Below are 72,089 nucleotides of genomic sequence, written 5' to 3'. Positions count from 1 at the left end.
TTGACGTGCAAGATTTTTATCCTACATCATCTTTGCCTTTTTTCTCTTCCTTGTCTTTCTTGTACCAACAATTCCTGGCGACCCCACTTTTCTCAGTTATAGCATTATACATTTTTCTTCTCCTATTTGTCTTTCTGATATGAGGTTCCTTATCCTCTTTTCGAGGATTCAGAATCCCTATCATCAACCGTATGCTTTTGAGGATTCACCCAAGACTTCTTGCTCTGAATCTTGTCTCCTTTTCCCTTGAACTTGTTGGAACCACCATTCTTTTTCCATGTCTGGATATGTAGTACTTGTATCGAATCTTAAACCCTTTTCCTCTCGACAATCCTTAACTCATATACCTCTAACGAACCAACTAAATCTTCTAGTTTCAAGGTTTCAAGATTGTTGGATTCTTGAATGGCTACGATAACATGATCAAAGTGAGATGTCAATGTACACATTACCTTCTCATTTATCATCTTATCTATTAGGACTTCACCACAATCTTTCATGAGATGAATACGATTCTGCACCTTAGAGACATAACCTGCAATCTTTTAATCTTCTCCTACATGTAGTAACTCATACTACATTCGTAGTGTCTGTAAATTGACAACTTTAACCTTCTCACTGCCTTCATAATACTCGACAAGAATATCCCATGCCTCATTCGACGATTCAACATGAGAAATCCGAACAAAATTCACCATATCTATTGAAGATTGAATACAGAATGCAACCTTGCAATCTTTCTTCTTCACATCCTTGTGAGTAACTCTCTGAGCGAACGCTTCTAGGATTTCATAAAAACCAAATAATGACTGCATCTGTTTTCTCCATCAGATCCAATTTTTTTGCCATAAATAATTGGAAGAGAATTTGAAATACAATTGCTACCATTGATCTTTTCAGCAAACACAATTTATGATCCTCGAAAACACGACCACCGACATGCAGTTCATGAATTGTTGATCAAGAAGGACGAACTAGAAGATCTAGATACCAATTTGTTAGTGTCAGTGCACTTGGGTGATTTAATAATGAGAGAGAAGAGAGAGAATGAATGAAAGGTAATTATATTGAATTGTTATGACTAAATTACACTACATGTATATATACAAGTAGGTTACTTGTAACTCAAGTAGGTAGCATTACAAAATAACTAACTTGCTAACCAAATAACTAACTTAAATTGTATCACAACAATATCAACACTTTTGTTACAAATATGAGATCTTGCATAGGCTACAAGCAAATGACAAGGTTTAGAAGATGCTACATTATCTATAATTAATTTTAATTTTTTATTTATACTATTAGTAATTAATATAAATTATTAATTAATTAATTTTAATATCAATTAGTTATTTAATTATAGTAATAATTAATTTTTTATGCTATTTTTTGATATTATTTATATAAATTTTAAATTTGAAGGGTATCCAAAAAATTAAGGTATTGACGACATAGTTTTAAATACCAAACCGAACCGGCCAATCAAACCGATTAAATCAAGAATTAGAAGAATTATCATTCTAGTCTAATTATTGAATAGAGTAAACTATTGAATAAGTGAAAATTGATCAAAATCGGTGGACCGACGATTTTGGAAAATCGTCAGGTTAAATGCTTACTTTTTTCTTCGAACAAAACAATACCATTTTTGATAATTAAAAAAAAGTTAAATATAAGTAAATATTAGATTTTGTTATTCCGTTTGTTACAATTAGATTTTTTTAACATTTATTTGCATTTGTGTATTATTGTGTGATTTAGAATTTGAATTAAATAATAAATTTGTAAAATTATGATATTTTAAAATTTTGTAGGTGTTCGACCAATAAATTAGATTTTGTTCAACATTTATTTGCATTTATTTTTAAAGACAGAGTCATCCCGTGCGATCGATTTAATAACTATACAATTTTATTATGTAGATTGGTTTATTCAACTGAATCATCCGATTTAGTTATGTAGTCCGACCAATAATTCAGTAGTTCGACCAATAAATCGATGACTCATTATTCTCACCAATTTAATCGATAGATGACCCATCCAATTTTAATCTAGTTTTTAAAAAGAAATTTCACTCATAAAGTAGTATTTGGAAAAACAAAATTAAAACAGATATTTTTCTTTTATAAAAAAAACACACTAATATTAGTTAACTGCATGTCATTAATAAGTGTCACAAAAATGGTAAAAAGTAAAAGAAATTAAAGTGTGTTTAATAGGGGAAAGAACATCAGATTTCATGATAGAGGGCTGAGTTGATTTTCAACGTGAGAATAAAGGTAATTTTAATATATGACTTTGGTTAGAAAGATCACACAAGCAGCGCCTGTAGCTCAGTGGATAGAGCGTCTGTTTCCTAAGCAGAAGGTCGTAGGTTCGACCCCTACCTGGCGCGTTTGTTTTATTCATATTTTCTTATCCAGAATCTATTGGGTACTGTGTTTCTGCGATTTATAAAGGTTTTGGTATTCGTATTATAATGCTACATGTTATTTTTTATTATTTATTAGGAATCTAAATAGCTTTGATGTTTTAAAATGAATACGTGGAGTGTCGAAACTTTGAATTTATATCCCTGCAATCAAATGTTCTTACCCATATATATTAAAATAATCAAGGTTTTGTCCATGATACACCTAACAAATTCAATCATACCATAATATTATATATATTTTTAGCGGATAAACAAAGTGACAACAATTACTATAAATTAACATACATACATAATTGCTACAATTACTATAAATTAACATATATATATATATATATATATATATATATATATATATATATATATATATATATATATATATATATATATATATATATATATATATATATATATATATATACCGATCTTTTTATCAATTGAACTTAAACTTATTGACCATCACATTACCACATAAAGATGTGGATAACATGTCCACTATTTCAGGTGAACATATTTCGGAGTATAAAGCAAATATTGTTGTGAGCATCCCTTCTACTGAGTTTGAAAAAAACTAGGAAGCAGTTGAGAAAAAAATAGATGAAATTAAAGGAACTCATGATGTCAGGTTCATTAAGGTGGGATTGAGAAGGTGTGATAATACTAATTATCTTTTTAATGGTTTTGCAATGCAACTCAAGATGCGAGGTTAATTGATTTTTCTCACGAATGATATCCTTTTATATGGAATGTTGCAACAAGTATGAACCACATTATTGAAAAAATAGAAAGAGCTAGGGACAATGATACTTTTTTAGATTATACTCAAAAGTGTGTTTGGTGAATCCAACAACATCGATCTATTCACTCACACATTCTTCTTGAACGAGATAAGTTGGAAGGGTCTCATAAGAATATAAGTTTTTTTTTTTTGAAAATTTATGGCTTATGGAGTTGCACATGACAAATGTTATTTGAGAGGGTTGGTAAGATAGAGGTGTTGTTGTGGTTCCTAAGTTGGGAGTTTGTGCAACCAACCTTTGAAGGAACAATTTAAAAATATAAAGGATCTATTTTATTACAATGATAAGGCCATAAAGTTGAAGGAGAATAGCGATCCAAAACGCAGCGGAATTTAAAATTTTCTTCTTTAGTGATCCTTATGAATGTGCATGATCAGTGATATAATCGTTACCTCTTGTGACGATTGAAACCTTTGATGCAGATCTACGGAGCGATCACGAACGTTGAACGATGGCAACGCCTCTACTCAGTCCACACGAACGGATTCCTTCAATCTCAGTGCTAGCTGCTACGAATGAAGGCTTTGAGTGAGAGAGAGAGAGAGAGAAACGAAATTGCAATTGTACAAATGCTTCTGCACAAGGGTTCTATTTATAGATCCTCTTGTGTGGGCTATAAGCTAAAAATCCGACTTAAGTGTATGTGGCCCATATCTTATAATATGCCAAAATCACTTAAGCGTGTGGTACATTACCATATTTCATATTCTACTTAAGTACACCGTACCTTACGATGTTCTACAATTCACTTAAGGGCACCGAACCTTACGGTGTTCCTTAGTTACTCTATCTCTCATCAATCTGTCCTTTTGTGTGTGACCCTGTAGGTTTTCGCGGCATTGACAATTATATTAAATCACACATTTAACATAATAAACAGTGAGCGGTATCTAGCAACACATCACTGCTATCCAAGACACAAAAATATCATGTGATCTGACAAATCCTTCTGTGATAATACTTATGTGTATAATTACCCTTTTGCCCTTATGTCTATATTGAACACAAGGCATAAACCGTGTCATCCTTGTCCAGTTCAATATTAGGCCCATAGACATTTATCCTGTTACGGAGGATGGGCAAATTTCATCTAGGTCACTCATGTCCCTTAGCATGCTTTGTGGAATATCCATCAACTGTCTTTATGGTCATCCAGTTACGGACAATATTTGATCAGCAACAAGGCACTAGACTCTACATCTAGAGTCCATAGTGGTTTCAAGTCGAATGGTGGTATACACCATTATCACCATGAGAATAACTTATGGCACTTTGCATAACATTCTATATAGTATTCTCATAGCGGGTCAATCCAGTATAAATATTACTCTTAATATTCATACCTATGTTTAAGACTTGATAACTCCTTATCCATGATCCATGAGATGTGATCATCAGTATATATACATAATAGTCTTATGCTTTAATGTTATCCCACTTCACAATAAAGCTCGACTACAGATACTTTAAGAATAATGTCCTTATGTTTAATGTGATCTCATGATTAAGTCATACTTGATACATTAAACGGACTAGCTATCCTAAAGACTTTATTAAACAAACATAATAAAGAAAAGCCTTTTATTATTAATAAATAATTCGATACAAGTACCAAAATTATTGGCCTCTAGGGCTTACACCAACAATCTCCCACTAGCACTAGAGCCAATCAAGCATACTCCTAATGCCCATAGATCTAGTATGGCCATCATGCTTCTGCTGCGCAAGAGGCTTTGTCAGCGGGTCAACAATATTGTCAAGTGTAGGTACTCTGCATATTTTTACATTTCCTCTATCTATTATCTCTCGAATGAGGTGATAACGCCTAAGTATGTGTTTGGATCGTTGGTGAGATCTAGGTTCCTTAGCTTGTGCGATAGCACAATTGTTATCACAATAGAGACCAATGGGATCCACAATGCTAGGAACTATACCAAGTTCACTAATGAACTTTTTGATCCAAACAACTTCCTTTGCTGCACTTGAGGCAGCAATATACTCGACGTCGGTTGTAGAATCAACAACTGTATCTTGCTTTGAACTTTTCCAGCTCACAGCGCTACCGTTTAAGAAAAACACATAACCAGATTGCGATCTAAAGTCATCCTTATCTGTCTGGAAGCTATCATCGGTGTATCCAATTACAACCAGCTCTTCCTGACCTCCATATATCAAGAATGAGTCCTTAGTCCTTCTCAAATACTTAAGGATATTCTTGACAACTACCCAATGAGCATCACCAGGATCAGATTGGTACCTACTCGTTGCACTCAAAACATACAAGACATCTGGTCGAGTACATAACATGGCATACATGATAGATCCTATTGCAGATGCATATGGAATCTTATTCATGCGATCCCTTTCTTCCTTAGTTGAAGGGGATTATGTTTTTGATAGACACAGGCCATGTTGCATAGGTATGAATCCTTTCTTGGAATCATGCATATTAAAGCGTCTCAGCACTTTGTCTATGTATGTACTCTGACTTAGGCCAAGCATTTTTTTATCTATCTCTATAGATTCTGATTCCTAATATATAGGTTGCTTCACCTAGGTCCTTCATAGAAAAGCATTTCCCCAACCAAGACTTTACTTGTTGTAGGGTAGGGACATCGTTCCTAATGAGTAATATGTCATCTATATATAATACCAAGAAAACGATCATGCTCCCACTAACCTTCTTGTAGACACAAGGCTCATCTTCGTTCTTGATGGATCCATATTGTATTACTATTTCATCAAAACGAAGATTCCAGCTTCTGGAAGCTTGCTTCAATCCATAGATTGATCTTTGTAACTTACATATCTTTTGGGCTTCTTCAGGTATGTCAAATCCTTCAGGTTGTGTCATGTACACATCCTCAAGAAGATTCCCATTAAGGAAAGCAGTTTTGACATCCATCTTCCAGATTTCATAATCATGATATGCAGCGATAGCAAGTAAAATCCGAACAGACTTAAGCATTGCAACTGGTGAAAAGGTTTCATCATAGTCAACCTCATGAATTTGTTTATATCCTTTTGCAACCAGTCTTGCCTTATAGGTATGTACCTTACCATCCATGTTAGTCTTCTTTTTGAAGACTCACTTGCATCCTATAGGGTTAACTCCTACAAGAGGCTCTACCAAGGTCCAAACCTGGTTTATGTACATGGAATCCATTTCAGATTTCATGGCTTCTAGCCACTTCTCAGACTCGGGACCAGTTATGGCCTCTTGGTAGGTCACAGGCTCATCTTGATTCATGAGTAATACATCACCTTGATCAGTTATGAGATATCCATATCTTTCAGGTAGGTGACGTATCCTGCTTGACCTACGCTGGTCTTGTTCTACTTGAGCAGGTTGCTCTTCCACAACTACTTGTGTTTCCTGCTCTAATTCCTCCATAGGTGTATCAATGCTTTGTGATTCTTGAATTTCTTCAAGCTCTACTTTCCTCCCACTGATTCCTTTGAAAATAAAATCCATTTCTAGGAAAACTCCAGTTCGAGCGACAAACACTTTTCCCTCATAAGGATTGTAGAAGTAATATCCTCTTGTTTCTTTAGGATACCCCATAAATAAGCATTTGTCAGATTTGGGCTCAAGCTTAGTTGAAATTTTCCATTTCACATAAACTTCGCAACCTTAAATCTTCATGTAAGAAATATGTGGTTTCTTACCACTCCATATCTCATATGGTGTCTTCTTAACCTTTTTGGATGGAACACAGTTAAGTGTGTAAGCTGCTGTAAGTAGTGCATATCCCCTAAAGGAGTTTGGAAGATCGGTGTGACTCATCATGGATCGGACCATGTCTAACATGGTTTGATTTCTTCTCTCAGATACACCATTCCATTGGGGTGTTCCAGGAGGAGTAAGTTGGGATAGGATCCCACACTCTTTCAGATGGTCATCAAACTCTAGGCTTAAATACTCACCACCTCGATCTGATCGAAGAATTTTAGTATTCTTACATAGTTGGTTTTGTACTTCATTCTTGAATTCCTTGAAATTTTCAAAGGACTCTGATCTGTGTTTCATTAAATACTCATAACCATATCTACTGAAATCATCAATAAATATGATGAAGTAATGAAAACCTCCTCTGACTGATGTGTTTAGTGGTCCACATACATCAGTATGTATGAGGGCCAAAAGATCATTAGCTCTTTCACCTTTTCCTGTGAATGGAGACTTTGTCCTCTTTCCAATTAAACAAGATCTGCATGTCTCATATGATTCATAATCAAAAGAGTCCAAGAGTCCATCTTTATGGAGTTTGGAAATGCTTTTCTCATTTATGTGGCCTAATCGACAATGCCAAAGGTAAGTTGGATTTAACTCATTAGGTTTCATCCTTTTAATATTAATGTTATAAATAGGCATTTCAAGATCAAGGACATATAGTCCATTGTTCATTTGTGCAGTAGCATAGAATATATCATTCAAATAAATTGAGCAACAATTGTTCTTTATTATAAATGAAAAACCAAACTTATCCAAACAAGAAACAAAAATAATATTCCTACTAATTGCAGGTACATAATAACAGTTCTCTAACTGAATTATTAAACCACTAGGTAAAGTCAATACATAATTTCCTACGGCCAAAGCAACAACCTTTGCTCCATTGCCAACTCGTAGGTCAACTTCACCTTTTGCCAAATCTCTACTCCTTTTTAGCCCCTGCACATTTGTACAAATATGAGAACCGTATCCAGTATCTAATACCCATGATGCAGAAGTAGATAAATTAATTTCAATAACAAAAATACCTGAAGTTGAAGTCTCTACTCCATTCTTCATATCTTCCAGGTACTTTGGGCAGTTTCTCTTCCAGTGTCCGGTCTTACCGCAATGGAAGCAGGTGCCTGCCTTTGCTATGCCTCCATTAGGCTTCAAAGCAGCAACATTGGGTCTGGATTTGGCAACTTCCTTGCCTTTCCCTTTATCACCCTGCTTGGTGGGTCTTTTGTTCTGTCTCTTTCCATTTCCGATCATCAGAATAGACTTCCCTTTTGACTTTAGATTCTGCTCAGCAGTTCTTAACATGGCTAGCAGTTCAGGAAGAGATTTGTCCATATCATTCATATTTAAATTTAGAACAAATTGACTGAATCTATCTAGCAACGATTGCAAGATCAAATCAGTCGCAAGTTCCTTTTCGAGGGGAAAACCCAATCTTTCAAGGTTTTCCACATACCCAATCATCTTGAGCACATGGGGACCTACAGGGGCTCCCTCAGCTAACTTGCCTTGAAAAAGGGCTTTTGAAACTTCAAACCTTTCATGCCTTGCTTGCTCTTGATAGAGCATCTTCAGGTGTTCGATCATATCGAACGTTACCATGTTCTCATGTTGCTTTTTCAACTTTGAGTTCATGGTAGCTAGCATGAGACAAGCAGTTTCATTGGCATCATCGGCATGCTTCTTATAAGCATCTCTTTCTGCCTTAGGTGCAGAACTAGGAGGTTCCTCTTCAGGAACAGGTTTCTCCAAGACATACAACTTTCTATCATGTTTGAGGACAATCCTCATATTTCGGTGCCAATCCAGAAAATTTTTCCTTGTCAAGTATCAATAACATATTTAATTAGGCCTTTAATTAAATATGCTTCCACTATTTTACTCAAAACAAATGACCCTCACCATTTGATTCGGAAAATCCCGTTGGAAGATTTTCTAGTGGGTCGAGATCCACATTTCACTTTGTTTTAAGTCCGCGTAGGCGGATTACACAAAACTAGGTAATTTAGGTAGGAACTCCTTCCAATTGTATCTAATACAACTCTCGAATATTTTAGTTGGGTGAATAACTCCTTATTCCAATTCATCACATGGATCATTTCCAACTCTTGCTTCTAAACACATATAATCTTATTAAAATATGTTTAGTTAAGTTTGACCCATTGTTTTAGCAATTGGATATTACAATTATCCCATCACACCTTACTAATATAGAACACGCGCCTCGCGTAGGCGAAACCTACATTATCCGATACTAGTCTTGATGAGTGCTAAAACTTGGAAAGCATAAACTTAATATTTAATTTGAGGGAATTTGCAATTATTCTGATCTCACCGGCTTATTTATCATATAAATCATCTCTCACATGCATCAAAATACATTCACATGCATCAACATACATAATGAAACAGTTATGGCCCCTAGCGCAATTGTTCTCCCAAGCCAATGAGAGAACCTAAGCTAACCTAATAACGATCTAAGCTTCTCCAAGCAAGATCTTCAAGGTTGTCCTCCTTTGATATTGAATTCTTCTCTTTCTTCATAATATCACATTACATAAAAGAAACTCGTTTTGCATACAAGGGAGTGAGATGAGAAAAGAAGTTACATTAAGAGATTAATAGAGAGGCACAACACGCAAGTCGTATTTTAAAATCCCAAAACAAAATAAAGGAAAACTAAGGCCATAATCGATCACCACAAGACAATAATAATAAACACATTATTATTATTATTAATTTTAATTCCTTTAATTAATTAAAACCAAATTAAATTTCGGCGACCGATCACACTATGCAGAGTTAGCCGGGGTCCGCTGCCCGGTCATAAAACAGAAACGCCGAGAATTCTGACTCTATGAATGTGACAACCGTCACAAAGCATGTTACGACCGTCACGTCCATCTTTTTACGATCGTCACAGGCCCATGACGAACGTCACACGGCCAAAATCAACGCTTTGAAACAGTAAACAAACGTGATCCAACAAGCCCTCAATTCACAACTCTTTGACAACACAACCCTTGTGCCGTCACTAACCCTAATGCACCAATTTCAGACCGTCAAACACACCTCGATTGTTGATTCAGTATGATTGATCAACAGGTCATTGCTTCACCATACTAATGTCGGATTCCTAAGTAAATGACCATTGATCGCTAAAAGGAAAACAACCATTAAGTGTTTGAATGAACGAAACAGAAACAATATATCATATATACCATATTTTACATTAGGATTACTTATATCATATATATAACTTGATCGATCTCAATTGCGTAACCTATGGACGATCGATGTATCGCTGCTTCATCATACTAATGTCGGATTCCGAAACATAGTCAACATTAATCATCCAAATCGTACACACATGATGCCAAATTTAATTACTCGTTTATTCTTTGATTCATTCTGTCTTTTAATCATATTAATACAGAAAATAAACAGCTATCAGATGCATGGTTTCATAAGTGGCTCTGATACCACTGAAGGAGAATAGCGATCCAAAACGCAACGGAATTTAAAATTTTCTCCTTTAGTGATACTTGAACATGAAATTTGGATACTTAGTGAAATTTTCAATGTTTTCAAGATTGCCCTTTTTGCAAGTAACCTCATTTTTCTTGATTTTTCTTGATCAAATTCATCAATTAAGCATATACTCATGAAATTTAACTTGAGAAGTTCACATTTGATCATAAATCTCAAAAGTAAAAGGTTTGACTTTGTAGTGCACTGATTGTGTATCAGAACCCTCACACCAGTACAACACCAGAGCTCAAGCCCAACGTAGAATGGCCGAGCAAGAGCAAGAGATGGAAAGAGTCAATGAAGAGCTTACAGATCTACGTGGGAATATAGGTCAAATCATGGAGATGTTGCAAGTAATACGTGCAAAGATGGATACTTAACCCACAATTGTTTCTGAGATCGTCAATCCGGTGATTACTCCTCAGCCAGTAGTTACTACTCCAACAACTTGGCCTCCCTTTGGTCTTCCTTTTGGTTTTGTGCCTCCTCCTCAAGGAAAGTCCACTAACACACAGTTCCATTAACTACTGAAGTTAATCAAGTGATTCCTACTTTTGCACCCACTGCCATGCACACTCGAGTTCAACCGTACTTCGATGATCATCAGTAAGTGTATGATATACCTGATATGTCTGAAGAAGGTGATGAAAGACATGAAAAGCTGAGAGAAAATATTGAAACCATTGAGAAAAGGCTGAGAGCAATGGAAGGTGATCAGATCTTTGGTGTTGCTGCCAGAGAAATGTGCCTTGTATCTAGATTGGTGATCCCCGCAAAATTTTCTCCTTCCGTTTTCTTATGGAAACTACTAGAGAATTTCTTCGTATTGTTGTTATTGTTGGAATTACTAGCTGAAATAATCATCTTGACATTTTTGAGAAATATTTGACCACTTCTGGTCATATTTACCGGAGAATGGACAGTCTCACTCTTGTAAAACATAGAATGGCTTTAATAGATTCTACTTTTGTTCAGCCAATTTTCGCATTTTGGCGCGAAGCTGGAGTCCTTTGTTGATAAGCTGGAGTGTTGGGTGCTTGTTGATAAGTTGGAACGTTGGGTGTTGTTTAAAAGATCGGAACTGCTTGAGTCGACTGATGCACTGGGACTTGCTGATTGAAAGTTGGTGTAATAGCTGCTACATACGGCTGTTGAGAAAATTGTGGTTGTTGAACATAATGTTGTTGAGCAAAATATTGTTGCTTTTTCCAAGGCTGATTCTTTCTTCTACTACCCATCACTGTATTTGTTTCTCCTTCCTTTTTCTTATAGAAACTACTAGAGAATTTCTTGGTATTATTGTTATTGTTGGAATTACTAGCTGAAATAATCATCTTGCCATTTTTTAAGCCAAGTTCCACTTTGATACCCACGACCACCAACCAAGTTCCACTTTGATACCCACGACCATTCTACGGCGGGCTTGAGCTCTGGTGTTGTACTGGTGCGAGGGTCTCAGTGTGGAAACTATTTGAGAAGAAATGACGGAAATGAGTTTTATTTTGATAAAAAATGCAAGTGTGATGACATGTGCATGAATGCAATGAAAATGCAAAATTTTAAAAGTTTTAAGGAACTTAAGAGATAATTGCAAACATCAAAAGACAAATAACAATGACCAAAAGAAACTCATTTCATTAATCAAGTGCATTGCACAAGGAGTTGAGGTTTTGTCCATTGCATTATACCATTTATGGGTGAATTTGCAAAAGGTCACATTACTACTTTGATAAAGCAAGCTTTATACCAACAACTCACTCTTTCACCCTTGAAACTTGTCCCTAAAGATCACAAACAATCTCAAAGAGAAGATTGTGCACGCTTGGCGCCATGTTCATAAGCTAGAAAAGAAAGTCTTAGGGAAAACAAATTGTGTCTCCTTAGAACCTTATCTTAAATGGGTGCAAGATAGGGCCATCAACTTGAAAATGCCTTATCCTCGCCAAGAGCCTTTTCCTTTAGCTGACAAAGAACCTACCTATATCTTCATGAATGATGAACTTGATTTATTGATGATTAATCCAAAACTTTGACTGATCAATCCTTTGAGCTCTTTGAGGGAGACCTTAATTCACATATGAAACAAACCAGGCATATCTTGATCTTGAGGTTAGCTATGCATGAATGATGTCTAGGATGAAAATGATTATGACATATAGGGGTAAAATTTGGGGTGTGGCAGTGATCCTTACGAATGTGCATGATCAGTGATATAATCGTTACCTCTTGTGATGATTGAAACCTTTGATGTAGATCTACGGAGCGATCACGAACGTTGAACGAGGACAACACCTCTACTTAGTCCACACGAACGAGTTCCTTCAATCTCAGTGCTAGCTGCTACGAATGAAGGCTTTGAGTGAGTGAGTGAGAGAGAGAGAGAGAGAGAGAGAGAGAGAGAGAGAGAGAGAGAGAGAGAGAGAGAGAGAGAGAGAGAGAGAGAAACAAAATTGCAACTGTACAAATGCTTTTGCACAAGGGTTCTATTTATAGACCCTCTTGTGTGGGCTATAACCTAAAAAGCCCACTTAAGTGTATGTGGCCCATATCTTATAATATGTCAAAATCACTTAAGCGTGTGGTACCTTACCATATTTCGTATTCTACTTAAGTACACCGTACCTTACGATGTTCTACAATTCACTTAAGGGCACCGAACCTTACGGTGTTCCTTAGTTACTCTATCTCTCATCAATCCGTCCTTTTGTGTGTGACCCTGTAGGTTTTCACGGCATTGACAATTATATTAAATCACGCATTTAACATAATAAACAGTGAGCGGTATCTAGCAACACATCACTGCTACCCAAGACACGAAAATATCATGTGATCTGACAAATCCTTCTGTGATAATACTTATGTGTATAATTATCCTTTTGCCCTTATGTCTATATTGAACACAAGGCATAGACCGTGTCATCCTTGTCCAGTTCAATATTGGGCCCATAAACATTTATCCAGTTACGCAGGATGGGCAAATTCCATCTAGGTCACTCATGTCCCTTAGCATGCTTCGTGGAATACCCATAAACTGTCTTTATGATCATCCAGTTACGGACAATGTTTGATCAGCAACAAGGCACTCGACTTTACATCTAGGGTCCATAGTGGTTTGAGGTCGAAGGGTGGTATACACCATTATCACCATGAGAATAACTTATGACACTTTGCATAAAATTCTATATAGTATTCTCATAGCGGGTCAATCCAGTATAAATATTACTCTTAATATTCATACCTATGTTTAAGACTTGATAACTCCTTATCCATGATCCATGAGATGTGATCATCAATCCATATACATAATAGTCTTATGCTTTAATGTTATCCCACTTCACAATAAAGCTCGACTACGAATACTTTAAGAATAATGTCCTTATGTTTAATGTGATCTCATGATTAAGTCATACTTGATACATTAAACGGACTAGCTATCCTAGGGACTTTATTAAACAAAGATAATAAAGAAGCCTTTTATTATTAATAAATAATTCGATACAAGTACCAAAAGTATTGGCCTCTAGGGCTTACACCAACAAAAGTAACCAAAACATTATATATTGATAGCATTAACCAATGTCCTATTATAGTAAATGGCGCATAAATATCAGCAACAACAAGAACTTGTTTGATATCAGCAACATTGCATATTGTTATAGTCAATGACAGATAAAGAACCTAACGTTCCAATCTCCGAAAATACATTGATAAGACCATGAAGCAACACCAAAACACTAAAAAGGCCATAAATGCATAAAGTATTCCCAAAACAGATAGAGAAAAAAGATCCTAATTCATCAACATTAACTCAACATCTAAAATACTTAAAGATCCTAATTCAGCAACAATACATATTGATCAAAATCTTATTTATTTTTATCCTTATGGACAATTTTGGCTTTTGGCTTGTTGGTGGCTGAAATGCTGTAGTGGGTCCCCATTTTACTCTTTTAATAAAAAGTAATAGGGCTATTATGATGGATTATGATTGTCGTGTTTGGACTCTTATGGTTGGTTGTGTTGGGGCTTGTGCAATTTTGGATTTAGTTGTTTGTGATTGTCTTGTTTGGACTTTTTGAGTTGGTTGTGTTTAGGCTTGTGCAGTTTGGGATTGGGTTGTTTGTGATATGGTGTCTCTTCCCATAAGTTTTCACCATTGGTTGGATATATGAATGGTCTATAGCAAGCCTAGTAAGTATCCTTCCTATAAAAGGGAGGAATGTACTATGTCGGATCTTCAAATCTACTTTGGATGCAAGTAATTGCATGGTAGCATGGAATGCCAGTGAGCATCCGACTCCTAAAAGAGCACTCCATCTTCTTGAGATCAAGTGTGAATTTATCGCAAATCACATTTGTGTGCCTTAATTCATATGTCATGTCACCAGATAACCTTTTAAACAAATGAAATGCAATATGAATTAATGTTAATATCAAAATATACTTCTTAATTATAAATCAACCATTGAATTATCTGGCCATAACAAACCTTGAGATTTATTGCCGTCTTTCAAGCACTTTTTTAATTTTTGGAAGTACAGAACCACTATAATCTTCAATCTTGGTTCTATTAGTTTCCCATATATCCATGAGGTACCATCTTATCTCCTCTAGCATTGTTAAAATTGGCTTTTGTCTTGGTCCAATTATAATACTATTAATTGTTTCTGTCAGATTGTTCACCAACACATCACATTTAGTATTATAATTGAACCTAGACTTACTCCAAAATATAGGGGGAATCTTCAACAAGTATTTGTATACCTCCTCATTAACCTTCCTCATTTCCTTCATTTAATTTTCCCATGATTGAGGATATGTTGTCTTGGCTGCACACCACATCATTTCCTTCAAATGCTTGTCGGGAAACCTCTTCATGAAGTTGTTATACAAGTGTCTAACACAAAATCTCTGGTCAACTCCAAATAACAACTCTTCTATTGTAGGTAATAGCCCCTAAGCATATAAAACAAACACAAAGGGAATAGGTGTTACAATTTAAAAAACAAGAAAGGATCTAGTTGTTACAAGTTAAAAACATAAAGGACCTGATTGATACCTTTTGCTAATATGATATGAAAGTAATATGTTTGCAAATTGCTTTCCCTCCTAAGTCTTGAACTAACAATTCAAGGAGCCAAGCCCATGAGTCTTTAGTCTCTTGGTGTTTCATCACATACAACAACAAAACTTCCTTCATCCACACTTCTTTTTTTGGGTCTTCCCTTTTGCTTTTGGAACTGCCTCCTGCCTTATTTTTCTTTGGTATCATACCCTCCTCTTTTTATTTTGAGGTGTTTCATCTGCTAGCATTTCATCTATATGTTGAACATTTTGGCCACAGACAAACCCTTCTTCTCCCACCAACACCTCATCAATTCCATAATTTAAAACCTCATCATCCGAGTCATCAAACTTGTGTCATAATGCATTATCATCACTATGGGCATCTTGGGTCTCAGGTTGAGAAACTTGGTCCTCGGGTTGACAAATGAGCCCTCAGGTTGGGCATCTTAGGCCTCCTCAGGTTGGGCAAATTGGGCCTCAGGTTAGGTATTATGGGCATCCTTAGGTTGGGCTTCCTCATCGGGTTGGACAATTTCTATTATTTCAGGTTAAGAAATAAGGTAGACTATGAATATGTGAATCTTTCCATTAGTCTCGAACCAATTTAGCGCTTCTATTGCACCAAAGTTGTCTTATAATGTCTTCAATTTACCAGCAAAGTCATACCACATTTCAAATACCCCTGGATACTTCACATCTTTAACCCCCAGATTTTTAAAATAACTTCATCTATCACCATCACACGTCCAATTTGACACTTCTCCTCCTACATATTTTTCATCAACAAAATATCTTTTGTGATGAAATTCAACATAAAATACATCATTTTTTTACCTGTTTACATCAACAACAGATAGTCTCGTTACTCTAAAAAACAAAGAACAAACAAATAAGAAGGATAATTACATTAGCACTACCATTACACAAAAAATGAGCACTCATAAAGAATGAACAAGCAAACTCAATCAAACAAGCAAATAAGAAGGAGAGTTACATTACCACTACCATTACACATAAAATGAACATTCACGAAAAATGAACAAGCAAACTTAATCAAAGAAGCAAATAAGAAAGGGAGTTACATACCACTACCATTACACAGAAAATGAGCACTTCACAAACAAACCCTAAAATGAGAACCACAGTTATATTAGGGAAAATGAAACATACCTCGTTGTCATTTTCACTGATTTCGTCTCCTTTTGCGTTTTTCCAAATCTTTGTCGTCCACTTCTTTTGTCTCTTTTTGCAATCCTTCTTCTCTGTCTCGTTCCCTCACTCGTGTGCGTCGTCATTCTCTCACTCGTGGTTCTTCTCTAATTTGGGGATTCAAACGACTCGAGGGCTTCTGCAATAGAGTTTAGTGATTTAGAATAAGACAAATACCAACTCAGTAACATTAACTGACACATCAGCTACGTTAGTGCCACATAACCTTTTTTGGAACGGAGTTTGGAAAAAAAGGTCAACGATACACATGTTAGTTAACTTAAAGGATCAACCTGTTGAAAAAAAAACTTAAAGGACCAATCTATTACAATAAAATAACTTAAAGAATCCCTGGTATAATTTTGCCTATACTTGAATCACCTGTTATCCAACAACATTCCAACTGTGTTTTTTTTAAGTGTGAAGAAGGAGAAATTGAAAACTAAAATGAAGTAATGAAACATAAAGAAATAAGAAGAAGAAAATTGTCTTTTCATTTCTAGTTAGTTTCTTTTCTTTCTCCTTCTTTAGTTTTAGAATCTTAGTTTCCATAGTTTTCTTAGTACAGCAAATTATTTAAACAAAAACTCTATACTTCCTATTTTAATCATACATATTATTTTTGTAAATTGTGATCATCATAGTTATATATTAATGAAGTATGATCATTGTTTTTTTCTTTTCAAGTTTTCGTACATGTATCTCTAATTTCCATTAAGTCATGTATCCTCCATCCATATTGGCAACTTCATGACTATGCTTAGATGTTGGCCATACCAACATAAATATATATAAAGTTCTAGTCATAAATAGGAAATCTATGACTATATTGTACACGATTGTCTCAAAGATAGCATTATATATTTTTGCAAAAAGCATATAAAAATTGAAAATGAATTGTTGTTGGTTAACATTTTAAGCACTTGCTCCAACAGGTACACCACCCTTGAGCCTTGATGAACCATACATTGTTTCTTCAAACCTAATGATCTCATTCTTTGATCCATAAGCAACTTGAGTTCTATCATCAATGTTTTCAACAACCTTGTCTAGCACAGATTTGTAACCATCACTGCTGTAACCTCCAGCATTTTCAATCAATAGTCCTAATGGAGCTACCTCAAACAACAGTCTCAGCTTCGCTTTCGCAGTTGGTGATGTCACATTTGTAAATATTCCCTTTTCTTTTACAATAATCTGCATATAAAAACACATTTTATATCATATGATATTAAATTTTCGTCGAGTCTCAGACTATTATCAGATGGGACCTGTGCTACCTCAGCACAGGTGCCAGAAAATCATCCAGTAGCGAACGCGATACAGATAAATTTCAATGAAGAAGGTTTTGTTATAATGTCATGTATGAGAATGTGTTGAGAAAAGAACCTGGTTGACATCTGGAACCATTCCTCCAGTGTATCTCAATGTGTATTTTTCTCTGACATAGTAATCAACCAACTATTGGATGAAAAAGGAAGAGGTAAGTATTCATTAATAGTATTTGATACATGTGAAAATACAAAGAACAAAATATTATTTTTCTCATATAAGATAATTTCATATAGACCTTAGCATAATTGGCGTTGTCAAATGTAGCTCTCAAATTTCCAGGGGAGAATAGTTTTCCTTCACCAATTTCATGAGTCTCCTTGACATGCTGCCACTTTCCTGATATATGAATTGGATAATTTTGTCATATGATAAAACTTGGATAGTATTTGTCATTAATAAGCTTTGTACCACCGACATCTCTAAAAAAATGTGTGTTTACGTAAGTATCTGTGTCTGAAATTGACACTGACACTTTGGATAGTATTTTTCAAAGTAAGTAATAAATTTATGTCACTAAAAATAAATATGAATGTTACCTTCATCAAGAAGGAGAAACTCATGAGTGCCAGGGAAATCTTTTAGAGCAAGAACATATGTAGTTCTAGGACCTAAAACTCCCATAGCTGCAGCAACTTGTTCTCTTCCTGTGACTCCAATCAACTTATCACCAGGCCAAACACCAAAGATGGTGCCAACTGTGAAATTTGTGTCTACTATACTTGAACCATCAAGAGGGTCAAATGCAACACTAAATCCACCTGTTATGAGTTGCATATACTCAGTGAAATGAATATAGCCTAAAAAAAATGAATATATTTGTATAAGAGACATGAATCATATTTTTTGATAGAATCATGGCAGACCTTCAACTGGACCTCCCATGTCTTGAAGCTCAGGAATTTCTTCTGAGCAAGCATACTTGCAGAAGTGAGAGTGTTTTAAGGCCTGTGCATAGAAAATTGGAGACTTTAGATTCATTGTACATTGAATCATATATAAGATGGCATTTCATTACTATTATTATGAAAGCCTGCATAAAAGCCTCATACTTATGTTATAGTTTCTGTGCAGGAATTGGATTAAACTAAGTATGATTTATTGACAAAAATAATATTAAGGATATTGTCTAACCTCAAAAAGAAGGTTGTTAGCTAGCATATCCACTGCAAGCTGTTCATCCCCAAAAGAATTAACACATTGTGTTCCACCACAAGAAGCTGTCTTCACTTTGAAAGAAATTGTTCTTAATGCTTCTCCCATGCACACCATCAACCTAATCAGACCCTTATCCGGTGTCGCCTTCGACAAGAATTCTTCCTACAATTAACAAATATCTGACAATAAATTCAAACTGTTTTCATAAACGCCTACTTCTAGAGGTGGACGTGCTTGCAGGTGTTTGTACTAATAAGCTAAAAAAAACCAATCTAAATAGGTAAAGTAACTCACCAAACTGTCACCAATTTCACATTTGGTTATTAATGAAGTAGCCCTTGTTCTTGAAAACTTGAGTGTTGATTTGGATGACACTCTAAGAGATTCTCCAAGTAAAGAGCTAGATTTCAAACTCTGCCTCATTACAAAAGCATATTCATTAAAGTGCATGAAGAACTTTTCAGTTAATCATTGAAATAAAAAAAGTGTTAAGATTCTTTCTATTCTATTTCAACATACCCTGATGGAAGAAGAGGGAGTGATAGAGGGTAGGGAGCGTTTGGAAGAAACAGTAGGAAAGAAAGCTCCACGGGAGTAACATGCTATACCAGTTTCCATGGCTGCAAACTAAAAACTATGTGATGAAAAGTTTTGAGGATGGTGCGTATGTTATTGCATTGAAAAAAGAGAGTAGGAAGGGGATATAGCAAATTATGGATATGTGGCTAATTATGCATGTAGTGCCACGTGGCATGTGATGAGTAGATAGGCTAATGAGTCTGCATTTTGAGGTGTGAATATTTAGCATCGCAAGTATTTATGTGGTTGTGATATGGTTTTATTATATAGGAAGAGATATGGTAGGGGGATACTATCACTAACATTTGTTGGTTTGTGAGTTTGTCACTTAGTTTATTGGCTTGAAGTGTTAACTTAACACAAGTGCTCTGTATTCAAGTTTCACTTGTTAGAACTAAAAAGTTGAGTGTGTTATCAAATGCAATTTGGATTTTGGAAGTGAATATGATGATAAAATCCTCACTAAACTTTCTCAAACTATGGATAGTGCTTTTTTTAGTCATAACTAAACCAGATGTGTGATTAAGTTTATTAAATATAATTAAACAACAATATAATACATCAACAATATAAATATAAATTTAAAACATCAATGAAACATAAACATTGGCATGAATGAGTCAAACTAGCTTATCTTCATCATGTTTAACCACTACCTATTAAGCTTATTCATCATGTTTATCATGTAAATTTGTGTGCATGATCAAAAATACTACCATTTTCATGATTCAAGATCTTATATGAATATATATAGATCAACAAATGACTAATACACTTAATATAATCCAAAGAAATGACTATCCTCAAAATCTTAAACAAAATTATTAGTTCTAGTTATGTGTCCTCACAAGTTTCTCATAAATGTCTACTTGATGAAATGTGATTGTATGTAAGTGAATATTTGTTTTACATTAACATTGAATATTATATAGGTATATTTTTCTGTGAAGGTCTTAGGAGACGACGTGCGGGTTCTCGGTAGCCCCTTTATTAGATAAATCCCCTATTTATTATATGTGTCACTCTTCTATTGGATATCCCTCATTTCTTAAGGATAAGTCGTCTGACATGGGAATTGGGGAGTGACGTTTCCTCATCCTGTAACGGCATGGAGGAAGTCGTGGGGAAACTGGGTTACGCTCTTTTGAATACTAGGAGATCAAATTCCCAATGAGGCTATAAATACCTTAACATCGTAATTGATAAAGGGACCTAACCTAACTCCAATTCAGAAATCCACATAGACCTTAATCATTAGGGATTGTCACGCATTTGAACTTTTAGCAAGTATAATTGGCGCCCACATGGGGTCCTAGTAAAACTGACACGGGCCATCATTACACCATATAGTCGGACTATTGTCCTCACATTCATCCTCTTTGTCATTCCTGGTGAACAAAAAGACAACAACTTTGTTCAACGAGGAATTCGACAATGACGAAAGTGTCACAACAGAGATGCGTGTTTCTATAGATGATTTTCGTTGGCATAACCAAACCCTGGAGGATAACATGCTCCATATCCAGCACCGCTAACAGGAGACATACATGGTGGACGAATCGAGGCATTGGATCCCTAACCTTTATTGGATGATATATGGGAGGCGTTTGTTCCACAGAACTTCAAGTTGTCATCGTTGGCTAAGATCGATGGGCGCAGCGACCCGTATGAATATGTTGCCTTCATCAACACTCAAATGGACATTATTGGGGAACCTCACTTGAAGTGCAAGCTCCTATATAACACCTTTAGAGATGTGGCTCTGAGGTGGTATATGGGTCTCTTCCGACTCTCTATCACCAGCTACAGAGACCTGGTGAAAAAGCTCGTCCACCAATTCGCTACAAGCAGACTAAGTAAGTTGACCACCACCAGATTATTCAACATTCACAAAGGTCCCTCAGAATACCTAAGGGGGTACCTCTCCCACTTCAATGAAGCAACAATCAAGGTAATCCATTCAAATCATGAAATATTCGTAGAATCATTTCTGAATAAGCTCAGGACGGGTGACTTCAATGAATCCCTCACCCAGAGGCCAACGGCGTCCTTGGATGAGGTAGTAATGTGAACAGAATGTTACATCAAGAGCGAGGAGAGCATAAAAGAAGGCTTGGTATGCAAAAGAGCACACTCCTACTACATACAGATCATAAAGGAACCAGTATGCGCCGCCCATGAGGGACACAACAGCGTTCAAACAAAGTGGAAAACCAACAGAAAGTTTCATTCTCCTGAATGCCCACCGGGAGAAGATATGGAGAGAGGTCATACATATGCATAACATCACCCAGTCGCGAGCTCCCAAGACAGATGTCTCCAGGCATGATCCCCACAGTTGGTGTGAATTCTATAAGGTCGTGGGACATCAAACTGAGGAATGTTACCAACTTAAAAAAAAAAAGATATAACGCCTCATCCAAGAGGGACACCTGAAGAAATACATCAAGGGAAGCTCCACTAGGGGACCAGGGGAGTCCAACTCTCAAGGGGGGAGATTCCATAGATATCTCAGGATCCAAGAAGGGGAATGAACCAAACAAATGAGGCAAAGACATGTCCATTTTACATATTTTTAACACCATCATAGGGGGATTTGCTGAAAGGGGAAAACCAGTTTTGACCGAAGGAGATATGCCCACCAAACCCTAGCCTTCGGTGGTTTTCCCTTTAACTCCAAGGTATGCAAATTAAGAGATCAAAAGGACAAGATTAACTTTTATGAGAAGGATGCAGTCGACATTCTATCGTACAACGATGATCCCATAGTTAACATTGTTCGATGTGACAAATGGGAAATCAAAAGAGTCTTGATTGATCAAGGGAGCTCTCGAGAGATCCAATAATGGGATGAATGTTAGAGGCCTAGCCTAGAGTTAGATGACCTCAAACCCTTTCATGGGTAGTTGGTGGGTTTTGGGGCGAGGTAGTACAGATGAAGGGTTACATAACATTGAAGACCACCTTTGAGACAGAATAAAGCACCAAACGGGTCAATTTAAGGTATCTAATCATTTTTGCATCCTTCTCATATAATATGATCATAGGGAGTTCTGTTTTTAACCAGTTAGGGGTTGTCGTATCTACCTTATATCTATATATGAAGTATTCACTCCCATATGGGTGAGTCGTTGTTATCCAGGGGGATAGAATATTGCTAGAGATTTCTATATAGAAAGCTTGAAGTTGATGAAAGTCAGAACAGTAGGCGTGAACATCGTGGACATGAAGGAAAATGTAAAGTCGCCAAGGGAAAAGACCCTTTATCAATATGAGGCGAGCGTAAAGGGTGTGGAAAAATACTCCTTATCATGGGATGATTACTGAGGCGAAGAGCCTCGCTTAATTCATATTGTTTGTTGTTTTATTTTGTTGAGGTGAGTTGTATTCTCGTCCATTTTTGTAAGGATAATAATGTTTTTGTTGGGGGTGCTATTTTCCATGTGTTGATTGGTACTAGGTTTTTAATGAAGTCCTGGCTTTATCTATATAAGTTTTGAATTATTGTTGATTCATATAGAGAATGTCATGGAGTGACGGAATCTCATTGAAATTGGCTTTAAAGATATTATGTATGTTTGATCCTTATTTTGGAATCTTTGCCGCCTCTAATTGATCAAGTTAGATCCTTATTTGGTAATCCTTGCTACCTCTAAGGCTATTCAATATGTTGGATCCTTATTTGGGAATCCTTGTCACCTCTAAGGTTATTCAATATGTTGGATCCTTATTTGTGAATTCTTGGTACCTATAAGGCTATTGAGTATGTTGGAATCTTATTTGGGAATCCTTGTCGCCTTTAAGGTTATTAAATATTTTGAATTTCTTATGAAAGAATCCTTTTTGTGTTTTCAAGAAATTACAAACGTTATATCCATATGTGGCAACATGACGTGAGGGGTCTTGGCCCTCCACGAGATCAATAAATCTAAAACTTGGATGAAGGAGCTCCCCGATAAGTCATAACAAGATAATAACAAACAAACAAGATCAAATATAAGGGGATCCCTTATGGTAAATATCCAAACAATACATAATAGGCCCTTGGACTAACCATCAGGGGCATGATTACAAAGAGAGAAAAAAAAGGAAATAAGGAGTATACAGTTCATTGACCCCCGTCAGAAGCTGGTTTTTCCTCTAGAGTGCCTCCGAGGTGAGTCGCCTCTAGGTTTGTGATAACTCACTATTTGTGAGATATTTAAGACCTTACATTTGATGTTATTTCATGTTAAGAAGCTTTATTAAGTTAATTTTACTTCTTTTTTTACTATTTTTAGTTTAATTAGCATTGAGCACACTAGGTGCTCTCTTTTATGAGTTTTATGTGTTTGTTACTTGTGTATAACTACTCTGGTGACAAGTTCTAGCATGCCATGAAATGAATTGCAAATCAACCTCATTTCCTAGCAGGCCTTAGATCCAGAAGATGGTGTAAGGAGGGAAGGTTCCCAACATTAGGGCAGACGTGGCATGAATGTGAAGAAGGAAGAACTATTGATCTAGAAAGTTGAATGGATAAGAACAAATGCTACAAGACAAAACCTATAAAAGCTTATGGACGCTGAAGTTTATGCACTGCCTCTTTATCTGTAGAGCAGGCTTGCCACAGGATATGTTATCCAGTGCACACTGAATTATACTACATGGAACTTGTACGAGAGGATAAGTAAAAAGAATATGTCGATTTTCTTAGGCCAAAGTAATGGATAGTCACAAGGACCATGATCCATGCTCAAAGAAAAACCCTAAAATTTAGGAGGATATAAATGGGCCACTTCGAAGAAATGAAAAAGAGGTTCACAAGTTGAGAGACCTGGGAAATAAATTAGAAAAATATCTCGTTTGAATAATAAGAAGTCTGAATCAAAAGTGAAAAGTTATGTTCATCCTTCCTCCATCGAAGAAGTGTTGAATTCCTAGGGGTCATATAACTTGTCTCTTACTGATTGAAAGATTGCAAAGAATGGAGTGTTACACTTTGGTTTACATTTTATCTTCATTTGTGTTTAGAAATGTTAACTGTAAGAACTTATGTTGATGTATTTCTTTAACTCACCATGAGTTAAACCTCTTTATTTTAAGCAATGTGAAGTTTAATGAAAATGGTATTTTGTGTCAAATGGTGTTATTTTAAGTGACACATTTTACTATGTAAAATAATGATACGTATATGTTTCTTTGCTTGATCACCTTAGAAGTAGGTAAAAGTTGATTGATGATTGATAGATCTATTAACTAGTGGAACTTCATAGTAAATATGGTTTAAAATAGTAGGATAAACATATCCATTAGCTTAGTAACTTTAGAGATAAAGGACTACCACCATAGGAGAAATCAGAAGTTATACAAGACGTTCTTTAATGTTATTGAGAAACCTCGAGAGTTGTTCCTCTATCTTAATGCATATGATTTGATGTTGTAAACATATGCAACTAGATCACTTTTTGTCTCATCTGTCACGATATCTCATCAGACGCACACAAGATATGAAATCATCAATTGGATCATTGCCTAACATACCTCTCATTATTAATTTAACTTCTTTACTCTTATATATTGTTACTAAACCTGAATATGTGACAACCAAATATTATTGTTATCTTTGCTCGTCTCTAATTACAAGGTTTTACATTTAGAATCAACTTAAGTTATTACAATCCCTATGGGATCGATACTCTTACTTTACATAACTTGCTACCATTTTATTGTGTATACTTTCACATATAAATAGTATAATGGTGAGCATCCTTTATCGCCTTATCACATTCATGCTCAACTTGAGTATCCTTGGAATGAAAGGTGTCAGGTTCGGAAGGCTTGGGGTTGCCTGTGTCATCCATCAACTAGTCATCATAGACAACTTTGAACACATCCATGAGGCTCATATCCAACTCAAGATGGAGGAAGACCACTTGCTCTTTCTCCCTCTTAAAGTAGATATCAGAGGTCTCTATCAAGTTGTCCTTGAGCACATAAACCTACCTCATCTTCCAGCTTCCTGTGAGTGCTAAGGGTTTGGTCCAAGGATTCTAAAGTTTATGCTCCTTAATAACAAATTCCTTGGTGTTGGACTCCGCCTCCTAGAGCTTTCCCGCCATAGTATTATCCTTCTGTAGGGCATCGATTGTCATTTTCCCCTTGGTCAGGTCCCCTTTGTAGCTAGAAAGTTTTGTCCTTAGCTCATTTTCAGTCTGAGCATGTTCCTCCCTGTCAGCATGCTCCATAAAAAGAACCCTTGGTAGGTGATTCTCTTTAAGGTTATATACCTTCGGGGAGGGATTATTGTAGACGACCGTGTAAGCCCCCGGGAAATCTTCAAGAAAAGGAAGGTGAGCACCTATAAACTTGATGGCATCAAAATCATCACCACTCCATAGGGAGGACTCATATGGAGAGACCTTCTTTGGGGACGATGTGTAAGAGTCTTCCTCCTCTATAACAACCACTTGGTATGCCTTACCCTTAAGGGAGGAGTCAGTCCCCAGCCTATGAATCTTCAGGGCCTGATACTCAGTAAATTCCTTTCCCTTTGATTATCGTTTGATCCCATTATTTAGTGGACCTTTGAGGAAGCTTTGATGTTTATCCAAGCATGGGCACTGAGATTTTTGCTTGGTCGAGCACTCCTTCATTTCATCCAGGGGGTCTAGGATATCTTCTCTATAATGAAAGCAAGAAAAAATAATCAGTGTGGTTTATATAAAAGTCAACAGGGGACAATGTCATTAAAAAGTACTTACATATTTGTAAAGGGATTTGTCATCCCTTTGGTCCAAAATGATCATGGTGCATGACTCCACAACTTTAAACTCATCCATGATTCAAACCACCTTAGCCTTGTCAGCAGTAAGGCAAATATAGTTAATACTTGATGATCATCGTGGAACTATTCATCCATGCAAAGGGAAATCTATAGGTGTCATTGATGACTTCTCGGCAAGTGTATCGATAATGTCGCAGTAATTAAAAAAATCAAATCCACATGGATTGTTATTTAACAAAACAATATTGTACAATGCATAGAAAATACTAAATTGGGGGAGGGGGGGTAGATTCCAAAGTGACAATAAACAAAGAGTTCAGACAGAATTATGGAAGCGGTCAGGTTGTCTATAGAATCCCTTATTTCTCTATTGTTGATATTTGATGCCTTACACAAATAATCTTATCATTATAATCCCATGATGAATTAACAAAACTGCTATAACCGATCCCTTGCAATATAACTCACTAATCACAACTTGGAGCTTCTTATCCCTAGTCCACTAGTGTAAACAGGATTAGGCGATGCAAAAGAGTGTTAATTCATTAGCCACTACTCGAGGTTTCCTATCCCTAGTTAACCAGCGTAAGCATGACAATTGCCCTAGGTCTAACACATAGACTAATGATCAATATTCCCTATGTGTCCAAAATCAGATTAAAAGAGTATCTCACATAAAAAGCATTACTAACAAGAAATAGTTGAATAAAATTATAGATCAAAGAATTCATGCAAAGTCAAATCAACATATTTCCCAACAATATTATTACAGGTTCATCAAAATACAACCTAACCTAGAGGAGTTTAGCTACCTATAATTGAAAATACAATACCAAAAACAATTAAGGAGAATTTCATATGAGACTCCTCGAAGGATTGGCCTTCAATGACTTCAAATGCTCTCAAAATCACCCTTGATGCTGTAAAAAAATGTACTTTTACTGCCAATTTTTGTAATCCTTGAGAAAAAGGGCATAAAACCTCCTTTAATAGCCTTTAGAATGGACCATAACGCGTCATAAAATCCCAGAAAAAGGATCAATCGCGCACATGATGACATGCATCACATGTGATGCAACCTTTACGTCCATATCACGTGTGCGATACGGCGCGTGATTATTCGAGTGGATGCACGCTTTTTCTCACCTTTTCACTAATTTTTCAGTAAGTCCAACTTCTTCACACTTAGCTATTTTTTCCTTATTCTTTGGTCTTTCTTCTTCATTTTTGCTCCTCTTTGACTTGTTCTGATCTGTTTCTTCGACCGATTTCATGCAATGATGGACTGTCATCATAACCCCAAACTTTAGTTGTTGCTTGTCCTTAAGTAACTTGCATGCAACTGCACATTTCAACACAAAACAAGTTACATAGTAACAATTGAACATCACCTTATAATTTTTTTATTTACCTGACCATCATCCTAGCTTCCAACTCCCATCTGGAAAACTCGGAAAATGTCCTCAAACTTTGACGAGTACTCAACTTGTCTCTTATCTCACTTTGGCTCACTCAATGAATAAGGTCATCTCTCAATCAACATGCAAAATTATTTATGCTTAGCTTGATCATGTTCTAATATAATTCATAATAGAAATCAAAACACACACATTTGAGGACTTTTTAGGTTGTATCTTGGCTTATGTTCGGGTAGGATATTTTTAGGAAAGTAGGTTTAAACCTTTGGAGATAGGTACCTAGTTCTCCTTCTATCATCGTACTTACTATTTCCTTCTTGATGGTACTATAGATTTTTCGATTGTGGTCCTTATTATGCTTAACATTATTTTTCTTTTTTTTAAGAAGTGTCTTTTTTCACTTCTTATTTTCTCATAATTTTTGAATTTTTGACCAATTTTCTCTAGTACCCTATTCCCAAACTTAAAACTTTGCTCACTTCCAAGAGCAACCCCCAAATTAATGTTTTTCATACAGCTTAAGAACTATAATTCTACCTAATTCCAAATAGAGGGTGGAAAGATAAGATCTTTCAAGTCATATGGCTAAAAATTAAGACTAAGTCACCGAAATAAAGGCTAAGCTCAAGTGGTTAGCAATGGATATACCTAATACTACAGAGTGGCTAAAAAGGCTCAAATTTATAAATATATAAAAACTACCTCAGTGTGTGTTAATCATTCAAGACAAATTTAATTGGAAATAGTTCAAATCAGATATAACAATAATGCATGGGTACACTAAATAAGAAAGAATAATGAACAATGAAATTTATTTGGCTCAAACCTTACCAGTTGAGGTATCTGAAGGTCGAATACAAGTCCTTTTATTATTTTCTCATCCTTTTCCTTCAAGTTGTCAGTTTCTTTCTTGATGATCAAGTTTGTCTTGATTCATTTGTTCAATGCTAAAGTAATAAACTTGTAAATCTGAAAGAAAAAAAAACACAGTTGCAACTTGTTCGTCAAAGACAACATAGATAGTAATGGAAGGGCATGCTCGAGTAGCTAATTCCCCTCATGGAAGGTCTCGAATAATATAATGTAAATTATGCAAATCAAAACAAAAAATTGGTTATAACCGATAGGTTACTTCCTATCCATCACTTCTTTTTCGCCATTAGCTTGATGCCTTATGCCTAAGGCATGTCAGGCGCAAGGGATACCCTCATGCCGGTCAATTCACTTGTTGTCATTCCTTTGTCAACCTTACTACCTTTTTCTTTCATTTGTATCATGTCTATAGATCAACCATAAATATTGTCCATTCATACGCATTATACACCACCTTTTCCGTGTTGAACTTCAAAACAAGTTCACCTGTCTCCACATCTATTAACGTTTTCCTGGTTACCAAGAATAGGAGTCCGATAATAACTGACCCTCTTGATTCTCCTTTCATGTTGATTACCATAAAATCTCCAGGGAAGATTAAACCATCGACATGCACTAACATGTCTTGCACAATACTAAGCAGATGAGTAATAGATGAATCGGCTAAAGTGAGAGTCATATTGCTCGGTATGATCTCGCCTATTTTAAATTCTTTAAACTTATTCAGCGATATGACATTGATAATCAATCCTAAATCACATAAAGCATGTGGGATCTTTACTCCAACAGTGGTACTAGTGATGGTAAACTTTTTTGGATCCTTCATCTTTGGTGGCAATGCTTGAGGCGTTGCCATATCCTTTTTCTCTGTCATGTCCACCTATTCTTTTACCAACTTCTGCTTTATACCCTTTATGAATGGTTGCATAAATTTTTCAAACTTGGGAATTAGTTCTAAAACCTTATGAAACGAAATACTTACTGTAAGACCCCAAATTTGTCCCTAAGATCCCTCATGGCATCATATCATATCATTGCATTGCCTCAAGGATCATTGTGCACCTTGCTTCTTTCCCTATAGGTGGGTCATCTTTTTGAGAGTGGTTCTTGATCACCAAACATTCCTTGCATTTGTATATCATTGTTTTCCTTTTTATCACTAACCAAAAGTACAAAAATATGTCATCTAACATTTGTCTTGCAGATGAAGCATTAACAGGTCAAGGCAATCAAAGGCATTCATTGAGCAATAGATGATGGTCATTCTTGAGATTTGGACCCCACAATCATTCACAAGAGTTCATATGAGCTATGATGTCATTTTGAAGCAAAATCCCAAGTGGTAGAGGCTTGAATCTCATCAGAACATTTTCAAGTCATCTGAAGACCTAGAAAGTCAACTACAAAGTCAACTGTGGATTTGGAGGTGGGAAGTGATTAGAAATACTTCATTCATGTTCAAACAAGTCTCATTTGACATTTCAAACACTCACATTGAAGAATTTGAAGTCAGGTCAAGAATTTCCAAAAATAGCAAGTGACCTATAATTTGAACTTTCCAAAAATGGAAAGATTTTGGACCAACTTCAACTCAATATTACATCATCAATAAGGCTTCAAATTAAATTTTGTTGAACATGAAAGTTGTAGATCTTTCTCTCCCATTTCCAAAATGTCCAAGATCATCAATTTCTAGTGTGTGGTTGAGGAGATATGATCAAATCATGGCACAGTATGCATGGGACTTAAAATGAGCACAACTTTTCAACCAAAGCTCCAAAATGAGTGGTTCTTTTTGCTATATTCTCCTCATGACTTGTATTTTCTTAACATCTCATTACATGGCTTGAATTCCATTAGCATTATCATGTGCTCATTCATGAAGATTTTCAAAAGAAATTTCACAAAACTATTTTGGACGATCATGTGCATACAAAACCAATTCCAAGGGGTGCATGAACTCATTTTAAGTGATTTTGGGCCTTGTTCTGGCACTGTTCACGCATGCATGAAGTGCATGAGGTGAAAAACCATTTTTGTACATACACCTCATAAGTTGCTAATCTCCATTAGCTTTGGCTTAAACAGGTTTTAAACATGATTAGCACGGCATATATAAGGTTAAACATAACTGCATTTGCCATTGACAACACTTTTCAGATCTAGATTCAAGAATCACAAAAATTTTCTCTCAAAAATATTTTCAAAATTCCTCACACCAAAGCCATTTCTCTTGATTGATTCATGATCCTGAAGCATTATTGAGCAAGTTTGAACGTGGAATTGGAGCAATTGGTGCCATATTGAGCCATACTCGAAGCTTGAAGGTTCCATGGATTTTGCAAATTAAGCTGGATTCGTGTATGTTGGAGCTTTAAATTCATCATCAATCACTTCATTAAGGATTGTAGAGAAGATTTGAGGCATTGTTGAGCTTTGTGGAGCACGATTCCAACTTCTGTTCTTCAAGAGGTACCTAAGTTGCTTTAAGTTCATTTGAACTTTGCTTTTGCTTGGTTGCTTAACCACTTAGGTATAATCTCTAATCTTCATGTAGTCTGGAAGACCTACTGTTATTGGTAGGCACCTGTCTGAAGTCCTCCTTAAGAGGCAATGCTTGTGATTATTTAATTTTTGTGTCAAGCAGGTAAAGTCCTCTTATGAGGCAATTGGCAGATAAAAGAGATGTGTAATCCATCTCCTGCTACTCCGTGTGTCATTCACCTTGCTCACACCATGTGTTGATGCATGGTGAATAATAACCTAAGATCTTATAGAGTCCATTTGTGGAGAAGAGTTCCAACTTTCTGAACTCCCACACTTTCCATTAATCAAAGCTCTCCCTGACCAGGGATAAGAGCTATGAGGCACACCCCTCATCTCCTTTTCATCTGCTTCACCCTAACTCTTAATGTTAGGGTTAAGAGCTCAAAATACCCCATTCCAGTTGGCTGTAAAGCTTAACCTTGCTTGAGCCCAATTGATTGTGTATAGTGTGTGCTAATTGACTTGTTTGTTTGATTACTTGATTCATCTGTGCATATTTGCTTATGTGTGCCTTGGTGCATGTATCATCATTACTTGTATATCATTTCATAATCATTGTTCATTACTTTGCAACATTTGGTTTTGTCCATGGAGGAGGCAAGCATAAGTCCATTGATTGGCAGTTGTTTCCTATGATATGGTAGGAGACTAGTATAAGTCCATTGATTGGCCTCTGGTATCCTTGTTTCTTTGTTTTGTGAGACTAGTATAAGTCCATTGATTGGCCTCTGGTATCCTTGTTTCTTTGTTTTGTGAGGCTAGTATAAGTCCATTGATTGGCATCTGGTATCATTGTTTCTTTATTTTAGGAGACTAGTATAAGTCCATTGATTGGCATATGGTATCCATGTTTGCTCTTTGTTTTAGGAGATTGGAATAAGTCCATTGATTGGCATCCGGTATCCATTTTTGTTTTGTGAGATTGGAATAAGTCCATTGATTGGCATCCGATATCCATTCACTTTATCCATCTTGTTATTTGCTTATTGTATTGTTGCCCATTCCAAAGGAATCACTTGAATCATCTACATATGATCTCAAGAGGTGAACATCTAAGAAGTTTTACTTCCTCACCCTCCCACCTTTTGTTTCTTTAAACCTCCATGTGCATGTTAATCCAAAACAAGAAAATTATTGTGCAAACATTTTCATTTCTTTTTCAAATTAGAAACCTGGGCCTTAGGTCTTTGATTTTTCAAACTTCATTTTCATAATACTTCTTTTGAATTGAATTCTAATCATACTTTGACCATCTTTTGTGAATAAATTCTAATTGATTAAATTCACTCATTCAATTGTTTTGTGGCTCAAGTCCACTTTCTTGATAAGTTTTCATACATTAGCCATAGGTTTGATTTATCCTAGTTGGTTGATGTTAATCTCACCTTTTGTCCTTAGTGATTGAATTGTAAGACTTCCTTTCTTATTATAGGGTTAACCCCTCACTAGCAAGTTGAAGCTTTTCTCACATGGTGGACTTGTTGTTTGTATAAGGTTGAGTTTTCTCCCGTGGATAACGAAAGACCTTAGGGCTTTTGTTTTAAAATCAATCCACTCATATTTTTGGAAATCTTTTAGCCGAACTACGGCGTTTTGATCCTTACCTTCCATGGAAAGGTACGTAGGCAACGGGTTCATCCGTTCAAACACAAAAATAATAACTTGTATATTCTTTTCTCATCCCTTCAATCCATGTTTGCATAATAAATATTTCATAAACAAATAACATTTCATACAACAAGTTGTGAAAAGGGCTCCCTAGGAGTACCTAGGATGTTTTGGGTGCCTAACACCTTCCCATTGCGTAATTAACCCCTTACCCAGATCTCTGACCTTTCATTAGGTTTCTATGTGTAAAACTTCTTAGGCTTTTGTTCGCTTTTTAGCCATTCCTTTGGATAAATAAAAGTGCGGTGGCGACTCGATTCTTTGTATGCTTTGCTTTTGATTTAATCAATAAATCATAAAGTGACGAATACACCGCTACACTTACCTAAAGTATAGTCAACATCTCTTTAAACTTTGCAAACAATCCTACCTCATCTTCCTTTAAGTGTTTCTTCTTAACTATAGGATAAGGGGGTTTGATGGAATCAGGTAGTACTGGATTTGGCTCATTTAGGGTATGTTTATGGGTTCTTCTCTGAGGGTAGTTTTTATCTATTAATTGATCCACAGTGAATCCTATCTCTTCTTAGTCACTCTGATTGATACTCTCCTCTTTTTCAATCCTCACTTCTTCTTTTTCAACTAAACCCTAGTCAACTATTTCCTTTTCACCCTTGTTGGTGGCCACCTTAAAACATGTCTCTAATGCCTTGCATGATTTATTCTTAGGATTATCTACACTGTTACCTGTAAATCCTTCACTCGAGCTAGGTAAAGCAGTTATTTGTCTAGATAACTCGTCAATCTGTATCTCTGAATTTTTTATAGACGCGACATGGTTTCTACTTATTGTCTCATGGTTCTTATTCACCTGATCAAAACTACTTTGAGTGGACTTAATGAAGTTCTGCAAGGTCTCTTCCAGTTGTGAAGGTTTCCTTTGCACTTGAGCTTTTTCGTTTTATTGCATACCTGGGTTAACACTGGTGTTCTGGTTATTGTTCTAACGGAAATCCGGGTGATCCTTCCATCCTAGATAATGATTACTGGAATAAGGGTTATTGTTCTAAAAATTGGAAAATTGGACTTCTTCACTTGACCCTTCCAAAGAGAACCTTCTGTCTGCATGTTCTCCTCCAAGAAATCACACCCAAGTGTTTGTACCTGGCTCATGTTAGCTTTACTTAAGCTGATTTCCGCTAGCTTTTTGTTTAGCAATTCAATTTAAGCTAACAATGCAGTGTAAGTATCAACAGCTAACATACCTTTGAGTGTGCCTACAATTTAAGTTTTTACTTACCCTTCTCTTTTAAAACAATATTCATTCAAGCACATATTTTCAATCAGGTATTTCACTTGCGATTCGGTCATTGATTTGATCGTGCCTCCGGCGAAGCATCTAACAACATGCATGTCTAACCCTTTAGACCTTTGATAAAAAAATCATTTGCTCATGTTACTCATATTATATTTTTGGCATTTGCGCAGTAAAAGTTTGAACCTTTCACATTAGTCATATAGTGATTCAGTTTCCTACTGCTCAAAATTGAGAATTTTTACTCTTCGCTCAGAAAACTGAATGGTGGTGAAGAACCTCTCTAAGAACTTATCCTCCAACTTTTTCCATGTATGAACAGTTCCATTGGGAAGTAAAAGTAACCAATCTTTAGCCCTTCCAATCAGAGAGAACCCAAACAACCTTAGCTTGACTTGGTCTTCTATGACGTCGGTTGGTCTGCACATCAAAGTTATTTCGTAGAAGCGTGCAAAATATGCCCAAGGGTCTCTAATCACGTTCTCATCTAACAAATTGTCTCTTAAACCTAAAAGCACATAATTTTTAATATCAAAGTTAGTCGGGTTTTCCTGTACAGACCCTCTCGAAACATGTCCTCCATCGGTCCTTTTGCAGTAATCCCCCATAGTGGGTGGTGGTGCGACTGCCATAGTGATCTCCTCTTCCGTGTCCGGAGAAATCAGTGGTTGATCTACTACTAAGATACTTTGAGATAAAGTTGCCTCTTTAACTTATCTCCTAATATCATGTGAGGTTCTTTCGATTTCTAAATCAAACAGTGTCAACACCGATCCTGAGTTGCCCATACACAAATAGGAAATACCTCAGTAGCACTATGATTACCAAGAAAATAAAATGAAAATAAACTAAAAACAAAATGTTGCACAAGCGTTGCCTTGTTGAAATATCAACAGTCCTTGACAACGGAGCCAAAAACTTTGTGACTTCTCGGCAAGTGTATCAATAATGTTGCAGGAATAAAAAAGATCGAATCCACAAGGACTGCTATTTAACAAGAAAATATTGTACAATGCGTAAAAAATACTAAATTGGGGGGGGGGGGTCAGGTTTCAAATCGATAATAAACAAAGAAGAAAAAACTATGGAAGTGGTTAGGTTGTGTATAGAATCTCATATTTCTCTATTGTTAATGTTTGATGCCTTACATGAATAATCTTATCACTATAATTCCACGTCGAATTAACAAAACCGCTATAACCAATCATTTGCGATATAGCTCATTAATCACTACTCAGAGCTTCTTATCTCTAGTCCACTAGCATAAGCAGGATTAGACGATGCAACAGAGCGTTAATTCATTAGTCATTAATCGAGGTTTCCTATCCCTAGTTAACCAACGTAGGCATGACAATTGCTCTAGGTCCAACACATAAACTAATGGTCAATATTCTCTATGTGCCCAAAATCAGATTAAAAGAGTATCTCAGATAAAAAGTATTACAAATAAGAAACAATTGAATAGAATTATAGATCAAAGAATTCATGCAAAGTCAAATCAACATATTTCCCAATAATATTGAAACAGGTTCATCAAAATGCAACCTAACCAAGAGGAGTTTAGCTACTCATAATTCAAAATACAATACCAAAAGCAATTAAGGAGAATTTCATATGAGACTCCTTGAAGGATTGGCCTTCAATGGCTTCAAATGCTCTCAAAATCACCTTTGATGTTGTAAAAATTATACTTCTACTACCAATTTTCGTAACCCTTGAGAAAGTGTAGAAAATCCCCTTTAATAGCCTTCAGAATGGACCAGAACGCGTCATAAAAGCCCAGTAAAAAGAGCCATCGTGCACGTGAAGACATGCATCGCGATGTAGCCTTTATGTCCTTATTGCGCGCACGATGATGCGCCTGATTATTCCAGTGGTTGCACACTTTTGCTCCCTTTTTTACCTGATTTTTCACTAAGTCCAATTTCTTCACACTTATTTTTTTCTCATTATTTGGTCTTTCTTCTTTATTTTTGCTCCTTTTTGACTTGTTTTGATCCATTTCTTCGGCCGATTTCATGCAACAACGGATTGTCATCAGTCATCCATCCCGGTAGTAACTGAAGAGGAACTATTTGGTCTCTTCGTCCTCATAAATTTTTTCCCCAACCTTTGAAGTGGTCAAAATGGGGTTTGAATAAGGCAAACTGACACATAGGTTCCATAAAAGAACAGACACATAGGTTCCATAAAAGGAGAAAAAAATCATAATGGTTAGGTAAGTCCCTTGTTGCTGATATATAATCTCAAACTCCCTAATCATTCTCCTTCCATTGGGTATGATTTGGGAAGGGTCACATTGAGAACTATAATAACCTTCACAGGGAATGAGAGAGGCTTTAGAGGTGGCCATGTTGGCTTTCTCCGTCAGATATCATGCCTCCACAATAACATCCTCTTTATCATCGGAGGAAGAAAAGGTAAGTTGCTACTGAAGGGATCTTACATGGTCCTCAATGGTATAAATGAATCCAACATCCCTAACTAGGGATGTCAATTTGCATTTGTTAACGGCGTGGGGATTATCCGTACAGAGCTCTGAAGTCGGAGATTTTTTCTCCATGGAAACAGAGATGGAGGGAAAATTTTGTCCGATCAAACTTTGGGGTGGGGATCATGATAGTACCCTCAGTCCCGGGGATTCCCCGACTCCGACCATATTATTTAAATTTTATATATAATATATAATTATATAATTTTGCATGTTTTTTTATAAAAAATAATTAATATATTAGAAAATGAAGATTCATTAGGGGATCATTTTATTATTTTCTTTCATTGTATAATATATTCTTTCACTACCCAAGTACCCAACCCTAAAAAAGTGCACCAATTACATCCATCGTAAACACAATATCCTCTCTTTTTTTCAATTATCTTTGTCTCCTCCATTCCGCAGCTCCTATGTTCTCATCATTATTACAACAACACTCTCTTTTGTTCATTTTGGTTATGGTAATTACTATTCAACTTCATTATACTTCAATTAGTAATTTGTTTTTCATTCAATTTTAGTGAATTAGTGGTTATGTTTTCGTAAATGCAAGTGCTTTTGCATTTTTTTGTTATTGATGTAAGATGTATTTTTATTTTTAAATAAAGAAAGATGAAAAAAAATATGTTTTTTTAAAAAATAATAATAATAATAATAATAAAATACTAGTGTCATAGTTTTGATCGAAAATGAAAGATATTTTTTTAAGATTCGATCTCTATGGATCTCTGATTCTCCGTGGGGATCTATGGGGATGGGAATGGGGAATAATACTCGTCTGTGGTGGGGATCGGGGACGGGAATGGGGAAAACATTTGGGGAGGGGAGGGGGCGGGGAAGCATCCTCCGCACATTCCCTGCCCCGTTAACATCCCTAGTCCCTAACATCATTTGGCTCAGTATCGGAGATGGCCATGATCGTCCTATTTCTTAAGAAAACATAAGGAAAAGAGGAGTCACTATCACTACCACCATTGTTATCACTATCGCAATTAAGATAACTCTTGAAGTTGTCAAACATGTCTAGTTCCATTAATCTACATGATTCTATCTAGGATCAAATATGCATGCTATATGGATCAACTTTCTTCATAATGTTCTATCTAGGATCATGATTCTATCCAAATTAGTAAACTCGAGATCTTTCTTAATAACTTCTCCTATAGTCTTTCTAGGTCTTCCTCTTCCTCTAGTTGTTTGACTTCTCTCCATATGATTTACTCTCCTTATCACCGAATATGCAGGTCTTCTCTCTACATTTCTAAACCACCTAAGTCTATTTTCCACCATCTTATCTACTATAGGTGCTACCCTAACACTATCTCTAATATTTTCATTTTTAATACTATCATGTCTAGTCTTACCACACATCCAATACAACATCCTCATTTATGCTACACTTATTATATTCTCATGCCAATTCTTAATTATCCAACATTTTGTCTCGTGCAACATCGCAAGTCTTACCGCAATTTAATAAAATTTTCTCTTCAACTTTAGTGGTACTTTTGCATCACATAGAACTCTTGAAGCCTTCCTCTATTTCAACTACTTATCTTGAATTCGATGGTTTACATTCTCTTCTATTTCTCCATCATTTTGTATTACGGACCTGGGATATTTAAACTGTGTGACTTGAGGGATGATATGGTCTCTAACTTTCACATCTAAGTTAGAAACTCTTCTTTTTTTGTTGAACTTACATTACATATACTCCATCTTACTTCTATTTAGGCAAAAACTATGTGTTTCTAAAGCTTGTTTTCAAGTCTCCAACCTCTCATTTAAGTCCTTTTTCGAATCTCCAAGTATGACTATATCATCTGCAAAAAACATGCATCTCGGTGCTAGCTCTTGGATGTATTCCGTGAGTACATCCAAAATTAAGGTAAAAAGATAGGGGCTTAGGATTGAACCTTGATGTAAACATATTATAATGGGGGGAATCATATGTCTCTCCACCATGTATGCGTGCACTAGTCGATTCACATTCATACATATCTTGGATAGCTCGAATATATGCAATCTTGGTCCCTTTCTTCTCTAGATATTCCCACAAAATCTCTCTAGTAACTCTATCATGCGCCTTCTCTAAGTCAATAAAGATTAAGTACAAGTTTTGTTGGTCCATGCGATAGTGCTCCATCACACGTTATAGTAGATATATCGCTTTCATAGTCGACCTTTCAGACATAAAACAAAAATGATTCTCATTGAATTGAATCTATTTTCTTAGTCTTCGTTCAATCACTATTTTATAACTCCATGGTATGACTCATAAGTTTAATCCCTCTATAATTTGCAGGATTTTGTATATCCTCTTTGTTCTTATAGATTGGAAATAAAGTGTTTCTTCTCCATTCATCTGTCATTTGCTTTGACCTCATAATTTCATTAAAGAGTTTGGTGAGCCACTTAATACCTCTATCTCCAAGAATTTTCCACACTTTAATAGGAATGTTCTTTGGCATAACCACCTTACTATTACTCATCATTTTCAACGTTTTTTTTACCTCTCGTTTCTGAATCCGACAATAGTAATTATAATTTCAATACTCTTCTCTAATGTCAAGTCTGCTAGAGTCCGATGATATATCATATCCTTCATTAAATAATATGTAAAAATACATCTTCTACCTATCCTTTATATATTTTTTTTCCTGAACCAAGACTTTGTCTTCTTCATCTTTAACACACTTCACTTGATTCAAATCTCTTGTCTTTCTTTCTCTTTCCTTAACAAGTCTATATATAGATTTTTCTCCTTCCTTGATTCCTAAAGAATGGTACAATCGATCAAAAGTTTGAGATCTTGCTTCACTCACCACCTTCTTAATTATTTTTTTAATATATTTTTCCCAAATTAAAAAAATGGTGTGGTAAGGCCAGAACGGGCTGCATGAGGGAATGAGAGGGAGAGGCTCTGGATCCATCCTACATATCATTAGCCACTTTTTTCTAAACTGGTGTTGATAAAGGAAGGAGGAAATGGACTAAAAATTTGAAATTGTCATTTCAAAAATACATTATTAAATATTTTAGCTACTTAAAAAATTTATTCATTTCAATAATTTTATATTTAAAATCTTAACTTGTCCTTTCGAAATGACCAAAAAAAAAAATATATATATATATATATATATATATATATATATATATATATATATATATATATATATATATATATATATATATATATATATATATATATATATATATATATATATATATATATATATATATATATATATATATATATATATATATATATATATATATATATATATATATATATATATATATATATATATATATATATATATATATATATTTTATTTTATTTGCAAAAATTAACGATTTTCCACTAAGTGTAGACACACAAGGGCTTCATAAGAAAGGAAAGGCACATAAAAAAACAAAGGAAGCTTCCTTCATATAGTGACTCACACACAACAGACAATGTCAAAACATATATACTCTCACGCATTCTCGTATTATCTCCCACATTTTGTTTTGGGACTCATTAATGTCTTTCTCTGGTACTTTTTTTCTCACTCACTCAACAACCACAATATATATATCCACAACAAAAATGGTTGCTTTTTTTGTCTGTTATATCAAATCTTTAACTGGGTTTGATTCTTTTTTCTTTTTATGGTAATGTTTCAGTTGCAACCTTTAACACCTGGAAGCATACTGAAAGTGTTACTTGAACTGGATTGAAAGTCACTTTTGTTTATAGCTTGAAACTATGTCTGCTTATGCACATCAAATGGAGCAGCAGCACTCTGGAGATAGTCTTTCAGACAATTCTGGTATGCCAGGACAGTTCACGGTTTAATCGATTGAACCGTCTGGTTAGGTTTTTAAAACACCGCTATTAATAGTATCTTCAAGTTGTAAGTTCTTTCTTTTTGTCTTCGCAGATACATCAAGCCATTATGGTCTAGACTCCGGATTCTACATGTCATCTTTTACAGCAACAATTTTCCTTGCTTCGCTCGTCACTCTTGGAGTTTTACTCATTACTTTGTTGGTTTCTTTGGTGATTATGCTGCAATCATGTCAAAGTAAAAATACTGGAGTTATTGAACTTGTGAATGTAAATGATTACTACAGCTATTGCAGGGTGTATTCTCTGCATGCTGAGATCAATAGCTTAGAAGGATATGATCTTCCAGATATATGTAGAGATCTGGCTATACATTATATCAAAAGAGGGCATTATACCAAAGAGTTGAATTTAACTGTGTCTATGATTGATGATTACTTCAAGAGTCTGAGACCTTCAGACAATGGTTTGGATGTGGTGTTGATGGACATAGATGACATTGTTCCTCCACACCCTTATTCTTCCAATTTGCATCAGAGGTAATACCTTAGAAAAATGGTCACATCAGAAACATCTGGTGCTGCTGAGTCCAGTTTTATCAAGAGTTTATTTGGTGCAGGTTTCATAGGGACAGCATTAGCAACTGTGTCAAAGAGGCAAAAGATGTAAAGCTCGTGTTTATTTTAAGGTTATACATGAACCTTCAAACTGAGGGGTGGTCTATAATTTTGGTATCAAGAGAACCTGAAATGTACCAAAATGTCACCATTAATCATCTTGTTTCTGCAGGATTTAGAGATTGGTCATCTTTGATGATGAGGTAGTGACTATCTTCCTTTTATATCTCCGGTTGCTTTAGATTTGCTTACAAACTTAGATTTTTAGCTTTACCAAAAGCATGATCCAGTAACTGAATCTACACTTTTACAGAGCAGAAGATTCAGAGTCTACCAAAGGGAATGAGTACTTTTCTAGGCAAAGAAGTTTGATACAGAAGAAGGGCTTCCATATAAAAAGTATTGTAAGTAGCCATTTGGATGTGTTGAGCTCTCCAGATACTCGAATACGAAATTTTCTGCTGCCGGTCCTTGTATGCAACAAGTTTGAACATCAGATAGAGAGTTTAGATACTGGACATTAGTTTTGCAATTCACCGTCCGTCCATCAGGAAGACACAAGACAGAATTACTATGAGTACTTACTTAGGTTCTTTTTATTATAAACTAGATTTGTTTTTGTTAAACATTTGACATAATTACTACATACAATACAGTATGTACTTGAGGGATGAGCATGATTCTCCAACCTAGTGGCACCTTTAGATTTTACTATGTAATTATCCAAATCCGTGTGAGATACAATATTATCAAATATCTTCTTGTTAGGAAACAAAGTTGCATGTCAAGAACATGGAACTCCAATTTGGATTATCGGAAATGAAACTTCAAAGGTCCATAAACGTTTGGATTACCGAAAATGACATAATCAGATTGTAGATAAGTACTCTATTTGACAGTTAACCTCATACAAACTGTAAAGTAGCCACAATAAAACAGTGTTAAAATACTAAGACTTAAGAGGATTGCTAAACAAGGGAAGGGGAGATAAAATCCACTAAATACATTTCTAACCTTCCAAGTAAGCTTACCACAATATCATCATCGTGGAAGGAGCAGACCAAAACTTAAACACTTGACTATGAACAGCACTATTAAATATTATGAAAAAAATGAAGAAAAAAAAACAACAACAACAATGACGACGATGATGATAGACAAAAAACCTAGAGTGAGGACTGACCAACAGACTGAAGTCGCTGCAACCATGAGATCCTCAGATTAGGCTTTTTCAATTGGAGAAAAATTTCCCTATGTTCCTGCCTAAGGAACACATCTAGAGCAAACAAATACAGGTCACTTCCTTGCTCTACATCTTCCATTCCATCAAGACATTCAATGCATTCACCAATACTATAACTGCGATTTCCTTTAGCAGACGAAATTGAGAAGGCATTCTTTTGAATATTCACACCATTCCTTGATGCAACAGCATCACAAAGACATTCAGTCTTCTCATCTGAGCTGGTTACATCTGGTCCTTTTGTGTGCAAAGGCAAAGTATTAACGCTGTCATCACTTTTCTTCTGTTGCACAGCAGGTTCTGTCTCCCCTGTAACAGTAGTACCATTAAAGATGGTTTCCAATGCGTCGGGGAATTGTAATTCCTTATAGCGAAATTGGGAAGCTTCTGGGTTTGCCTATAACAAATGACCAGCGGAGGGGAATCAGGAACCTTCTTAAGATTTGCAAACTTTCAAATGAACACACTAAAGTAAGTACATTTGGTAATTTAAAATACCTGTAAATAGCTAGTCCAATCTTCGTCACTGGCCTCAAACGTATGCTTAGACGGATTCCATTTCATGTAACTAGTGGAAACAAGCTTAGACCATGTTCTCCATTGTTCCTTTGTAGAATCCCAGTGATTCTTAAATTGTAATCTGCCATAATTCAAACCAGATTTCAAATGAAATGAATCCATAATATTCTTCCAACCTTCCTTAGTAAAATGTGTCCCGGGCTTATTTCCATTTAGTGTCTCCTGCAGACATAGATCAATAAAGGTCTTATGCAATAAAGGGGTCCATGTGGCTTTGACCTTAGGATGTGATGAACATGAAATGCTTTGCTCACTTGCAATTGCACTGATTGGTGTAGCATTAACCAAAATAGCACTCTTAAAGTCAAAATCCTTATCAACACTCTTATATTTCTTCGCTCGCTTTCCATATAAAGGAGATGTAGTTCCTGAATCATCATTCTGTTTCTCACTACTAGATGACGGTCGCATTTCCTCGGTTTGTATACTGTCGCCATAGATGATGTCCAATTTCTCGGGAAATGGGATTTCCTTAAAGCGGAATTGTGCAGCTTCTGGGTTTTCCTGTGACAAATGACTAATTATTATCAGTTTCAAACCATGAAGAGAATCTCTCAATAAACTGAATGAATATACCTTCTTACCTTAAGATAATCGAGCCAATCTTTCTCTGAAGCACCAAACTTATTGGTTCTTGAGTCCCATTTCATGAAATCGTCACCAATCAATTTAACCCAGATTTTCCATTGTTTTCTGGTTGAATCGTAGTGATTCTTAATTTGTCTTTTGTCATATCTCACACCTGTCTTTGCATAAAAGTATCCCATAATATTCCTCCAGCCCACCTTGGTAAAATGTGACCCAGCTTTGTTCCCCTTCAAAGTTTCATCAAGACATAACTCCACAAATATTTTATGGTATGCAGGTGTCCACGAGGCTTTTGGACTTAGTGTCGAATTAACAACATCAGAAGTATCTAATTCATAATCCCTAACAACACTCTTCCGCTTCCTCCCACGCCCTTTTCCGTGCAAAGATGCAGCTCTAGCATTGTCCTGCCACTTAACACGTATCGAATTTTTAATTTCCTCAGGCGGCATTTCTCCATCAAAGATAATATCCAATTCGTCTTTAAACTGAATTTCCTTAGACTGAAATTGTGCAGCTTCCGGGTTATCCTGCAAAATAAATAACAAGGCTTCATAATTATTTATCCAGAACCATGAAGATCTCCTATCATCTTGTACAAAAATCAAAAACACGTCAACTTACAGGAACAAATTAACTATTTAAGCCTTTGTTAATTACCATACATACCTTTACATAATCGCACCAATCTTCCTCAGAAGCATCAAACTTACTAGTTTCCGGATCCCATTTCATGCTACTATCGCGAGTCAACTTATCCCAAACCTTCCATAATTTCCTGGTGGAATCATAGTGATTCTTTAACTGTTTCTTGTCGTACGTCACACCAGTCTTTTCGTAAAAGGATTCAACAATGCTCCACCAACTCTCCTTAGTAAGCCGCGCCCCAGGCTCGTTCACTTTCAACACTTCTCGCAGACATAACCCGACAAATACTTTATGGAATGCAGGGTTCCAAGTGGCTTTTGCAGGTGAAGTAGACATTATACTGTGAAAATATCCTGCCAAACATCTCATCTCATGCAAATCAATTTACAAATTTCAATTTGAATTTTATCACATTCAATATAACCTACAATTCTACCCAAAAAATGAGATATTTTCGAACTAAAACGTATGGTTTAAAGGCATGCACGTGCGATTTCTGAAGATAACAGAAATTAGAGGCAAAAGATAATTTCAGTGATAAGGATGAAATTAATTAATAAAGGAAATTGAATTAGTACTAACTATGATTGACATTAACATGTAGAACACAGTGCAGAATTTTTTTGGGGGAAAATGAGAAAATGAAAATGGAAAATGATTTAGAAGGAGTGAGAGCGAATACCTGAGCTTCAAGGACAATGCTGCATGTGAAATGAATGTGAATTTTGTCTGAACGCTAGAGAAACTTCAAATGATTTTTCTTCTTTTTTGATAGCTCGTGATTACTCGTTAGTTATGAGAAACCCTTGTCGTAAATGTTGATTTTGTTTTGATCTTTTCATTGTGGAAGAAATGAAAGTGAGGCCCATAACTAGTACATTTACGATCAGGCCTAGAGTGTAGTTTCTTAGTTTCTCCTACACTCTCAATTTAACCTTGCACCACCCTAAACGCATGCTTTTATCATAACACCCTTCGTTCTAAAAAGTCAAATTCATATTTTATTTATCATTTTTCCAACATTTTACTAAAGCTGTGATACACACCGGACTTTTTTTAGTTATCCACCGGATATTTAGATCCATGTCTTTTTGTCCTTTTTTTTTTTTTAAATTATGTTTTTTTTTACCAATAATTTAAGATTCATATCGTATTTTTTAAAAAAATTCATGTATTTTTACAAATATTTTCAATATATCTGGTAAAATCTCATGTTTTATATGTCTCTATATCGAAAATATTGAAAAATCTGATTACCAACGGTATTTTTTAAATGTCCAGTAAAAACATGTATGGGATCTCTCGGTAAAAAAGTATGTTGCTTATTAGATTTTTTAAAAATTCTAATAAAATCATGTTAATTTTCATCTTTATATATTTTTGATTTATTTTACTATAGTGAGGATCAGAGGAAGAGACGACATGATTGCTTTTAGAAAGACTGACAAAGTATAGAAAGCGGTTGCAGTGAGCTCTCATGTAGGGGCGGATAAAAAAGAGGATTTGTATATCCGAGCGGATATAGTAGTCCCCATTGATTCTCACAAGAGGAGGATTGAGCAGTCACGCGCATTCTGTACTCTCCAGCGTAAATGAGGTAGAGTTGGACAGGACAGAGATCTTGATGTAGAGTATGGTGTTGGTGTTGGTGTTGATGATGATGTAGAGACGGCAGCTCATGAGGATATAGAGACTCGGGCTAAGGCTCAGGCTGACTCGAAGGTGACAACTCAGGATAATACGAAGTTGTTTGTACATACGTATGGGGTTCCCAAAAATCTCAATGATCGTACCTTGTTCACCATGTATGTCGGTCATGTAGAATTTAGACTATGGCATAAAGAGGTATAAATATTTTATTTTAATTTTTTTTATTTATTACGGATTAATTGAAAATATCAGTTGTTTTATACTTTAATTGTTACAGGATCGCGCCACATTAAAGGTGTCCACCCTTGGGGCGAAGTTGAAGAAATTCTAAAATATCCAAATGTCTGGTGAAGTTAGACGGATTCTCGTTGATGTCTGTCTTCTTCTATATGAGGTGCCCTCTAGGGTATTACATGTTGCATCTTTTAGGATGTTGCATCTTTTAGGATGTTTTATCCTAGTGGATAAGTCTCGAATCTACATCGATGCCAGATACATCTCTTTGTTCTCTGAGCTTGAGCATGTTGACTGGGCATGGGGGTGTGTTACTTTGCCAGTATTATATATTGCACTTGGAGAGACGAATGTCTTTGAGACAAGGCAGCTTGCTGGTTATATGAGTCTATTTTAGGTATGAATATTTATTAGGTTTTATTTATTTAGCTCTTACTTATCAGAGATATTTTGTATATGTAATTTTTATCCTTGTGCAGTGTTAGATATACGAGCATTTCCCGTCCATTTTTGACAGGCGTGTTCGTGGTCTAATCACTGATGGAACCCCACGGGCCACCAGATGAAGGCTTAAACATTCACATCCAAGAGGTTTTAAGGAGTGCAGGAAGAGAATCGATGCGCTGACCATATATGATGTCATATGGACACCCTTACGTAGATTATAAAGTGCATCGGGACTCTGATGAGACTGTCCTATTTCCAGGTTATATTCAAAGGGAAAGCTTAGTGGCTAGATATTTACCTGAGAGGTGTTTATTCCAGTTTGGTATGTTCAGGGTATCCCTTGACCAGTCCCTGTTGTGCCATATGAGTACATTGATAGATGGTTTATGTCTAACATTATGAATATTAACATTGCCATTGGAGATTATGTGATTGAGATGCAGTTCCATGGGCAGTATCATGATGGTTACTTAGAGTGGTACTTTACAATATCACATTCCTGCATCATCCCACTTGCTCAGCCTATTGACGACGTTGGACCTTTCCATGACGGAGGACCTTCAGATGACGCGCCACCGTCTCAAATGCCCCCATCTGGTATGATTAACCAACAACGATTACAGAAGATAGCACTTCTTTCAGATAACCTCATGAGTTTGGCAAACTCATATGGTGAGATCTATTTTGGGTTATCTCATATAACACACATTGCTCGTGATGGACTTGAGTAGATTTTATTAGTTTGTTTACTTTTTGATGTTGTTGACATTATTTGTATATTATTGACATTTTATCTTAACATTTCAATATATGAAAATTAGCAATACATTAATGCAAGAACATAAATTAACACAAACATTTGCTTAACATAACAACTTGATAATATCATCGACAAATCTGGAAATCGTCGCATCCACCTCGACCAGACCCTTTGTTTTGTAACGCTGATATGTGCTCCACGTGACTTTTAAATCTTCATTTCTTTAACTCAAACTTAATTAACCTAATCTTCAATTCATTATTGATTGATGGTGGATGATACTCAATCTTAATCACCTTTTTGTTATTTGTATGGTACACAAGATTATCCACTTCGGACTTCAGAACATCAAAGGGGTGTCCTCTGTGAGCCTAAAATTAATTGGAGGTTTCACGTCGTTGAAGTACACAAACGCAAGATATCAATATTGATACATTCTAAAATGTTTTTTTAACAACATATGATGTGTATTTATACAAGTTTGGAATCAAAACCCTACAAAAGTGTTAGCAAAATCTCAACTTTTAAAAATTAATATTGCCGGATTTTTCAAGGTTATGGGAAAGTTTTGATAATCTTTAAAGTTTTTTGGAAAATTTGATAAATTAACACTACCAAAATTTTCAGGATTATGGGAAAATTTTGGTAATCATTGGTGTTTATGAAAAAGACTAGTAGATTTTGGCAAAAATCGATATTTTTATTTGGAAAAATCAATAAAAATGCATACCGAATTTTTTGAAACACTACCTAATTTTTTATTGGCCTACCCAAACTTTTTGTGCAATATTATTAATGAAATAAATTAGAAGGGTGTTTTTTATATTAGAAAAAATGGGGTGTGTCAGGTTAAATTAAAGGGTGGACAAAAACTCTCGTGACTAAGATTTAGCTCGGTCGTTGGCATGAGATAAGGTCCAATTAAAAATATTATTAATTTTTATATGCATACATATACTTATAATATAAAATAAAATTTAATAGATAAAAATACATAAATAGTGTGTGTAATATCCTATGTACCCTTAAGTGCTCTAAAGGATGTCAATTGGGATCAATAGGGTAATCAGTGGACTCAAAAGAGATCAATTATTATTAAAAGAGATTGTCCTTTATTATTAAGTACAAGGATGAGCATTTTGGTAACACTATTAATGGATCAATTACTCTAGTAGAAAAAATATTATAGTGTAATGGCCCTTAGGATATTTGTTTACTACTCCTTTTCATTTTTTGACCACATAAACCTGTCTCTTTATGACTTCAATCCTCCACCACATGTTCTCATTCCTATAAGAGGATTTTATATGGAATGTATTAACCAGAACTAGATTTTTGTCAAACTAATTTGGATAAGTTGCTTCGAGCACAGAGAAAATCTGAATGTTGTGCACTTATGTTGTTCTAGTTGTGTGGCTCCTACATATCTATCTTCTAAAGAGTGTTGGCCATATTCTAAACTTTTCTAAGCCATCAAGGAAGTTATTCTACTAATGAATGTTGGTAAGGTTCTAGTATTGTTTTGGGTGGTGGACACTATGGAGGGTAAGTGTGATCTTCTATGTAGATTGTTAGCTAACCGTTAGTGCCTAGGAATCCCAGTGTTCCACTGTTGGAATTAGAGTAGCGCAGTGGAAAGTGATGGATGAAAGAGCTCAATCAAGTTTATGGGGATTAGAGTGATAATTACTTGTAATAATTGAGGTAAGGAAATCTCGTGCAAAGTGTTTTATCTTGTTGGACTAGTACAGGAGAAGTAAAACATCAAGTGTATACATTTGTAGTATGTAGTATCATGTCAAGTGAGGTTGATAGAGTTGCCATTAGGAGGATTATCAAGTTTGTCGCAATTGTTGAAAGAATTGTACGAGAAAAGTTGACAGTTATGTGTGTAGTTATGGAATTAGTAAGGTATCGCATGAAGTTTTAGTAAGTATGGATTATCCAATCAAAGTAAGGTGTTGCGACTATGGATTTTCCGGTTAACTCAGTTCAGAGAAGAGTAAGTTGCAGACTCAGAGTAGATTTGTGACCAAGCAGTTCAGAATAACATGTAAGATAAAAGAGTGTGAAGAGGTTATAAATTAATCAAAGACCGAAAGTGAAATTATGATTAAGTTTAAAAGGTTTTGAAAATTCACGAGGGAATGGGATTTTTGGCCGTTATGATAAGTTGGGAATTTGAGTATGTTAGAGGATTGAAATGAAGTTAAGTCAAGAGTTAACTTAGGATGAGGATGTAAGAAATGTTTTCTTATTTAGTGGATGAATTCGGGGGCGAATTTCAATTTAAGGGGAGACAATGTAATATCTCATGTAACCTTAAGTGCTCTAAAGGTTATCAATTGGGATGAATAGGGTAACCAGTGGACTCATAAGAGATCAATTATTATTAAAAGAGACCGATCTTTATTATTAAGTTCAAGGATGAGCATTTTGGTAACACTATTAATGGATCAATTACTCTAGTAGAAAAATATTATAGTGTAATGGCCCTTAGGATATTTGTTTACTACTCCTTTTCATTTTTTGACCACATAAACCTGTCTCTTTATGACTTCAATCCTCCACCACATGTTCTCATTCAATTGCCATCACATGTTATGATATTTTCCTATTAGTATTAGTTCCTTTTTATCAGTAGAACATTAGTAAGAGAAGAAAAGAAAGGAGAAGAGAAGAGAAAGAGAAAGATAAAGGGGAAAGGAGAGAAGAAGGGGGGAAGGAAGAAAAAGGAAAAACTCATGGATTCATCACCATCTTCATCATCATAATCACCAAATCATCCCTATTTCATCAATTTAATCATCCTCTTCTTGAATCGGAGTGAGTTCTTACATAGTTGTAGCTTGGGGGAAAGAACTTCATGGAAATGGGATTAGGTTTTGTGAATTTGTTGTTGTCCATGCTTATATATCTCATCCCATGATCCCTACATGCTTTTGTGTGAGCTATGTTGATTGAATATGATGATAGATAGTGTTTCATGATTCTTGGTGTTGATTCATGTTGAGGATAGTGAGATTAGTACCATGTTTGTGTTGTTGTGTTGGAACCATGATATTGTGTTTGGTTGGTGTTAATTATTGTTGGATAGTGACAAAAATTCATGAATTTATGCTAGAAGATATGAATACATGAATGGGTAAAAGTTAGGATGATTTAGGGATGTTAAATATGGAAGGAAATGTATTTAGAAGAATGTTTTCTGAAAATTTTGTAGGGGCCAATCGATTGTTGTAGCAGACAATCGATTGTTGTGTTATTTTGTGAATGAAAAAGATGAAATTTTTATAGAACGGTCGATTGGCCTTCTACCCCAATCGATTGGTTCAGTTAGAAACATGAAAAATTGGAAACAAAGATGCCATCCAATTGATTGTTCCTCCATCCAATCGATTGGCCTTCTACCCCAATCGATTGGTTCAGTTAACCTATTTCATGTTTCTAAACCTCCTTAGATGTATTATACCTTGTATTATATGTGTATGAATTAGGTTAACATTAATTGATCAAGATTCATGCAATTGTTTGGGGTTTAACATAGAATATTGGTTAGGTTATAATACATAGTTCTTGTTTCCGCCATAACTCGAGAACCATGGATCTGATTACCATGGGACTTTATGCATTGGAAAGATAATCCAATGGGATATTGCATGGTGATGAGAGACCATGAGTTAACCAAGGATGCTTGGTAGAGGATAGTAATGATAATGTTGGACTTGTTTGTGCATAACAACTTGAATAACCTAATATAATGATGATTGAGTTGTGAGATGGCTTTGCCTAGGGTTTATTATGACAAGATATGCTACTATGTGTGTTTCATGTATCACATTATGATTATGATTATGTGTATGCTGTGAATTGGTTTGATATTTTGATTGTTAAATAACATATTGAAAACCTTATGAAGGTGAGTGAGGAAACCTAGGATTATAACTAGGTAAATGAAGTAGAAATATAAATTAGGATATGAAAATGACTTAGATGGTGATGCTTGGATGCAAAGGTACCTCAATGTGTATCGTGGATGAGTAGTCGCTAGTTTTATAGTTTAGTCATGAACCAATATGATTTGGATGGAACATGATTTATTATTATGAGAATTGGTGAATGTGATCACCTTGTGATTGCTGAATACAGACATGTTGTGTTTCTATCTAATCATGTAGTCGAAAATAACCCCTTTATTGTGCCTTCCCAAGTTGTGATGCTCATATAGAGTAAGATTTGGGAAGTACGCACCCATACTTGAATGACATGGGTTTGAATCCTAAAAGTGGTGGATCTCATAGTGGGTGAGAATCCCATATGGGTAAAAAGTTTGAAATGGGTTTAGAGTCCCATAGGAGTGATGATTCTTAAAATGGATGTTATCCCTTAGAATCAGAAATCCATGTGTTTGTCAAAGTATGAGATATGATCCGTGAACCATGTAGATAACCCTAGATGTAGGGCCTGTCGGGAAAAGATACATATGAGATATGAATCCTTGACCCAAGTTGATAATCCTAAATTTAGGGCTTATCGGGGAAAGATCCCTATGATACAAGGATCTGTGACCCGTGTTGATAACCCTAGACGTAAGGCTTACCATGGGACTTGAAGCATTGGAAAGATAACACAACGGGATATTGCATGGTGATGAGAGATCATAAATTAAACAAAGATGCTTGGTGGAGGATGATAATGATTATGTTTGACTTGTTTGTGCATAACAACTTGAATAACCTAAGATAATGATGATTGCGTTGTGAGATGGTTTTGCCTAGGGTTTATTATGACATGATATGCTACTATGTGTGTTTCATGTTTGACATTATGATTATGTTGATGTGTATGCTATGAATTGATTGGATGTTTTGATTTAGAAATAACATATTTAAAACTTTATGAAGGTGAGTGGGGGAAACCTAGGATTATAACTAGGTAAATGAACTAGAAAGATAACTTAGGTTATGAAAATGACTTAGATGGCGATGCTTGGATGCAAAGGTACCTCGGTGTGTATCGTGGATGAGTAGTCGCTAGTTTTATATTTTAGTCATGAACTAATATGCTTTGTATGGAACACGATTTGTTATTATGAGAATTGGTGAATGTGATCACCTTGTGATTGTTGAATACAGTCACGTTGTGTTTCTATCTAATCATGTAGTCGGAAACAACCCCTTTATTATGTCGTCCCAAGTTGTGATCCTCATATAGAGTAAGATTTGGGAAGTACACACCCATACTTGAATGACCTGGGTTTGAATCCTAAAAGCGGTGGATCTCATGGTTGGTGAGAATCCCATATGGATAAAGGGCTTGAAATGAGTTTAGAATCCCATACGAAGCGACAATTATTAAGGTGGATGTTATCCCTTAGAATTTGAAATCCATGTGTATGTCAAAGTATGAGATAAGATTTATGACTCATGTTGATAACCCTAGATGTAGGGCTTGTCGGGGAAAGATACATATGAGATAGGAATCCTTGATCCAAGTTGATAATCCTAGATATAGGGCTTGTCGGGGAAATATTCCTATGATACAAGGATCCGTGACTCGCGTTGATAACCCTAGACGTAGGGCTTACCGGGGAAAGATACCTTGATTTGGTTTTTTACTAGTGATTGTTTAAGTTGGTGAACTCAAGAGACATGTTTCCATACATTCCAAGTTTTCCGTACTCAAGTCTCCTTCCCCCTTTAGACTTGAGTTATGATTTGATTAGAACCTTGTAGAGTCGAGCGGACCCATAAGATAGGGAACTCACTGAGATTATCATCTCACATCAATATTATCGTTTCTTTTCAGGTATTGTTTGTAGGTTATATTGTACAAGAGGAGTTGTGCATTGATGTTTCAAGGGAAGCTTTTAGTGTGATCTTCCGTTGTGGATTTTGTACAATTATAGATATTGTAGAGCTATAGATATTGTACATAGTTCTTAGATTTTTATTTAGGCGTTGTTGTATGTTATGTGTCATATGTTGTATTTTATTTTTATGGACATGTATATAAAGATGTTGTTAGGCACTTATGTTGTGACAATACCAATAATTAACACTTGTATGATATTATTCTAGATATATATTATAAGGGAATTAATATTGCTTACGTAAATAATGTGGCCTACGTAAATTAATCTTGCTTAAGTATGTATGTGGATAATTTCTTTAAAAAAATTGTTTCTATTGGTGTATGTCACGTGACACTCCATATTTAACTCAATTCTCTTTTTTTATTTGATATTTTTCCTTATTTACATATTTGGAGCTCCTTCAGAGTGTGATTTTCTCGTTTTTTATATAGTTTTTTTCATTAGTGATGTTATAAATACGAACCACGAGTAAATAACCTAATTATCAAGTCCTACTAAGTCATGATTGATTATAACATTTCCACGATATTCATTGAAAAAGATTTTATCTTACTCACATTTGACTGATTATGCATTCGTATAAACTTTTATTTATGCCACCTATGAGTAATGTTTAATTGTCTATTTTTTGATCTCGATTAATGAATTATTTCTTTTTCAAAACAATATATAGTAAAAAAAATGATTATTAATAAAAATAAAATATTTTAAAAAATAAAAAAATTGGCGGGCCAAATTGATTTAGATTTTTTTTATATTGATGTAGAATTTATGTGAAAGTCACATTTATTTTCATGACATAATTTATAATAGCCAAAGTTAATAAATTGACACGACTTATTTGTTAACTCATTAAATTAAAAAAGTTTTTACTTAAATTTTTTATCTCCTTATTTATTTATTTTTGATTTTTTGTATCCCCTATTTCAAAATTAGACTTTTTACCCCTCAACTTTACTTCCAATGGAATTTTTTTAGTCTTCCTCCACTTTTGCATATGTCGTATCCTCATTTATTGCGTAGAACTGCTACAATGGCACTAAGTATGCTTTTATGTATTTTAAATTTAAAAATAAATAAATGGTATTTTAATATTATATGTAAAATATTAAGTTGAATGAATCATAAAACTAAAATAAGATGGAAGCGTTCTTACAAAGAACACTTCTTCTTCTTCCTTCTTACTTCAAGTGAACCCTAGAAATATAGTTTTTCAAAATTTAATTTGTCTTTGTCTTCTTCCTTAATCAAAATCCTCATTGTGAATCCATATGCCTCAACACTTAATTTTCAACACGACATATGTTGTTCTTTGAGGTACGAATGCAGATGTGGTCTTGATGAAGACATAGATTAATTCAAACCTAGATCGTCGTTTCTATGGTTGTGGGATGTATAAGGTATGTTTTATTTTCTGTAGATTTTGATGTTGTTTTGTCTTACCTATGTCACAATTTTCCATTTATTTATCTTTTTTCATCTTCATTGATGTTTTGTGTTGCAAGGTTATAAGAAATGAAACCATTTTATTTGGTTGGATGAAGAAATGAAACCATTTTATTTGGTTGGATGAAGAAATGAAACCATTTTATTTGGTTGGATGAAGAAATGAACCTTAGAGCAAAGGAAATTATCTCCTCATTACTATAGAATTTAAATAAAGATAAGCAAGAGGTTAAAAATGTCAATATTAAAGATGAAGAAATGAAGATTAAGATGAAATTAATAAAGAAATTAAAGTTCAACTGGATGATCACCCTCAACATGTTATTTATTTTAGTTGCTTCAACACTAATCAAATATGTTTTTAGTTGATTAGGTGTTATGTGATGTTTACGTGATCATATGTTTAGAAGTATCCTCAAGTGTTTAGTTCAGTAGGTTTTATGTTATAACAAAAGATCCATTATGTTGTAATTTGTCTTGATTAAGGAATGAATTATGTTGATCGATTCTGGTTTATGTTCATTACATTATTATGGTTTGCACCATATTATGGTCTTCACAATGTTGTGATTTCTAGTACAAGTTCATGCATGCATGTTAGGGACCAATTATCACTACTTTTCATATATTTTTATTGGTCCCTTTTACCATTTTCTTATTGAATTACACACTTTTATCCTCACAATTTATTAATCATGCAATTAAGTTTATTTGATTATGTTTTGAGTAGATATTTCACTTAGTTGTTAGTTTTGTAGAGTTTTTGGACAAGAGAGCATTGGATTGCATAAGCATAATTTGGAAGGAGTTTGAATGACATTTTTGGAAGCATTTGAAGAACAAAGCTTGGGAGAAATAATTTAAAGGAAGTTTGCAAGGAAAAGAAGCTGGAATTGCTTCAGTTCGCGCCGCGACCAGGGTTGGCGCCGTGAACCTTGCGAAAACAGCAAGCTTGTTATTTGGTTTGGGCCACTTTGTTTGCTTTGCACCCAACTTCAGTGTGTTAGTTTTAGATCATTTTTAGAGTACTTTTCAGTTTTAGACCAAAATGAGACATTTAAGGAAAGGATGAACTCTTTAAACACTTAATGGGAGAAAAGGAAAAATAATTCACAAGTTGGAGAAGAAAAACAGAGTTGACTTTTGTATTTCATTTGGCTGTCAAATATGATGATGAGGAGCTAAACCCCATTTTGTCAAGATTGGAGGTAGTAGTTATTCCTTATTGTTTATGTATTCCTATTGACTCTTATAAATGACAAAAGATTATTGATGTAAAGATTGATATTTTTGCCCTATGTTGAATATTCAAATTTGAGTTATTGTTGAAAAAGATTATTCAAGTCTTGACTTAAAATATGCTTTCAAGTAGTGAGTAAGTTGTAGAGATAGATTTATACACTACTCTTCTTTTGTATCAAACATTAAAGATTGTTATATTAATAGTTAGGTAAAGAAATCATTTAACGATTAATATAGTGATTATCACAATCTCATTTAGAAATAAATGTTATTAAGAGGATACTTGAATATCATCAATAATTTTAAGTCCATATAGTTGTCATTAAGGGAACATAAGGAATTTGGGTAGTGAACTCCAATCTTGCCAAGCCTTTTATATTTGATTAAAACTATTTTCATTGTCTTAGTGTATTTTACTCTAAAGATAACTATTCAAACAAAACAACTTGGTTACATTTTAAACTTATAACAATTGGAATTATAGAACAGCGGTAATAACAACCAATCTCTGTGGATACGATATAAAAATATTTGCCGGAAATATACTTTTCAACAAATTGGCGATGGGGGATCACATTTTTGCAATACACCCTTGGAAAAAGTTTTAGAACATTATGGTGTAAAGCATAAGGTGACCACTCCTTACCATCCACAAGCAAATGGTCAAACGGAAGTTTCAAACAGAGAAGTGAAAAGGATACTTGAAAAAACGTTTTCGAGTTCAAGAAAAGATTGGTCATCAAAATTGGATGAAGCTTTGTGGGCGTATCGTACTGCCTACAAAGCTCCTATTGGACTAACTCCATTTCAGATGGTTTGTGGGAAGACTTGTCATCTCCCGGTAGAGATGGAGCATAGAGCACTCTGAGCTCTTAAATTCTTGAACTTTGACTCCACTCTAGCTGGAGAGAAAAAAAAGGACAGCTCCATGAATTGGAGGAATCAAGAAACAATGCTTACCATTCAAACAAACTTTACAAGGAGAAAGTGAAAGCGTACCATGATGGAAAGGTCTGTCACAAAGAGTTCAAAGTTGGACAAATGGTGTTGCTTTTCAATTCAAGATTGAAGTTGTTTCTTGGTAAGCTAAAGTCCAAATGGTCGGGACCGTTTGTGGTAAAAGAGGTGCGAAACTATGGAGCCATTGTGGTGGAAGACCCAAAGTCAAAAGAAAGTTGGATTGTGAATGGGCAAAGACTAAAAGTCTACCATAGTGGAGAAGTGAATCGAGACATTTGTGTAATTTCGCTCGCTGGACCGTGAAGTGTCATTGAACCGTCGAGCTCAAAACGATGTTAAACAAAGCGCTTGTTGGGAGGCAACCCAACTTCGTAAGCATGCATTTCAATTTTTGTTAATTCAGTTGTTAAATTTATTCTGTTTTGGTTTTTCTGGTGAAAATAGAGTTCTGTCCAATGTCCAAACAATTTCTGAAACTTCCTTCAGTTCGCCCCGCGAACAGCCTTCGCCTCATGAACTGAATGGAAAATTTAAGTTGGCGCCGCAAACAAAGTTCGCCCCGCGAACTGAGCGTGGCAGACCCTTTTAAATTTTGTTTTGTGTTATTTCTATTTCCTTCATATTTTGCAACTTCACACTTCTCTTCATCACTTTCACTATCTCACTTCCAAATTCAAAATTAACCCTCTCCATTTCAAAAATCTCAAACTTTTTAACAAGAACCAAGTCAATTTCCTTCTCTTAACAAAGGTATGTGTAATCTCTCTTCCTTTTCTTTCTTTGTTTCTCATTAAGGTGAACTAGGGTTTTGTTAGAAAATGATTTAATTGCTGAAACTCACCTTGCATGTGTAGAGATGATTCGAATTAGGATTGGTTAAGGGTTTCTGGTATCATTGTTAAACAAATTTTTGAGCAGTAGGAACCCTAGAGGCTGCTGATTTTTTCTGGTTCACAGGGTTCGCGCCGCGAACGGGGCATCACGCCGCGAACTGGGAAATCTCAGTTTTATTTTTTTTGGATTATGGATGCTAACTTCACTCATGGCTATTGTGTGGTTGTTTCTGATTCTATTGTAGATGTTAAAATGTACCAAAACAACAAGCTCCGGTCCTTCACGATCCGTGCGAAGATTCACTAGTGATGAGCACGAGGAAAGATTTGAAAAATTGATTAAAATGACCATTCAACTGGAAAGATTCATTCGTTTGTCATCGGGTGGAAATTATAGGAAGCTGGTGGCAAACTTTGAAAGGAGAAAATGGAGAAAACTCTGTGAGCCAGAATCAAAGATCAACTACGACATTGTGCGTGAATTTTACGCCAATGCTCTGCAGTTGGAGGAGGGAGTAGCATTTCATTACCAAACAAGGGTGAGGGGAAAGATCATCACCTTCAGTAGGGACGCGATCAACGCCTATTTGGGTAATCCTCTCACTTTGGCGGATAACGGGCGGTGTGAATACCGTGCCAAAGAAATGGCCAATGATTGGGACCTTCCTACCGTGAGTGCTCATTTGTGCCTTGAGGGAAGGATATTTGATTTGAATGATCAGGGATTTCCGAAGTCGTGGAAGAGGGAGAGTCTTAATTTGGAAGTAAGGGTATACTTGGTGCTTTTATTGAACAATATTCGGCCACGGAGCCATAGCACCACCATTCCATTGGATGTCGGATGCCTCTTGTACTACATCATGATTGGTAAATCAGTAGATGTGGCATCCATCATTGCGGGGGAGATGCGCAAAGTTGCGACTAGTGGAACCAAGTTTGGTGGGAAAGTCGGTGTTCTAACATATCCGGGGCTGATTATGGGACTTTGCCGAAAGGCAAATATGCCCATTCTGGATGAGGTACACCTGTCTATTACCAGTGTAATTAATGATGCTTATTTGAACAGGTTCTGCCAGAGCCAAATGGATAGAGCTGAAGAAGCAGACACTTCTTCCTCTAGACCCCGAGCCCGCAGTACGCCAGCTTTTGATCAGATGGCGTTCGCCACCTACTGCTGTGAGAGTTTTGAGGCTTCTAGGAGGTCTCAATCATTCCTTTTTGATGTTATGCAGCAGCAGTTTCAGAATACCTTTCTTGCGCCCGAAGCCCGCACTTTTCCGTCCCAAGCGGAGTATGTTGCTTATTCTAATTGGCCTGAGGGCAGGCCCGCATTTATGAGGGGTGCAGGAGGTGGTGGTGCGACCCATGATGATGAGATGGAAGATGTCCTTGGATCCGTAGGTGGTGGACATGATGAGGAGGAGTGAAGACTTTTGTTTTGAGTAGTAGTAGATTTTTATTTTGAGTTTTTTTTATTATTATTGTTTTATGTTTTAATTATGATTGTACTTTTGGTGGCTCTTGTTTCACCATAAACTTTGGTTTGTTAATTGCATGGATCTTTTATGAGATTTAATTGTGTGTTGCAATGAACTTTGGTATGCTCTGTTTGTTTGTTTAAATTTTCTTATTCTTAAGTTAAGCTTGAAGGAACCAAGTAATGTTTGCAAGGAAGGAAACGTAGGACACTTCGAATGGTGATGATAAGAATTGGTGTCGGCATTTCAAGGTTCACTTTATCGCTTTCTAGACTTAACATGAATGGTTTGATGGTGTGTTGCAAATTTCATTTCATAAATTCCTTGAGATACATGTCATTTTTGAATCAAAGTAGAACTTAACCAATTGTGAGGTAGCTTTCCATTGTGCACTAAATGCGGGAGACCGAAAATTATTTCAATTCATTCTTATCATGCTAAATCATGCATTAATCTATTTTTGTGAAAATTGTGGAAATGATAGAGGCATTGTTTTTTTATTGAGAAAAACCACTTGGCCAAAAAGTTTTGAATCAACTAACCTTGTGAGGAGTGATCCTTAGTTAACCCCTTTGAGCTTGTTTTAGGATTCATTTGATTGATAAGTGTAAATTCCATTGACAATTTTGCTTGCAAATGAATCCTAATTTCTTTCGTTTCAATTGAACCTTCAACCGAGTTTGTTTGCAAATTTTGTCTTTCGCCTATGTCTAAGTAGGGAGCATTATTGAATAAATTTGGTCTTGAAATCTAAAGTTGGGGAGAGTAAATTAGAAGAGTTGATTAGAAACTTGGAAAAGTGATGTTTTAGAAAAGGTGAAAGTGTGAAAAGAAACAAGAAAAAAATAAGTCACCTTTGAAATTATGGAGCAAAGAAAAAGAAAAGAAAGAAAAAATAAAAAGAAAGCTCATGGTTGTATGGATGTGAAAAATAAGAAAAGAAGAAAGATTGGGATCAAAAAGCAGAAATTGTTGTTGAGTTTGAATTTATGGGAATGCTCCCTTAGGATAGGCATTTTTGTTGAATTCTCTTAATCATATCCTTTCTTGTAACCCAAGTCACATTATAACCTTTGAAAGACCTCTTGATTCTCATTTTTCACATGATTTAGTATTTACTTTGATGACCGCATGATTCGAGTTGTTGTTGATTTAATTATTTGGATGAGTGAAAGAAAACCCTCATGTTTATTCATCATTATTATGATGTGTGTGTAAGTTTGATTCAATTTTGACATGTATTGTTTTGAATTCCTTGGTATGTTATTTGCATCTAACCATTGTTCTTATTCATGTTTTGTCTAGCATTGAGATAGGAGGGTTGAGAAAGTGTCGTACACTTTTGAACCATTTGAATGTCTTTGGTTAATCCTTGTTTAAATCTATTGTTTCATTACTTTGGTTGTTTTGGTGAAAACTTTTGTTTAGGGACAAACAAAATGATAAGTTGGGGAGAGTTGTTAGAGACCAATTATCACCACTTTTCATATATTTTTATTGGTCCCTTTTACCATTTTCTTATTGAATTACACATTTTTATCCTCACAATTTAGTAATCATGCAATTAAGTTTATTTGATTATGTTTTGAGTAGACATTTCACTTAGTTGTTAGTTTTGTAGAGTTTTTGGACAAGAGAGCATTGGATTGCATAAGCATAATTTGGAAGGAGTTTGAATGGCATTTTTGGAAGCATTTGAAGAACAAAGCTTGGGAGAAATAATTTAAAGAAAGCTTGCAAGGAAAAGAAGCTGGAATTGCTTCAGTTCACGCCGCGACCAGGGTTGGCGCTGCGAACCTTGCGAAAACAGCAAGCTTGTTATTTGGTTTGGGCCACTTTGTTTGCTTTGCACCCAACTTCAGTGTGTTAGTTTTAGATCATTTTTAGAGTACTTTTCAGTTTTAGATCAAAATGAGACATTTAAGGAAAGGATGAACTCTTTAAACACTTAATGGGAGAAAAAGAAAAATAATTCACAAGTTGGAGAAGAAAAACAGAGCTGACTTTTATATTTCATTTGGCTGTCAAATATGATGATGAGGAGCTAAACCCCATTTTGTCAAGATTGGAGGTAGTAGTTATTCCTTATTGTTTATGTATTCCTATTGACTCTTATAAATGACAAAAGATTATTGATGTAAAGATTGATATTTTTGCCCTACGTTGAATATTCAGATTTGAGTTATTGTTGAGAAAGATTATTCAAATCTTGACTTAAAATATGCTTTCAAGTAGTGAATAAGTTGTAGAGATAGATTTATACACTACTCTTCTTTTGTATCAAACATTAAAGACTGCTATATTAATAGTTAGGTAGAGAAATCATTTAACGATTAATATAGTGATTATCACAATCTCATTTAGAAATAAATGTTATTGAGAGGATACTTGAATATCATCAATAATTTTAAGTCCATATAGTTGTCATTAAGGGAACATAAGGAATTTTGGTAGTGAACTCCAATCTTGCCAAGCCTTTTATATTTGATTAAAACTATTTTCATTGTCTTAGTGTATTTTACTCAAAAGATAACTATTCAAACAAAACAAATTGGTTACATTTTAAACTTATAACAATTGGAATTATAGAACGGCGGTAATAACAACCAATCTCTGCGGATACGATATAAAAATATTTGCTGGAAATATACTTTTCAACAATGCACAAAGTTATGGTTTCTTATATAAGTGTATGTCTACACAAAGTTATGGTTTCTGGTATAAGTTTATACCTTCATTTAAGGCATGCACAATATTATGGTTTATTATATAAGTTTAAAGCTTGCATAATGTATGCACAATGTGTGCACAGGGTTGGCAAATTGCTTGCATAATTTGTGCACAGAGCCTGCATAGTTTGACCATAATGCTTGCAAAATATGGTCATGATGCATGCATAAATGTGCACAAGGCCTATATAAGGTCTGTAAAATATCACCATAATGTTAGCACAAAGTGTGCACAACACTTGCATAAATGCATGCATAATCTGTGCACAAGACCTGCATAATTCCTACAAAATATGACTATAATGCTTGCACAAATTATGCACAAGGCATGCATAAATGCTTGCACAATGCGTGCACAAAGCTCGCATAGATAATGGTTGCATAATGTGATACATAATGATAGCTTATTTGACAGCAAAAAGAAAGACGACAATTTTATTTGAATAGAAAAATACTTATTTGTCATAATCAAAGATGTTTGTTACAACCAAAATACTTATATGTCATAATTAAAGATGTTAATTACAACCAAAATACTTATATGTCATGATCAAAGATGTTTATTACAACCAAAATACTTATATGTCATCATCAACAATGTTCATTACAACCAAAATACTAATATGTAATAATCAAAGATGTTCATTCAAAAACAACAAAATACTTAATTCTAAAAAGTCATCAAAATACCACATAAGCATATATTACATCCATAAACTACTTAATTCATCTAATATATCACCTAAACCACTTAATTCACTAACTCATCTAATATTTAATAGGTTGAGTAGCTTGAGGTGTTTGAGATCCTTATGCAATTTCAATATGGTTTTCATTGGTCTTTTTTTCTTTTTCCACCCTTATTTGTCTTAGCATTTTTTGTCTTGTTACCATCCTTTGGAATTGCCACGTCAACTACTCTTTTTTATTTTCCACTAAATGTCTTAGTATTTTTTATCTTGTTACTATCCTTAGACCTGTTTTTTATTCTTATCAATTATTAGCTTAGTTCTAGGACATATACATCTATTATACCTTTGTAACAAGTCATTTTGGCTACTTGTCCTATTTGTTATATAATGTTTGATCCTTTCCAATAAATTGATTATAGGCTTGTCCCTATGCTTCAATTTTACCTATTAAAGGCCCCACACATGTTGTTTACCAATAGGTCACACTTTGTATAGGTCTTGAAGTGTGATATGTTCGAATATTGGGTTGGGACTTCTAACACGTCCTTCCATGCACCTTCAATTTAAGGTTTTCATTCTTTGTATTGCTCTATCCCGCGTTGATATTGTAGTTGCCCTTTTAGTTACCCACATGACCTCTTTTAATTATAGTCCATGGTACTTCTTCTTCCAATTACCATATAGATGTTTTACACACAGTCTCTAGTTCACATGGGCAGTAATACCTTGAATTGCAGGAATCAGACCATGTCAATGTAATCAAATTATAATTAGATGTAATCAAAATAAATCACAATTATAAACAAGATATATAAAATAATACCTTTTGATGGTCATAAATAAATGCATATGATTTCTGATTGAATCCTTCTAAATCTTACAGAAGAAGGTGTAAGAACCATTATCATGAGTCTTTGGTCTCAACTTCAACAATAACATAGCCAATTGGAAAGCTTTAATTGTTATCATCCCTACCTATTGCTTCCATTAATTGACCATCATAGGCCTACATTTCTTTGCAAATCCTTCCTTGCAAGTCTCTAAACAAATATAGATCCTTTCAAACATGATATCATTGGTTTCAGCACACTATATAACAACATTGCTATTAGGATATGATTTTAACAACTCTTGTGCATTACGTCTCAAATGGGTGAATTGATCAATCCCAACACCTCGAACAATTTCATTGCCTTCCTTTTGGCCCTATATGTATGATCATGGAATAATTTTACTCCCTATATCTCAATGAATTCAATTATGATCCCTGCTAGTTTAATATAAGGATTATGTCTAAGGAGATTTGCAAACTTTTTTACAAGCCACTCGGTCTTTGCATTCATGTTGTATGCAATCTTGTGTTATGTATGATCATCAATAAAACTCACTATCTGCAAAAAAACTAATGCCCAATACTTTTACTAAATCTCATATAGAACTTCACTAAATAAAACTTCACTTCATCACCACTCTTATAAGTAGGAAACTTCACTCCTTATTCATCATCATAACTCCTATGAGGGGTATACAAATGGTCAGAATCTTCACATTCTTCTTGATCCATATCAACTACTACTTTATCTTTGTTTCCACTAGAAACAAAGATAAAGTCTCAGGGGGTGGTACTTTAGTCTAGTCCATCTCCTCAGATTCTTCACTAAATTGAAACTCACTATCCTCAAAACTATTTTCGCTTGCAACACAATCCTCATCAATTTCTTCTTTTACATTTTAATTGTTAACACCAACATTAGGATTGTCTCTTCTTCAACAGGTTCATTATTATCATCAATATAAAGAATATTCACTTCTTCAACATGTTCATTATTACCACCATCAACAACAATATCTTCACTTCTAAAAACAATGCATTATACATCATCATCATTATCATCATTAAGGTTAAGACTCAACTCACTTGCATGCATAATTTTAAGATTATCTACATTGTGCTCTACATATACATCTATTATCTTAATGCCTATGACATCTTTGGCAAATTTCAAAACATCATGATAATTATTCAAGGGTTTAAGACCATGCAAAAATATAAATTTAGGTTTTCAATACCACATACACCTTATGTCTTTATAACCCTCATTTTTAATTAAACTCTCAAATTCCATGTATGGCATGTACTCCACATCCCACTTCCAATTCATCTTAGATATTTTCTCATCAACATACCACCAAACAGGTTCCTCAACTAATCTTCCCCTATGATGTAACATTGACCTTAATCTAATCTTATGAATCTCAGGTGGCATGAGAATTAATAATAAAACAATTGTATAAATTAAGATGCAATAGGACCATAACAAAAAAGAAAACAACAAAACAAGTGGGACCACAAGTTAACATATAAAAACCATGGTGGACTACAACATACGAATGAAAGAAGAAAACAAGTTGGACCATGGTGACACTGTAAAGAGGAAAAACATACCTTACACAATACTTGGCTCCTCTTCACATGAACGAAGTTTGAATCCCAAAAAACAAATGTTACAACTTGAATGAGCTACAATTGATTGAGCTACGAGGGTTGTAGATTGTGATTGAGCTACGATGATGATTGAGTTTGAATTCGATTGAAAGAGAAAAGAGAAGGGGATTAGGGTTCATTCACTTTGAGAAAGAGCGTGGATTGGGGCTCACTTCCGCGTTTCAAATACAATATATCCTAAATTAATATAAATAGCGCATTTAAATTTTGTTAATATTTTTTTAATAAAAATATTATTTAAAATTTAAAAGACATAAAAGTTGACCTTGTGGCACTTAATAAATAAGGAGATAAGTCAAAGGGACCAAAAAAAAAAATTTAATAAAATAAAGCAACAAAAAAATTGAATTTTGAAATAGGATGACCAAAAAACTGAAAACACTTAAATAGGAGAACCAAACATTCATTTAAACCAAAATTATTTTGATTATGCTAAAGACATCATAGACTAATTCATCTAGGTGAATTATATTTTCAATCTCTATAAAATTGAGAGCTTTTAAATTTAATTTCAATTAAACTTAAATTAAGATCGTAGTTATCCACCATATTGCATTTTGTAAGAATAATCACTTTTTTTACTTCTTCTAAAAAATATATATAAATTCCCAAAATAGTCCTTATAAAATAAAAACAGAGACAAATAAATAAATAACTTTTTTGAGATATCTAACTTAAAAAGTCTTGAATTCGTAGAAATTAATATCATAATTAACCCATTATCTATTTACTCATTTTAGGGGACATTGTACTCTATTTTTTAGGAGTGCATTGAAACTTTTCCTTGAAATCCAACTTACAATGGAAGAAGCATTTCTTAAACCGATTATTCTCGTCATATGTTATGTTTGGTTTAGCATAGAGAAAAAACTCTACATGTAGATTGTCAATAGAGTTTCTTTGACCAATCAATATATACTTCAAGTTTTTCAACCAAGCAAACTTTCAGCTATTTAGTTTTTTCACCATAATATGAACCGGAGCTAGCAAGCAAAGAAAAGCTTCAGTAATAACATGGACCTCGCAAAGATAATAGGGAAAGGAGGAAATCAGTTTCCATCTGAACAACACGGTGCTTTTTTGTACATGAAAATTCAGGACATTAAGAACAATTACCAGCTTCAAAGCACAACATACAATAGAATGAAAAATGATTTTGAAGTACATATCAAAAGGATAGGCTGGTCAGAATCCTAAAATTCTCTTCACACGCAGAGGTGAAAGTTCCACATCTTTCTATATTGGCGTTCAGCATTACAGATATATCTTAATTGAAAAATCTCAGTATAAATATCAGCCTAATCTTGCTTCTCGGCGTAATACCTGGAAGATAACCCAAAAACAAACAATCAGTTAAAAAGGTATGTTGGCACGGAACAAAAACGGAAATAAAATCAATGACAATTTTACCTCTTCAGCAAATTTTATCAAAATGGTTGTCCGAGGTCGTTGTTGGCCTTCCATGGGCACAAAATGAGCTGTTACAACAGCTGGAAACCCGGCACCGTCCAAAACACCCTGAAGAATTGAACAAAAAACAATTGATTGGGCCTTTCTCAAAGAATCGGATAACTGGTTGATGGAAACTGAGTGAAGTGAAGCACTTACCCGGACTATTCCAGCAACGAATGCACCGCAGTTAAATGTTCCCATGTCCTTTGGGATAGAAATGAATCTATAAACCAGATATCCATCAGTTTACTACTGATTAATGTTAAAGTATCCAGTATGTTTAACAGTCAAAATAAATGTTGAACCTAAAATTACTTGTTTACTAGGAGTTCCTTTTCACTGATCATATATTCATCTTCGTGTTCAGTTCCTTTCTCCAATGAATCAGCTACCTAATATAATGTAAAAGAGAACATATATTGAAACTTAAGGAGCCGCAAAACAAGTAAGATATTTTCAACAAAAATGAGCATATGGTGCAACCAGAACAAAATATAAATTACCAAAGAACACCATCAAATATAACTGCAAGATACAGGACAATTTATTAATGGTAATCATAGTTAATGCATTCTGATCCTGCATGTGTTTAAGGTCTCCAACACCAGATCTGTAAAGTTGACCGAAAAACAAAGAACTTTCAAAAAGCATATGGAAAATCACGACATAGAACACTACAACAGCAACAGCCAAGTCTTATCGCAGTAAGTAGGATCAGCTGCATAGCGTCATAATGTTCTGTCATATATATCATATCTCTATCCGATTCATTAATATGTAGATCTTTCTTAATAATTTCTCTTATAGCGCTTCGAAGTATACATCTGCCTCCAGGGATTTGATTACCCTTCATCTGATCTATTCTTCTTACTACTGAATGTATAGGTCTTCTCTCCTCATACCCAAACCACCTGAGCCAAGTTTCTACCATTTTTTCTATAATATAGAACATTCAATGAAAACAGGTTTATCAAGAAGCAAGACTGAATCAACTTGTTGATGATTCAATCTATGTAAACAACTAAATATTGCTAATTCAATAGGACATCTCTTAGCAGTAGAATATACTCTTGTGACCAATCTAGTGTTAAACAATAGCACAGTATATATTCGTTCAACATCTATAGAGTCTTTAAATTGGTACTGATTAGCCTTTTCCCCATCCCAAAAACCAGATCAAGGGGAACCTCAATGTTCAAACCAGTTAAATATTGTGAATACGTACACCAGATTGCTAAAGTTAACAATCATTGCCTTTGTAGAATAAACAACCAAAACAGCTTTGTGTGAAATAGTCTATCTATTCATTTTATGATATCCTGCACGTTTCACATTTATTATAACCTTGATTTCAAGATTATAATGAACATATTTCTTACTGAACAACATAAAGCTTCATAGAACCTATTTTCCATTCTAAAAGGCATACTACACCATGATGGAAAAGGGTCAAAAATAGTTTCTTTAAGCAAGACAGTTCATGCCATTTTGTAACACAAACATATAATTTACCTGTGCAAGTAATAATAAATTAGGGGTCAATAGGAAATATAATCAAACTCTGATGAAGGGGCTAACCTTTCCAAATAGTACTTTCCACACTGTACTGTGTACAAAAGAAAGAATACCCAACAACCGTGTCTCCCTCCTGTTTCCCTGCAGTTTCAGAATAATATTGTTAGATCAATCATGCTAACCTCATGCAAAAAAGGGTGGACAATATATTCAGACGATCAACTAGCAGGCCCAATGGATGTACATGAATTCTCTCATTTTAGAGAGAATGGCATGAAACCAAAAAGGTGGACAGTATATGCAGACGATCTAGCACACTCAATGGATATTCATGGATTCTGACATGAAGCCAAAAGGGTGGACAAATTTGTTGGTGGCAAAGAGATATTGAATGGTGCAAAAGTTAATCTTGTTAGTAACAAATTGTCAAATGGCAAATAATCATCATCGTATAGAATATAGGGCATAGAAATGGTTAGGAAACTGTCCCAAGGGATGGGTTGAAGCCAAGTGTTGCCTTTTCCCCCCTTTTCATCTCTGTAATAAATGAATTGAACCCGAGTCATAGGTCATAAGGTAAACCTTTTTTCATATAATAAAAAATATGAAGTTGGTGAAGTGAACTCCTATAATTTTATTTACAAATGGGCGAATAAGAGCAAAAAGTCAACATGGTCTAACATTCATTAACATGTAACAATCTTTTGCTTAGAACTGTCAAATCTTTAATAAACTAGGATATAAAAAAGTTTTCAGCTTCGTTCTATGGGTATATGAAAGTCAAACTGATTAGACATGATATATCCTTCAAAGGGAAGGAACTGGTTGTGAACCTAATACCAGGGGAATTAGCAATACGTCAAAGAAAATTGGTGCAAGAAGCTGTGGATACACTTCTTGATATCAGAATCTGCAGACAACGAATGAGGGGCATTCATAATAAAGTTAACGCATCATTTTCATATATAGTCGGGAGGGCAAAGATGGGAAATTTCTATAGGTTCTGTTTGGAAAACGAGTTTATTCTCAGAGTGTTCTGTTAGTATTGTAGTCCATCACAGAACACGTGTCTCCAAAACCCAACTTCGTAGATTCAAATCCTTATCCTACAGAGTGTGGTTCCGTTCTTGTTAGAATGAGAATGATACTAAAATAATAACTGTCTAATCTAAAGTCTGAATTCGATCTCCAGTGAATTAGGATTGTAACAAAGAAATAAGAAATGTTATTTAATCAAAGATCCAACTGATCACCACTACCTAGAGCCCACTATTTCCTTGTCTTGGGTCTTAGGATCATCTAATTAAATTCCCTTAACACTTAACATTGATTATGATAAATAAAGTAAACATTTGCAAGATTTCTTCTGTCAGCGACCATACCTTATCTCTGTGGCATAGTAGCTCAAGAACACGAGCCCCAACAGCATATCCAGCATCCTCCAGTCTAGAGAATTTACATATTAAATACCAAACTAACTTGTATTGATTAAATATAACAAAAATCAGAAAAATGTTGTTCTAAAGCCAATTCAATCCTTATTTCACAGTAAAACCTAGAATTTTATCTCTTCAAGCTTAGTGAAAAGCTACAAATAAAGCATAGAAATCTATATTCACAGAGAATGAAAATGTGATTCTTCAGAGATATATATAAAGAACGCAAATCACCTTCGTTCGAGTTCGCCGATATTGTCAACCTGAGTTTGGTTGTACTGAACAAGCTCGGAGAACAAGAACGCAAATGCACTCAAACTAACCTGCACCAACAACAAATCAAATTAGCATTGGGAAAGCGAGATCTGTAAGATTGAAGAAGCGGTTGAGAGAAAAAGAGCAAATAAAGGTAGATACCTCAGTCTTGCCCTTGTTAAGGGGCTTGTCGAGGACGTTACCGTACTGCTTTATCTTTCCGACTCCGATCATCCTCTTCCTCTTGATGTTTCTAACTCGCACACCAAACACCTCACTCCGATTCAGTTTCCCGATTTTAGTACCTTTTCTTTGTTTAATTACTTTTTCTTCATAATTTTTGAGTTATAAGCAATTTTAGTATTCTAATTTTTTTTTTTCTTCTTAAAAACACTTTTGATTCTGGGTTTTTAATTTTTTAACTTTTTAAAAAAAATAATTCACTTTTTCATGAAAATTCTAAAATTACTTCTGGATTCAAAAAAAATTACAAAGTACCCCACTTTTAGGAGGAGACGTCAATTTAATTGGCGACTCCTCTTAAATACTTGAATGGAGGCGCCAATTGGATTGGCTAGGGCATGCCCTAGCCAATCCAATTGGCGCCCATGTGTATTGCTTGAGAGGAGGCGTCAATTGGATTGACACCTCAGTGTAAAATGCAATTTTTTTTGCTAAATAGTATACATGATAGATAAATTTGAAATATGACCGATTGATATTAATAAAAAATTTCGTTTACACAAAAAAAGCCTAATGGTGATGACCGGGATCACCTAACCGACCTCCGGACCCACATCCCCTAGCTACCCTAACTCGTGGCCCTAACCCACGTTGGTGATTCACCACCGGAGTTTGAGCATCTGAGGGGTCAGGAGCGTCACTACCAACTATAGGAGATAGTCTGTTGAGGTAGTCAGACAAGTCGGCATAATCTTCAGTATGCATCGATGGTGTACCGTCGTAGTTGAGCTCATGACCCATGCCAGAGAAGTTGGATTGTGGGTGACTCATTGATGGGCGACCGGGACGGTTGAAGGGAGACATGGGTGTGAATGATGCGTCGAGGAAAGGTTGGAAAGGTTGTTGGGGTGTTTGGTAGAGATAGGGTTGTTGGATGTTTAGGTTTTGTGAGGTTTGGGCTTCTTGGTTATGGTAGGAGGAGAGGCGGTTGGTGTTGAATGATCGTTTGGTGTTCTGGCTAAGGCGACTTTGGTAGAGTGATGGGGTGGGTGCGAAGCGATGTTGGGTCTCAGGTTGATGGTCAATTTGTTGGTGGTGGTATGGGGTATGCTCTTGGTATTGGGGTTGGGTGTATGGCATGTTTTGGTTGTATGTTTGTGTGTTGGTTGAACGGAACGTTTGACGGACAGGGGGTTGTGTGTATCCGGTATGACACTGTTGTTGGGTGTTTGATGTTGAGGTGTTAGGTGTGTAAGTCATCTGGCGTGGTTCGTACAAGTACATATCCTCGACGATGAACTGAAAATCAACTGATATGTACCAAGCCATATATGTACGACTTGGTTTTTCTTCAGTTGGTGTGACTGCGTCAGTTAACACATGGTCATGACGGTGCTTCCATTTGCGACACTCTGATCTTGCGAAGCTTTGCCATGAATTGAAGTTCCATTGGTCATTAACTTTACGCATATGTCATTCTCCTAGGCTAACTGGGGGGTCTGGGATGTGTTGGGGCATACCGAACTGCAGCTTCACACGATCATGTTGTGCATCTCCACAGTTGCGAACCGTATTATCGGTGTGCATGCAGTCCATACGGCCGCGTCTTCAGCGTTGACCTCATGGTCATGATCCAAATTAAGGTATGGACACCAAATGAATTGACATGTGAAAGAAGATAGGATTATAATCAAGGTAGAAGAAGTTAACAAAATATAACGAAATAATTAAGTTATTATCCTTACGTTTGTCGGTCGAAGGTGATCCAACAGGTTGCGATACTGAGTAATACAGTGTCTTGGACATCTGTTATAACTCATACCACGTGCAGACCATATACACCAAAAAGTCAAAAAATATTAGTTAGAGGTAATAATCTTTAAAGAAGTAAGTAAAAATAAATCAATTTAAACAACTTACTTTTGTGCATACATAAATGTGAAAGGGTTGTTGTTGACGGGTGCTAGAGACGGTAGTCTTGACCAACCTCATGCTTGTAGCAAAACAGCACATCCAGAAAAT

General features: G+C 35.2%; 5 protein-coding genes, 1 long non-coding RNA gene and 1 other non-coding gene across 10 annotated transcripts; 2 read left to right on the top strand and 5 right to left on the bottom strand.

Annotated features, from left to right (window-relative positions):
- Window positions 1-2,325: 2,325 nt before the first annotated feature.
- Window positions 2,326-2,398, top strand: TRNAR-CCU (transfer RNA arginine (anticodon CCU)). Its single transcript has one exon. It is a non-coding gene; the product is annotated as a tRNA-Arg (tRNA).
- A 15,134-nt stretch (window positions 2,399-17,532) lies between these two features.
- Window positions 17,533-20,077, bottom strand: LOC127083926 (sedoheptulose-1,7-bisphosphatase, chloroplastic). The gene is made up of 8 exons (XM_051024295.1): window positions 19,787-20,077; window positions 19,562-19,681; window positions 19,244-19,429; window positions 18,976-19,057; window positions 18,649-18,870; window positions 18,348-18,448; window positions 18,167-18,238; window positions 17,533-17,974 (listed from the first exon to the last, which is right to left on the bottom strand). Exons 1-8 carry the CDS (start codon window positions 19,883-19,885, stop codon window positions 17,693-17,695), a joined length of 1,164 nt encoding a protein of 387 aa, XP_050880252.1. The 5' UTR covers window positions 19,886-20,077; the 3' UTR covers window positions 17,533-17,692.
- Window positions 20,078-29,309: 9,232 nt separating this feature from the next.
- On the bottom strand, window positions 29,310-29,777 carry LOC127080220 (uncharacterized). Its single transcript, XM_051020548.1, has one exon. It carries the CDS (start codon window positions 29,775-29,777, stop codon window positions 29,310-29,312), a length of 468 nt encoding a protein of 155 aa, XP_050876505.1.
- Window positions 29,778-40,270: 10,493 nt separating this feature from the next.
- On the top strand, window positions 40,271-41,990 carry LOC127083925 (uncharacterized protein At2g39920). Of its 3 annotated transcripts, XM_051024292.1 has the most exons (5): window positions 40,271-40,406; window positions 40,537-40,682; window positions 40,794-41,238; window positions 41,319-41,519; window positions 41,630-41,990. In XM_051024292.1, exons 2-5 carry the CDS (start codon window positions 40,619-40,621, stop codon window positions 41,838-41,840), a joined length of 921 nt encoding a protein of 306 aa, XP_050880249.1. In that variant the 5' UTR covers window positions 40,271-40,406; window positions 40,537-40,618; the 3' UTR covers window positions 41,841-41,990. The 3 variants fall into 3 exon arrangements, with proteins under 3 accessions (XP_050880249.1, XP_050880250.1, XP_050880251.1); XM_051024293.1 differs by having other exon boundaries at window positions 40,371-40,682; XM_051024294.1 differs by lacking the exon at window positions 40,271-40,406 and having other exon boundaries at window positions 40,413-40,682; window positions 41,635-41,990.
- Window positions 41,991-42,166: 176 nt separating this feature from the next.
- On the bottom strand, window positions 42,167-45,288 carry LOC127083924 (L10-interacting MYB domain-containing protein). Of its 2 annotated transcripts, none has more exons than XM_051024291.1 (5): window positions 45,057-45,288; window positions 44,396-44,738; window positions 43,723-44,256; window positions 43,058-43,642; window positions 42,167-42,956 (listed from the first exon to the last, which is right to left on the bottom strand). In XM_051024291.1, the coding sequence occupies exons 2-5, from the start codon at window positions 44,708-44,710 to the stop codon at window positions 42,483-42,485; spliced, it is 1,908 nt and encodes a 635-aa protein (XP_050880248.1). In that variant the 5' UTR covers window positions 44,711-44,738; window positions 45,057-45,288; the 3' UTR covers window positions 42,167-42,482. The 2 variants fall into 2 exon arrangements, with proteins under 2 accessions (XP_050880248.1, XP_050880247.1); XM_051024290.1 differs by having other exon boundaries at window positions 44,396-44,727; window positions 45,057-45,287.
- Window positions 45,289-62,589: 17,301 nt separating this feature from the next.
- On the bottom strand, window positions 62,590-65,316 carry LOC127083923 (uncharacterized). The gene is made up of 3 exons (XR_007788583.1): window positions 65,167-65,316; window positions 63,544-63,760; window positions 62,590-63,445 (listed from the first exon to the last, which is right to left on the bottom strand). It is a non-coding gene; the product is annotated as an uncharacterized LOC127083923 (long non-coding RNA).
- A 940-nt stretch (window positions 65,317-66,256) lies between these two features.
- On the bottom strand, window positions 66,257-70,257 carry LOC127083922 (uncharacterized). Its single transcript, XM_051024288.1, has 8 exons — window positions 70,047-70,257; window positions 69,864-69,952; window positions 69,576-69,639; window positions 68,257-68,334; window positions 66,994-67,070; window positions 66,835-66,901; window positions 66,637-66,744; window positions 66,257-66,549 (listed from the first exon to the last, which is right to left on the bottom strand). The coding sequence occupies exons 1-8, from the start codon at window positions 70,116-70,118 to the stop codon at window positions 66,520-66,522; spliced, it is 585 nt and encodes a 194-aa protein (XP_050880245.1). The 5' UTR covers window positions 70,119-70,257; the 3' UTR covers window positions 66,257-66,519.
- Window positions 70,258-72,089: the final 1,832 nt, after the last annotated feature.

This window comes from Lathyrus oleraceus, chromosome 5, assembly GCF_024323335.1.
Source record: "Lathyrus oleraceus cultivar Zhongwan6 chromosome 5, CAAS_Psat_ZW6_1.0, whole genome shotgun sequence".
Lineage (NCBI taxonomy): Eukaryota > Viridiplantae > Streptophyta > Magnoliopsida > Fabales > Fabaceae > Lathyrus > Lathyrus oleraceus.
The sequence above is the reverse complement of the archived record's forward strand: the minus strand, read 5'-3'. Positions and strand labels throughout refer to the sequence as shown.

Coding starts and splice junctions, on each gene's coding strand:
- LOC127083926 (XM_051024295.1), bottom strand. CDS start 19,885: ATGGAAACTGGTATAGCATGTTACTCCCGTGGAGCTTTCTTTCCTACT. Junction 19,682..19,786: donor CTCCCTCTTCTTCCATCAGG/GTATGTTGAAAT, acceptor GTAATGAGGCAG/AGTTTGAAATCTAGCTCTTT. Junction 18,449..18,648: donor GTTTCTCCTTCTTGATGAAG/GTAACATTCATA, acceptor TTCATATATCAG/GAAAGTGGCAGCATGTCAAG.
- LOC127080220 (XM_051020548.1), bottom strand. CDS start 29,777: ATGACAGAGAAAAAGGATATGGCAACGCCTCAAGCATTGCCACCAAAG.
- LOC127083925 (XM_051024292.1), top strand. CDS start 40,619: ATGTCTGCTTATGCACATCAAATGGAGCAGCAGCACTCTGGAGATAGT. Junction 40,683..40,793: donor TAGTCTTTCAGACAATTCTG/GTATGCCAGGAC, acceptor TTGTCTTCGCAG/ATACATCAAGCCATTATGGT. Junction 41,520..41,629: donor TGGTCATCTTTGATGATGAG/GTAGTGACTATC, acceptor ACACTTTTACAG/AGCAGAAGATTCAGAGTCTA.
- LOC127083924 (XM_051024291.1), bottom strand. CDS start 44,710: ATGTCTACTTCACCTGCAAAAGCCACTTGGAACCCTGCATTCCATAAA. Junction 44,257..44,395: donor ATTGGTGCGATTATGTAAAG/GTATGTATGGTA, acceptor TTTATTTTGCAG/GATAACCCGGAAGCTGCACA. Junction 42,957..43,057: donor ATTGGACTAGCTATTTACAG/GTATTTTAAATT, acceptor CATTTGTTATAG/GCAAACCCAGAAGCTTCCCA.
- LOC127083922 (XM_051024288.1), bottom strand. CDS start 70,118: ATGATCGGAGTCGGAAAGATAAAGCAGTACGGTAACGTCCTCGACAAG. Junction 68,335..69,575: donor TACTATGCCACAGAGATAAG/GTATGGTCGCTG, acceptor CTGAAACTGCAG/GGAAACAGGAGGGAGACACG. Junction 67,071..68,256: donor GGAAAGTACTATTTGGAAAG/GTTAGCCCCTTC, acceptor ACATTATATTAG/GTAGCTGATTCATTGGAGAA.